Source organism: Staurois parvus, unplaced genomic scaffold, assembly GCF_062004578.1.
Source record: "Staurois parvus isolate SC_StPar_1 unplaced genomic scaffold, SC_StPar_1.0 ptg000104l, whole genome shotgun sequence".
Classification (NCBI taxonomy): Eukaryota; Metazoa; Chordata; class Amphibia; order Anura; family Ranidae; genus Staurois; species Staurois parvus.
In genome coordinates, this window is record NW_028317900.1 from 8,373,711 (window position 1) to 8,445,799 (window position 72,089).

The following is a 72,089-nucleotide window of genomic DNA, read 5'->3' on the forward strand; positions in this document are numbered from 1 at the left end:
GCTTGTGCATACACGACTAGCACATATTAGATGCCTGTAGATACCTATGTGTAATGACAATAGGAGTGTGTGCTGTCTGTGAACTAAGCTATGTGATGAAACACAATGCTCTGCACTGGGGGGACTTCTCAGTGGGTTTCTCTGCTCAGAAGTCTCTCTCTCCCTTTAGGAGAGGTCGGGGGAAGTGTTAAAAGGGGCGGATAAGACATCACACAGTCTGAGTGCAGTGCTGTCCATCAGCCAATGATGTGGGAGGTTTACAGAGTAAACCTCAGCTGGCAGACATTTAAATGAGAGACAGCTCGGCGCTGCAGCAATTTGTAGCCTGGATCTGAAGGATTTCCTCCATCCTCTCGAATGGACAGCTCATTTAGGACACTTTTCCTGTGAGGCAGGACCAGCCAAGCACTTCACACAGGTAAAGCTATCTGGACTGAGACCTCCATCCTGCCTGGACAGTCCATCAGATAAAATCCATAGTATATTCTATCTGCCAATTTTATTATTACTATTATTATAATACAGGATTTGTAAATGCCAACACTTTGCGCAGAATACTTTCTAAAACACACAAGCTTGGAGGTTTGTCCCTGGAAATATATCGTCCCAGGTTTTCAACTTTATTCCTTGTTACATTCAGTTCTCGCCACACAATTTCATTTTTTTAGTTTGAAGTTTTGTTGTAGATATATCTAAGAGAAATATATTGCTTTATACCAGTTATCTACATATCAGGCAGGAAATACCGTCCTGTAACTAATTGCCACTATTGTAATTCAATTTAGTACAATGCTCAGCAGGAGGATGTCCATAGATTTTTTTTTATAACGTTGGCAAAAAAATCTATATATATAAATATATATTGCATGTAACTTTTTTCGGCATGCTCATTAACATTATATATAATTGGGGAGGCAGGTATCAAACTTAGATGTCTGAAAGTGCAGGAAGCAAAATAATATTTTTTGGTGTACTGGTAAAACTAATTGTACCACAGTAAAATATATTGTATAGTGCAGTAAATACAGCAGTTAATTTACTAATAACTGTTTCTAAGGACTTTGGTCATTTCACAGGTGTAGTAATTGTTTTACAAGTACAGGCTCATAATTGTATTTTGTAAAGTTGCTAAAAGATTAATGTATTTATTATATTATTCTATATCTTTTAAAATGTATTTACATTAAATAGCAGAAAAATTAAAGCAGCATACTATTCAATAAGATGTGGCAGCACAACACTCTCTGAATTTTTGTTCAACCTTTTTATTGTAGCATTGTCTCACAAATTGCTATAATAATATACCTATAAGAGGTAACAGTGGTATTAGTTGTTACTTTCTATAAATTCATGTTCATGCACCACCTATACTGTTCAATAGCTTACAGAATTGTGCATGTGTGTAACTGATTTTGTTTTTGTCAATAATGATGCAATTTAGGTAAGCTCTTGCAAAAAAGGAAAAACACCTATAATTTTCTCGTACCTTGCTGTATGTTATATGCACATATATATATATATATATATATATATATATTTTTTTTTTTTTTTTTTTTTTTTTTACAGTATTACTTAATATTGCACAGGAGTCATTAGATGATTACAGTAGAATTTCTATTGTGGCTTATGCCACATGACATGTATGTGGGGTCTTATTTTTCTCTATAGGACACAATTCTAACAGTGACTTTAAGTAACCATGTCTTGTACATAAATTGTTCATTTGAAAATAAACCAGAACATGTGGGTAGTAATAAACATGTTTTGATGGATATATCAAGCTCATAGTTTCTACTGTTTGGTTCTTGACCACAGTGGCAAAATGTTTATTATAAATGGCAGCACAGATGCTAAGTGGTTAGGCACATATCTGTGGGTTGATCAAGTCTTGAGCTGAATCACGCATGAATTTTGCATACTATCTGCACCATTTTTTTCTCCAAAAAAGACCCTTTTGAGTTGTCTCCAGGGGCCGACTGACCATTTGGAAACTCGGGCACTGCCCGAGGGCCTGGGGTCAGTAGGGGGCCCCATAAGATGCCCCTGGTACCTTTTTCATAGGCTTTTTTGAGTTTGGGCAAGGACACAGGGGCCCATGATCCCCCATTGCCCGGGGGCCCCATGAGTTGTCAGTCCGCCCCTGGTTGTCTCCCACATGTCCATCCCAAATTGTTCTCATTTTTTTTTTGTATACCTGTGTGGGCATATTTGAAAGTACCCTATGATTTGCAAGCAGCAAAAAAATAAAAATATAATTTCATATTATGGGGTCTATTTATAAATGTTTGGAACCAATATTCACACAACTTTCACCCAGGGTTCACACATTTTTTGAACTAAATCCAAACATCGATAAATGGACCTCTGAGAGTAATATTATATTCATTTGTTGCTGAAAAATAAATATCACTGTTCTAGGAATGGTTTTAGTGACTATACTGTTTCTAAATATATAATCATTTAGATTATCTTTTTCTTTTTAAACCAATAGCTTTGTTACCAAAAGATTTTATTGAAGAAGAGACAAGAGCATACAGCATGAGCTTTGGAGCTCTGGGTGTAGTAATATTACATTAGAACAGAATACATATGATCTTATAATAGCAAAAAATAATCATCATAGACAGAAATATGCGGTAATCAAACACGATATCATGAAACCTGAGGGGCTAAATGCCATTAAACCAAAAGGTTATGAGCTACAATGCCCAGTAATGTTGTTCATGGCATATGTTCATCAGGTCCTCAGCTTTGAAATACCTGTATAAATTTGAAACGTCCATTACTATAATTATGGATGTGGATACTGGTTGTCCAATCTACATGATATCATTAACTTTGTTCATCAAGAGAGATTATTTTTGGTAAAAGTATCATTAGGAGAGGATATTTATTGGAACCCTAGTTCTGTTCTACAGAACCTTCAGTAGGGCTACAACCGTTGATATTTTTTGTAACCATTATGACTATTGAATTTTGGTCAGTGAAAGAATGTATTTTTTAAGGATATGATTTTGATTTATTGCTTTAATAAATGATTATTTTATTATTTGTCTTACATTTTTGTATGAACCAATAGTAGAGACATTTACTATGTGAAGGTATTAACCGTTGTAGGTAAAACAATAATTAACAAGGTTTGATGCACTTCTTGAACTACTCAAAGTTGTTCACCTTCATATGTTTACAAGGTGGAAAAGGCCTGGGAGATCTTTTTTAATATTCTTTGGTTCTCTTTGGGGCTGATACATAAAAGTTGAATATTAGTACTTTTGGTGCGTTGTTCACAAATACAGTTTGCTTGATGGACCATCAGATTTTAGTGCTTAAAAGCTTTTTAACAAATAAAGTAGCTACATATTCTTTGGGTTCATTACCTTATACAAATTCAGAAAGATCTTGACAAAATGGCAGATTATGGTAAAAGTAAGGTTATGGATCCAACAAGAGGTAATAGCATTGTGCCCATACATTAAAGGAAATATATTTAGGGATGACAAAGTTGGATAAGGGTTTTGAACATTGATTAACTGTAAGCCAAGTATCCACACACCATCCAAATTACAGCTTTAAAAGCAAATAAATTTAGGGGTTTGTAAAAAAAAAATTATAAAACATGATTATAAAAACGGAGATAAGAAATTAGTTTTGTCTTAATATGCAATAAATGCTAAGCTCTGAACAATAATAAGTTCATGGGAGGTATAGGTTAGGTTCAAAGGCAGACCACTACCTTACTAAAGATGAGGTCTTACAATAAAAGGTTACAATAACATGGATTGAATTGTTTTGGCAAAAATACCTTGGAAGTGATTAAGTTAATATGTATAAATACTGTATATTCAAGGTCAATAGCAACATGTGGCAATTTTTTTTATTCCATGTCCTTTACAAAGCATAACGGGCAGGAACTGCTAATGAGGAAAATCAATTTTATCATCCCTTTTTGGATGGTTTAGGGTAAGAGCTTCAGAATGTCTTGCCACATAAGGTAGTAATGCAAAATCAGTGACAACATTTGGAAAATAATTGCATGATTTACTTAGATATCTAGGTCTAATGATCAAATTATATGGTTTTGTAGAAATATCCCTTTTTTAGGGGATAGATTTGACTGCTTCTGTGGGGTCGGGAAGAACTGTTTTCCCTCTGTAATTATTCATTAAAAGTTTTCTTTAGCAGCGTGACCTAGCCTTGCGTAGAATGACCTTACACAGTGTGTACACTATCTCAATTCTAATAACTTGTTAAACCCTTCTGCTACCATGGAGACATAATATGCAGCCAAGCTGAGAGGGTCTTGAGGATAATGTTTGACCATCTAAAGCTTGCATTGGTTTCCATGGCTAAAGTTATTTACATAAATGAGCACACTACATAAACTTAGAAATGTCAGACAGAATATATTATTTTATTAGAACTTGGCATTTTGTAAAATTGTAATGAGCGCTGCAGATAAATTAGTCACAGAAATGGTCAAATATTTTGAAAATGGAACATGATCCTACCGTGGATCCACTAGAAGGAGTATTAGATAATTTTTGCTATGTATATCATAATGGACAGGATCCCATGCTGTGCTGCGTTTTCTTCATATGTCACACTTTTACTTTTGATTATGGTGCCATTCTGGAATAAGTATAATGGTACAGAATTGATCTTGGAATACTATTAATGGTTTTCTTTTCAATATTGAGAATTGATTTTCTTAGTCTGGTTTCTTGCTGGGTACTAGTGTCACAGTCAGAGAAGAAACTCACTAACTCTCTAAACTTACTGAAGCAGTTCAGATAACAATATTGTGCAGAATGCAATAAGGTAGGTGTGCCAGTGTATAAGAAAAGTTGGTTTGTTGCACAATGGGGATACTGGGGTTGATTTACTAAAAGCAAATAAACTGTTCATTTTGAAAGGGAATTTTCCCTTAGGTTATTATTATTATTATACAGGATTTATATAGCGCCAACAGTTTGTGCAGCGCTTTACAATATAAAGGCAGACAGTACAATTACAATACATTTCAGTACAGAAGGAAAAGAAGGGCCCTGCTCAGGGAGCTTGCAATCTAAAGGAAGGGGGATGTTATACGAAAGGTGATAGCTAGAGATGAGCGAATTTCTCAAAAATTAGATTCGGCTGATTCGGCGAATTCCAGTGTGAAATTCGATTCGATGCGAATTTCTTCGCTACGAAGATGACTTATAAAAAGGGTTTCTAGGCTTCAGAGAGCCTTTAAATTAGTGCAGAACACTGTACCTTTAATTTAAATGCCCTTGGAGATGAGGAAAGAGAAGGAGAAGGAGAAGGAGAAGGATGAGAAGAAGGAGAAGGATGAGAAGAAGGAGAAGGATGAGAAGAAGGAGAAGGAGAAGGATGAGAAGAAGGAGAAGGAGAAGGATGAGAAGAAGGAGAAGGAGAAGGATGAGAAGAAGGAGAAGGATGAGGAGAAGGAGAAGGATGAGAAGAAGGAGAAGGAGAAGGATGAGAAGAAGGAGAAGGAGAAGGATGAGAAGAAGGAGAAGGATGAGAAGAAGGAGAAGGAGAAGGATGAGAAGATGGAGAAGGAGAAGGATGAGAAGAAGGAGAAGGAGAAGGATGAGAAGAAGGAGAAGGAGAAGGATGAGAAGAAGGAGAAGGATGAGGAGAAGGAGAAGGATGAGAAGAAGGAGAAGGATGAGAAGAAGGAGAAGGATGAGAAGAAGGAGAAGGATGAGAAGAAGGAGAAGGAGAAGGATGAGAAGAAGGAGAAGGATGAGAAGAAGGAGAAGGATGAGAAGAAGGAGAAGGAGAAGGAGAAGGAGAAGCAGAAGGAGAAGGATGAGAAGAAGGAAAAGGAGAAGGATGAGAAGATGGAGAAGGAGAAGGATGAGAAGAAGGAGAAGGAGAAGGATGAGAAGAAGGAGAAGGAGAAGGATGAGAAGATGGAGAAGGAGAAGGATGAGAAGAAGGAGAAGGAGAAGGATGAGAAGAAGGAGAAGGAGAAGGATGAGAAGAAGGAGAAGGATGAGAAGAAGGAGAAGGAGAAGGATGAGAAGAAGGAGAAGGAGAAGGATGAGAAGAAGGAGAAGGAGAAGGATGAGAAGAAGGAGAAGGAGAAGGATGAGAAGAAGGAGAAGGATGAGAAGAAGGAGAAGGATGAGAAGAAGGATGAGAAGAAGGATGAGAAGAAGGATGAGAAGAAGGAGAAGGATGAGAAGAAGGACAGTTCTGTGACAGTTTCTGTCTATTTCTGACAGTTCTGGGACATTCACTCCATACAGCTGTTTCAACCACTGTATGGAGGGAATGTCATGGAACTGTCAGAAATAGACTATTAATGACAGTTCTGGGACTGTCCTTCCATGCAGCGGTTGAAACATTGTATGTATTTGTTTCCATAAATGGATCCATTTATGGAAACAAATACATACAATGTTTCAACCGCTGTATGGAAGGACAGTCCCAGAACTGTCATTAATAGTCTATTTCTGACAGTTCTATGACATTCCCTCCATACAGCGGTTGAAACAGCTGTATGGAGTGAATGTCCCAGAACTGTCAGAAATAGACTATTTATGACAGTTCTGGGACTGTCCTTCCATACAGCGGTTGAAACATTGTATGTATTTGTTTCCATAAATGGATCCATTTATGGAAACAAATACATACAATGTTTCAACCGCTGTATGGAAGGACAGTCCCAGAACTGTCATTAATAGTCTATTTCTGACAGTTCCATGACATTCCCTCCATACAGCGGTTGAAACAGCTGTATGGAGTGATTGTCCCAGAACTGTCAGAAATAGTCTATTTCTGACAGTTCTGGGACATTCACTCCATACAGCTGTTTCAACCGCTGTATGGAGGGAATGTCATGGAACTGTCAGAAATAGACTATTAATGACAGTTCTGGGACTGTCCTTCCATACAGCGGTTGAAACATTGTATGTATTTGTTTCCATAAATGGATCCATTTATGGAAACAAATACATACAATGTTTCAACCGCTGTATGGAAGGACAGTCCCAGAACTGTCATTAATAGTCTATTTCTGACAGTTCTATGACATTCCCTCCATACAGCGGTTGAAACAGCTGTATGGAGTGAATGTCCCAGAACTGTCAGAAATAGACTATTTATGACAGTTCTGGGACTGTCCTTCCATACAGCGGTTGAAACATTGTATCTATTTTTTTCCATAAATGACATTCTGCAAATACACTTAGAGGAGCGCTGCAGATACACTTTTTGCCGGCTTGGAATTAATCTTATTTTCATCCTACTTCTTCTTCTTCATCCTCATCCTCATAAGAAGAAAAAGAAGAAGTAGGATGAAAATAAGAATAATTCCAAGCCGGCAAAAAGTGTATCTGCAGCGCTCCTCTAAGTGTATCTGCAGAATGTCATTTATGGAAAAAAAATAGATACAATGTTTCAACCGCTGTATGGAGTGAATGTCCCAGAACTGTCATAAATAGTCTATTTCTGACAGTTCTGGGACATTCACTCCATACAGCTGTTTCAACCGCTGTATGGAGGGAATGTCATAGAACTGTCAGAAATAGACTATTAATGACAGTTCTGGGACTGTCCTTCCATACAGCGGTTGAAACATTGTATCTATTTGTTTCCATAAATGGATCCATTTATGGAAACAAATAGATACAATGTTTCAACCGCTGTATGGAAGGACAGTCCCAGAACTGTCATTAATAGTCTATTTCTGACAGTTCTATGACATTCCCTCCATACAGCGGTTGAAACAGCTGTATGGAGTGAATGTCCCAGAACTGTCAGAAATAGACTATTTCTGACAGTTCTGGGACTGTCCTTCCATACAGCGGTTGAAACATTGTATGTATTTGTTTCCATAAATGGATCCATTTATGGAAACAAATACATACAATGTTTCAACCGCTGTATGGAAGGACAGTCCCAGAACTGTCATTAATAGTCTATTTCTGACAGTTCCATGACATTCCCTCCATACAGCGGTTGAAACAGCTGTATGGAGTGATTGTCCCAGAACTGTCAGAAATAGTCTATTTCTGACAGTTCTGGGACATTCACTCCATACAGCTGTTTCAACCGCTGTATGGAGGGAATGTCATAGAACTGTCAGAAATAGACTATTAATGACAGTTCTGGGACTGTCCTTCCATACAGCGGTTGAAACATTGTATCTATTTGTTTCCATAAATGGATCCATTTATGGAAACAAATACATACAATGTTTCAACCGCTGTATGGAAGGACAGTCCCAGAACTGTCATTAATAGTCTATTTCTGACAGTTCTATGACATTCCCTCCATACAGCGGTTGAAACAGCTGTATGGAGTGAATGTCCCAGAACTGTCAGAAATAGACTATTTCTGACAGTTCTGGGACATTCCCTCCATACAGCGGTTTCCGGCAAAAAGTGTATGTGCAGAGTTCCTCTATTCTGCAGATACACTTAGAGGAGCTCTGCAGATACACTTAGAGGAGCTCTGCACATACACTTTTTGCCGGCTTGGAATTATTCTTATTTTCATCCTACTTCTTCTTCTTCTTCTTCTTCATCCTCATCCTCATCCTCTTCTTCTTCTTCTGAGGATGAGGATGAGGATGAAGAAGAAGAAGAAGTAGGATGAAAATAAGATTAATTCCAAGCCGGCAAAAAGTGTATGTGCAGAGCTCCTCTAAGTGTATCTGCAGAATAGAGGAACTCTGCACATACACTTTTTGCCGGCTTGCAATTATTCTTATTTTCATCCTACTTCTTCTTCTTCTTCTTCTTCTTCTTCTTCATCCTCTTCTTCTTCTTCTGAGGATGAGGATAAAGAAGAAGAAGAAGAAGAAGAAGTAGGATGAAAATAAGATTAATTCCAAACAGGCAAAAAGTGTATGTGCAGAGCTCCTCTAAGTGTATCTGCAGAATAGAGGAACTCTGCACATACACTTTTTGCCGGCTTGGAATTATTCTTATTTTCATCCTACTGCTTCTTCTTCTTCTTCATCCTCATCCTCATCCTCAGAAGAAGAGGATGAGGATGAGGATGAAGAAGAAGAAGAAGAAGAAGAAGTAGGATGAAAAGAAGAATAATTCCAAGCCGGCAAAAAGTGTATGTGCAGAGTTCCTCTATTTCTGACAGTTCTCTCACAGCTTCTTCACATGAACAGTGGTTGAAACATCTGTATCCTAAATGGAAACTAATAGATACAATGTTTCAACCGCTAAACATGTGTTCCTTCTGTCAGAGAACTGTCAGAAATAGCGGAGCTCACTGCAGGGACACTTTTGCCGGCTGATCGGGAAATGTTCGATTCGCGCACCCGAAGTAGGCAAAATTTCGGTTTCGCCGCGAATCGAATATTTCCTGAAATTCGACTCGAATTCCGGTTCGCCTGGTTCGATTCGCTCATCTCTAGTGATAGCTGTGGGGGATGATCTGATGGAGGTGGCTCAAGTACAGTTCTTAGGTGGAGGTGGGGTAGACTTCCATGAATAAGTGAGTTTTCAAAGTTCGTCTAAAGGCAGACAGGGTGGGGGCTGACTGGACATACTGCGGTAAGGAATTACAGAGGATGGGAGAGGCTCCGGAGAAGTCCTGGAGGTGAGTGTGGGAGGAAGTGACAAGGGAGCTAAAGAGCAAGATGTCTTGGGAGGAGCGGAGTGGGAGATTTGGACGATCTCTGAGGATGAGGTTGGTGATATAGCTAGGGGCAGTGTTGTGGATGGATTTGTATGTTGTGGTTAGTATTTTTAATTTTATACGTTGGGTTAGTGGAAGCCAATGAAGGGATTGGCATAGAGGGGCAGCAGTCGCTAATCGGTTGGTAAGGTGTGAACTATAAGCCTAGCAGTAGCATCTATAATAGACTAAAGGGGGGATAACATGCGGTAGACCAGTGGGGAGGGAGTTCCAGTAATCAAGGCGGGATAGAACCAAGGCGTGGATAAGTTGTTTTGTGGTGTCATTGGTCAGAAGGGAGCAGATTTTGGAAATGTTGTGGAGGTTGAGGAGACAGGATTTAGCCAGTGATTGGATGTGGGGCCCAAAGGAGAGGTCAGAGTCTAGGATTACACCTAGCACCCTGGCATGAGGGGAAGGACCAGTGGTTGTGCTGTTGATCTTAATGGTAAAGTCATGAGTGGGAGATCAGAAAGGAGGAAATATTACAAGCTGAGTTTTGGAAAGATTGAGTTTAAGGTAGTGGTTTGACATCCATACTGATATGTCACTTAGTAGATTTGTGATACGTGAGGAGATTGAGGGGGTGAGCTGGGGAGTGGAGAGATAGATCTGGGTGTCATCAGCATAGAGGTGGTATTGGAAGCCATGGGAGGTTATCAATTGGCCCAGGGAGGTTGATCCTACCAGTCACCTTTCTTCCTTGTTCTAAGCTGACCACAAAAAGCACAGAAACTGACCTGTGTTAGTTTTCATCCTTAGTCTGGCCATTCAGAGGTACAGGACACTGTGCAGACACACAGCATGCCTGTATTGAGTAGTTTGTTCAGCAACTACACCCCCTGACCAATCGCAGCCTACCTCTGTCACACAACCCCTCCCAATCACAGCCTACCTCTTCTTGAACACACCTCCTGCTAAAGCACAGCCTGAATCCTGCCTCAGGCTGAATACAGGCACACTGTCTGTCTACAGTGTCCTGTAACCCTGCCCCCCACTATCTGGAAGAATAAATATAGGTTCACATGACATAACTGTTAACTTTGTAAAAAAAGGTAAGAAAGATCAGTTATGAAACAAAGCAAAATCAGTTATGGTGCCTGTACAGTTATAACTGCATTAGAAAGTGTCTATAACATTGTATGTACACAACTAGTAGCATAGTAGTGAGTAGTGTAATTGTTGACAGTTGACAGTGACAACAATGATCAGCTGAGCTGTATGTTGCACCAATCACTAAGGGTCTGCGTTGACAGGTGGTATAAATGGGGCACAGTCTAACTTAAAAAGCAAACACCTCTCCTCGTTCCCGAGACCAGAAGAGTGATCAGCTAAATGGTAACTGCAAACGCTGGTCTGTGCTGATGGAGGTCTGAATAGGGGCCAGGATCACTCTATTAAGGTACAAAATATCTCTGCTAGTACATTCCATATTGCATGCTGTATGTTTCCTATTCTGCACCACCGCTTTCTGTATGTAATACTGTATATTTCCTATTCGGTACCTCCTCATTCAATATGCCATGCTGTGTGCTCCCTACTCTGCACCTCCTCACTTTGTATATCAGACTTGTGCATTTCCTATTGCACACTACCTCATTTGTAATACCATGCTGTACATTCCCTATTCCACAGAGCCACATTCCCTATGAAATGCTGTACATTCCCTATTCCACAGCACCACATTTCCTATGCCATGCTGTACATTCCCTATTCCACAGAGCGACATTCCCTATGCCATGCTGTACATTCCCTATTCCACAGAGGCACATTCCCTATGCCATGCTGTACATTCCCTTTTCCACACAGCCACATTCCCTATGCCATGCTGTACATTCCCTATTCCACAGCGCCACATTCCTTATGCCATGCTGTACATTCCCTATTCCACAGAGCCACATTCCCTATGACATGCTGTACAGTCCCTATTCCACAGAGGCACATTCCCTATGCCATGCTGTACATTTCCTATTCCACAGAGCCACATTCCCTATGCCATGCTGTACATTCCCTATTCCACAGAGGCACATTTCCTATGCCATGCTGTACATTCCCTTTTCCACACAGCCACATTCCCTATGCCATGCTGTACATTTCCTATTCCACATAGCCACAGATTTCCTATTCCACATAGCCACAGTCCCTATGTCATGCTGTAGATTGCTTACTTCGCACTGCCTCTTTTTGCACATTGTGCTGTACATTCCCTATTTAACACTACCTCATTCCATATGCTATACTGTATACTGGTTATTCCGCACTGCCTCATTCTATATGCCTTGCTGTACATTCTTATTCCCCACCACCTCATTCTATAAACTGTGCTGTACATTCCCTATTCAACACTGCCTCTTTCTGCAGTATACTATGTAAAGCCAGTCATACATGGACTGAAATTCAGCCAGTTCAGCAGAGACTGGCAACATTTGAATCCATGTATAGGCACCCTGTTGGTTTTTTTCTGAACGATCAGTGCCACCAGCTATAGCCTGCAACACAGGTCCTTGTGTTCTTACAGCGGGGAAGGCTCTGTGCTGTGAGAGCACCATAGCACAGCATGAGTGATTCCCCCAGCCACACATTCAAGGTGGATCGGCACTTTTTTTCATTCATCCTGTTGGTTGAAGGAAAAAAATGTATTATGTATGGCCTGCCTAAGTTGCCTTAGATTCTATTAAACCACACTCCTTAAAATGATTCTAAAGGATAATCCTCCTCTTCTGGGGTCTCCCGCAGGCTCATCTGGCTCCTCCTGTCTGTTGGGTGCCCTCACAGCAAGCAGCTTGCTATGGGGGCACCCACTGCTCCGTGTATTCATTAACACATGGAGCGGGGGCTTGGCACCACCCCCTCTCTCTCCTCATTGGCTGACTGGCTATGATTGACAGTAATGGGAGCCAATGGCTCTCTCTTGCTGTCTCAGCCAATGAGGTGGCAGAGACCCGGGGCATCCAAGGCTGTCATTCACATTGCTGGATCACAATGAAGCTCAGGTAAGTATTGAAGGGGCTGGGGAGATGCTGCACACAGAAGGTTTTTTTTTACCTTCATGCATAGAATGCATGAAGGTAAAAAACCTTTAGTCTTTACAACCACTTTAAAGGCAAGCCCAATATTCAGCACAAGGAAACCCATGCTGCACATGCCATAGTGCAGTAAGGCCAACTTGTGATCTTGGGAATAGGCCCCCTGCTTTCAGAAAACACCCCTGGTGATTATGCTCAAACTATTAAACAAGAAAAAGGTGTAAATAGTTCTCTAGAGCAAGGAAGCGCTGTCTGAAACTGGGAATGGGAATTTCAGAAGAGTTACATTTTAATTATTGAAAGAGCAGTAGAAATGTGGAAACATCTGTGTACTTCACATGTTACTATTTGGAGCCATCATTTTTTAAGAGGCTAATGTGAACAGGTGATATCACTGTGGGCAGTAGCTATATGCTACACTGTGGGCAGTGTTTGTGTAGCCAAAGATTTGTTATTTGTTTTGCGCAGAGTAGGGAAGGGTTAAAACCCTGTCAGTTTACCTTTTGCTATCTGTGTACTGTTGGCAAGATTTCTCTTCACTTCCGTCTCCGAAGCCCAACAGAAAGAGAGAGGAAATCTCTAAAAAGTGAGAAATGTCTCCTTTTATCCAGCTGTCACCAGAATAGGTGTTCCCAATGGAATATTTCTCCTTATCCCCTTCTGGTGACAACTGTACATTTTAGCTTTAACTATTGCTTTTTTTGTTGCTGATAAATTGGGGTAGAGAGTTCCAGAGGATGGAGGAAGCTCTGGAAAAGTCCTGGAGACGAGCATGGGAGGAGGAGACAAGGGAGCTAGAGAGCAGGAGGTCTTGTGAGGAGCGGAGAGTACGGTTTGGGTGATATTTGGAGACAAGATCGTTGATGTAATTTGGGGCAGAGTTATAAACGGCTTTATACGTTATTGTTAATGTTTTGAATTTTATCTGTTGGACAATGGGAAGCCAGTGGAGGGATTGGCAGAGAGGGGTGGCAGATACAGAATGGTTAGTAAGGTGGATAAGTCTGGCAGCAGCGTTCATGATAGACTGAAGAGGGGATAGCCTGCGATACGGTAGGCCAATGAGGAGGGAGTTGCAATAGTCAAGGCGAGATATAACAAGAGAGTGAATACGTTGCTTAGTGGTTTCCGAGGTTAGGAACGGGCGTATCTTGATGTTGCGGAGGTGAAGTCTACAAGATTTGGACAGTGATTGAATTTGGGGGTGAAAGGACAGATAGGAGTCTAGGATTACACCTAGTACCCTGGCATGAGGGGAGGGACTGATGATTGTGTTATTGATCTTGATGGAGAAGTCGGGGGGGGGGGCACAGGCTGGGGGGAATACTAAGAGCTCAGTTTTGGAAAGATTTAGTTTGAGGAATTGGAGTGACATCCATGCCGATATGTCGCTTAGTAGGTTACTAATGCGAGAGGAGACTGAAGGGGTGAGGGGTAGAAAGATAGATTTGTGTGTCATCAGCATAGAGATGGTACTTAAAGCCATGGGGGTTTATCAAATGACCAAGGGAGGAGGTGTAGATGGAGAAGAAAAGGGGTCCAAGGACAGAACCTTGAGGGACCCCTACAGAAAGAGGGAGTGAAGAGGAGGCAGCGTTATAGGTAACGCTGAAGGAGCGCTCTGATAGGTAGGAGGAGAACCAGGAAAGAGCAGAGTCTCTGAGACCAAGAGAGTGGAGTTTTTTGAGGCGGAGGGGATGGTCAACCATATCAAAAGCCGCAGAGAGGTCAAGTAGTAAGAGTTAGGAGTAGTGGCCATTGGTTTTAGCAGTTAGTAGATCATTAGTGAGTTTTAGTAGGGCAGTTTCAGTGGAGTGTAGTGAGCGAAAGCCAGACTGTAAAGGGTCAAGAAGGTTGTTGTCTAGAGTTTAGAGGTGAATGGCAGCAGGGAGATGGGTCTTAAGTTGTTCAGGTTGGTGGGGTCCAGGGAGGGCTTTTTAAGTACGGGCGTGATGCGCGCATGCTTTAGAGGGGAGGGGAAGGCACCAGTAGAGAGGGAGAGATTGAAGATGTGAGTGAGGGAGCATAGATAGAAGAAGAGGGTGACCGTAGTAGCTGTGAGGGAACAGGATCCAGGGGGCAGGTAGTGAGATGGGCTTCTGAGAAAACCTTAGTAGCCTCTTCGGTAGTAGCAAGGTCAAAAGAGGAAAGTGTTGAGGGAGGTTTAGTATTAGGTATGCTAAGTGGGATGGATGTCTGTGCAGTGGCGATGCCCTTACGAATTGCGTCAGTCTTGTTTTTGAAATAATTTGCAATCTTGTGAGCAGTGAGTTAAGGTACTGGGTGGAGGTAGAGAAAGTAGAGAGTTAAAAGCAGAGAAGAGGCGACGAGGACTGAATGATCAAGGTATTAATAAGAGTGACAAAGTAGGCTTGTTTGGCAGCATGAAGGGAGGAATGCAAATCACTTTCTCTGAGCCCAAGTCATCCTAGACCCATCTCAGTCGTTTACTGAACAGTGAAAGTAGAAGCAGCACAAAAATGAGCTCATCTTTTGGTCCATGGTAGAGTTGTTGCTGAACCCAGACCAGAACACAGGAATTACTAGGCAAGCGCTCCTATGTTTAAGTTTACTATTTTTGCCCATAGCTTCTGGGTGTATATGTATACTGTATACATCTAAAGACTGGTGACAAAAGCATCTCTGTCCTATTGTTATTATCTTACATGTACAATGCCAGATAGCTCGGTCTCTTCTACTGTATGTTTGTAGTAGTCACCTGAACCTGTTTATTGCAATAGTGATTATAAATAGCTATTGTTATTTTAGTTAACTTTGTCTCTTCTGATCTAGGATTCTATAGCTAGATGTGGCTTAGGACTCGATAACCAGCATAGGCTAGAGCCAGGTTAGGCATCTGAAGACCACTTCTGGTAGTTAGATGTCCAGTTGCATGACAGATTAGAAACTACCAGGGACTAAGACACGGAGTAGGTAGGCGACTCTGAGTTCCAGTGCCACACCACAGACTCTCTTGGTTAGAAGCTGCATTCCAGGCTGGATGGAAATCGGTTGGAAAATATCCCCATCACTACTGATCTTGTCCTCTGACACAAAGACGAACGCTGCATCACAATCATCCTCAGGGGACCCTGCAACTGAACCTTGCTGCACCATTCATCTTGAGGAATCTTTATTAATGACTATATACCTGGGTATATGCGAACAATTCCACCAGGAGTCTGGGGAGGGGGGGGGGGGGGCTGATGATAATATCTGTTTACATTGGATGTATGTGCTATTATTAATCTTTTGTTATATAAAGTTTATATTATATCCATACTGGGTGCTGTAGTTCAGCTTCTCCCAATTACTTTGATTAGATTACTGATTCATTTCCCAGGAAGGGAATTCCCTTTGCTCTGGTTAAAGGCAACGCCCAATTTATTATTAAACCCACTCTTCCTCTTAGCAAAGGTTCTGGTATTTACCTACTTAGTGGAGTAGTTTCAACAGAGTATGAGTTAACAGATGGTTACTGCCACAACTGTATGAAGGTAAGCTAAGGAGTGTGTAAGATGCTGCATGGTTCTTGTGAAATTCTACTGGACTAAATGCATTTAGCAGAGATCAGAGCTAATAACACTAGACACCAAGACCAAACGAAGATAATAATTCTGTTGTCTCTATTGAATTATGGTAGAAAAAGACCAAGTGGACTATCGAGGCTGCTCTTTTCTCTTTAATTTCTCTCATTTTTATCTGAGGATAGATCAGTTTTAAATCAAGCATGTGTAACACTACCCCCTTGGTAGTTGCTGAAGAATTGGGTCCCCCTATAGTTCTGCACAGCCAGGCATCATGCATTTTCCACTCAGACTTGTTCCAGGAGACAGAATAACAGTCATTGAACTTTGTTTTGAAGTTTATTAGGGATGTAGAACTTAGATGGATGCGCAAAGGAATGGCAACTGAGGACAAACTCCCTGATCTATATTACAAGTCCCAAAGTCTTCTCTTCTAGGAGAGCTCTCCAGCCTCTCCTGGTGTAACCCCCCCCCCAGACCCAAGAAAAATCCTAGTCTTTACCCAGCTGTCTGGAGGAATCCCTGGGCAAGGGAGTCCAAAGTTGCCACTTGAAATGTAACAGTCCAGGGTGTAGAGCTAGTCAGGTTTCCCACCCAAACATTCTCTCCCCTCTCCAGCCCAGGGGGTGTAGGAGTACTCACCGAGTCCTTCTCCTGTGCTGCTGTTGGGTAGGTGGCTGCTACCAGGCATATCAGCTTGGCCACTTCTTCCCTGCCGCCAAGTGGTCCTCTCTCAGGGGGCCGGTGAAGTCCACAAATTTATTCCTTTCAAGGTCCCTCTGCCTGGAGGCAAGCCCCTTCCAGCCTGGGCTCCCTCCCAGGCTCCTGCATCTCATCCTCACTTTTCCATCTTCCATCCACACTCTCCTCCTACTGAGCAGGCTCTCTTACTTTTAAGGGTTGTCCTGGCCCCTTTCCAGTCTCCTGTTGGGGATTGGTCAGGTTCCTTCAAGAGTACAGGCCAACCACTCCTCAGATCCATCAACTGCCTCTAAGCCTTCTTCTAAAGCTCTAGAGCAGGGGACATTTCCAGAGGGACTGGCCTGCAGCTCCTCTCAGCCCTGATCACAATTTGACCCCACTCTGGCTACAATTGGGCTGCTGCTCAGCCCCTATTTAACCACTGGAGTCTAGCTCCCCCTTACCTTTGGACTACCTTTCTGCTGCTTTAAGGTCATACTCCCATGTTCGTGAGCTTCACTTTACATTGAAAATTAATTCAAACCTTATTCAAACTCTAATGCAGTGGTCTCCAAACTCTTTGCTTGCCTTTATGTGGCCCTTAGTTCACTATTCCTCCCAGATACAAGACAGTTTTCTGCCAACTGTCACCAACAATGGAGCACAATTTCTCCCACTGACATCAACAGTGGGACACCGTTGTTGTTATCCCAATGATACCCACAATGGGACACTATTCATCCCCCAATACCAAATGAGGCAATGTTTACTCTTACTGATGCCAGCAAAATTTACACTTACGCTGACCAAAGTCCGGCCCCCCTAAAGTCTAAGGGAGGATAAACTGGCCATTTGTTATACAATTTGGAGACCCCTGCTCTAATGCACATAAAGTGTTTAGTCATGTCCCCCATTTTCCCTTCTTTCCTCAAGTTTGGACATATGTTCCTCCTGTGTCCCCTGATATGTTTTATTTCTCAAATCCAACATCATCAATATTATGTTTCATTCTATTTTATTTTTCCTATTTTATTGTTTTTTTTAAATAGAAATAAGGTACAAACCAAGTTTTATCAAATATACAAACATTCAATTCCCAAGGTACATATCAATTCAGAAAAAAAAATACACAGTCTTTAAATGGAGGTCAAACTAAAGCCCGTTATAGTGGAACCTGAACCTCATTCATCCCACTGGTCATCCTTCAGTGATGCACCCCAGAATTTTGTTTGCCTGCTGCCTGGACACACTGTCTGCTCATTCTGCCCCTAGATCTGTTTCTTCTGTTGTTCTGAGCCACACTGTACCCCCAGTATCATATGTATTGTTTTGCATTTGAAAGCTTTGAGCTACAGTTGCCCCTGCTTTGAACCATTCCCATGAATGCTAAATCATGTACTATGTTATAAACACCTCCAGAGGTATCAATACCATTAAAGTGCATTCTTCCAAGATTTTGAGCACCTCCAAGAAGTGAACAGAAGCAAAGTTTGAGATTTTTGTTACATTTTTTTTCTTTGATTATGTGTTTTTATGCTTTAACATGTTTATATATGAGATTTTAGAAATTGGGTCTGCATATTCTTTTAATTATAGGCTGGAAGAATTAAATGTAGCCTACTTGTGATTCAGTTAATTTGTTATAATTTTTAAGTAATTTTTGATGAATTATACTATTTTTTGTCTCCTATTATGATTTTTGCCACATTTTCTTTGCCTGAATTTAATCATTTTTAAATAGAAATGCTAAATTACCTTAGCTAATCAATTTAGTCATGGTTGGGAATTCTGTCTGCCCATTATGTTTGTTTCTAATAGGATGAAACTCAGATGGTTTGGCGTGCTGCTTAAGATTGCCCAATGTATAGAATCTATCTTATCTTCCTTCTCGTCTACTTTTTTAAAACCAATTGATTGCACATTGACCATTTATTGATCATACTTCCATGACATATGCATCTATCAATCTGTATCTAGTGTATCTATTAGTCTGTTCCTGACGTCCAGACATTCAACTACTGACAGACGTGCAATACTGAAAACCTTTATAAACCTGATTACCTTCTCTGAAATTTCTATCAATAGTCATTTCTTTAGTATTTTAATGTGCTATATTATAAGCACACAGCATCTGAAATATTACAGCAGCATTTTGATCATTAGGATGTTAGGAAAGAATCCAAACAATCAACTAAATATGGTTTGTTTACTTTAGAAGTGGCGCCTACTGGGTGATTTAATTATCTTGTATAAATATATAAGAATCCCCGCTAACTAGTTCATCATCTGCACTATTTATCTATATTGGTTTTCAGGTTAATACCCACTGTGTTGTTAATTTTCACTAATGTGATGGCTTTTGCAGAGATGTGCTATTATGTTCTTTTTCTGCAACAGCAAAGTAAAGAAACCTATAGATGCTAGATGTCCTTTGCCCAATACCCAAGTGATTTTGGTATCTGAACAGTAATCATTTGGGGGTACAGATATTCCCAGCAGTTAACATACAGGCACCAATAGGTTAAAATCCTGTTGGCTGTGTTGGCTCATTCATCATGGTTGCTCACAATTTTTGTGGCTATAGAGGGGAATTTACTAAGACTGGAGCAGCTGTGCATGGCATCCGATCAGCTTCTAACATTCATTTTCAAAGCTTAACTAATTAAACTGAAGCTGGAACCTAATGGGTTGATTGATTACTCTGTACAGCTGCTCCATATTTTATTGGGTCTATCCAGGGCCATAGCTGTATAATATAATTAGGTGTGTTTTTGTATCAAGAATAAGACTTATGTTTTGCTTATGGAATTGTTCTAAAAAGGAAATGCCATATAATGGTCTGGGCATAAAATGTTTGATTGTCATCACTAATCTTGCCTATTTGTGCTAATTGGTCTATGGCCTTTAAATAGTGAAGCCATAGACAGCCAGACAATTTGCATATTTAGATGGAGAAATTTAAAAAAAACGGTTTTTCTGAATTAAAATGTAAGCCAAAAGCGGGCTCCTATTTGAGACCCCCCAGTGCAGCAAAACATAGTGATCAGGACACCTGCAAGTCATTGTCCGCCTATGAACACTATTTTGGCTGCATCAAGAATTTATCTGTATATTGCAGTTTATAATTCTAGGTCTAACTGAAGTTTAATGCCAACTTTTTTTTTTTCTTTGAAAGAGAATTATTCTAGTTTTTCCTGTGCCCACGTTGGGCAGATTTTCTTTCATTTCCTCTCTCAGTGATACATACAGGGGTTCGCATTGAAAGTGGAAGTGAAATAATAATCTTTTGTTTCTGCTGTATGATGAGACACCTAGCTAAAAGGTAGGAAGCCTCACTTTCGTCATTCACTGCGTACACTGCTAGTAATACAGAGTTGTGTCAGAGCTTACTGATGTCCTTGGATAGTTTCCAACATCCCATGATTATACAGAATGATCAAACAGTGTTTGAAAAAGGAACTTTAGGAGCAGCAGAAAGAGTACTGAGGTAAAATATAACAAAGCTTTATTCTAGTACAATAAAATACAACAAATACTGTATATCAATTCCATAAAAACCACAACATAGTGGCTACTTACATGTGAATTAAGGAAGTTTGACTGATGTAAAAAGAACCTCCTCTTGTTGTTCCGCTGGACATTCATCCATCGGAAACCCAACGTATTCCAGATAATATTCTTTCCTCAGGGGTATATAGTAAAGGAGGACAACAAAAAAGGAGTTCATCTTAATTATATAGAAGCATAACAAATGTAAGCTCCAAGGAGCAGGGCCCTCACTTCCCTCTTGTATTGAACTGTATTGTTGCTGTATTGTCTCCCGTTATATTGTAAAGTGCTGAGCAAACTGTTGGCGCTATATAAATCCTGTATAATAATAATAACAATAATAACAGCCATGATACAGAGTAAAAGCAGCCTGTAGTTGTCACGCTAACACCCCAGGTACGATGGTATTGGGACCCTCAGCCAGCCAAGACAGCGCCATACTGAGGTCACCAGTAAATAACGACTTCAGCCAAGCCAGCACAAACTCTGTACAATCCCAGCATGGACAAATTCAAGGTCGCCTGTAGATGATGAGTGGCAAGGCAACAGTATTAACAGTTATACAGCATATACAGTTTCCGGTAAAATGTCATCTGATGAGCATAAGTGCAGTCAACATGGGACACTGACCAGAAGAGACAGAAGCACATTGCACAGGATTGTGACCCGGAATAAGAAAACAACTGCTGCAAAAGTGACTGCAGAGCTTAATCTCAGTCCTGTGTCGACCGCGCTTATGCTCATCAGATGATGTTATCATGACCTGTATATACCGTCATAACCTTTGACATTGTACCTTATGACACAGCAGATAAATTGGTAACTTCAGTCACAGAGGCTCCAGCTAAGCGGACACCAACAATTTGCCCTCTTTGAAGCTCAGTAAGTTCTGACATGACGCCATATTACGATCAGTGCATGCAGTGAATGATAAAAGTGAGGTTTCCCGCCTGTTAGCTCGGTGTCTCATCACAGAAGCAAAAGAATGTTACATCACTTCTACTTTCAATGCAAACATGTCATCACTTTCACACTTCCAAATTATGAAATGTTTCCATTTTTTTGTCTAACCCCATAGTTACCAGTATGGGAACTGAGAGCAAATTTCCAAAAACAGACATACACAGAAGAGATTGCTGCTCATGTGCCATGAAGCTGGTGCTTGTTCTTAATGTGCCTTATTGAAGTTAAAGTCATACACAATAAATTAACGCCATATGAACTTCCAAGTACAGAGAATCACAGGACAGATGTAAAGACTATTTATTCCTTCTGTCCTAGTGACAGGTAGTCGCTGGCACAGGAAGGAGGGGTAAAGTTTTCTGAGAATGATTCTAACACTTCCCCACCCTGTTCAAAACAAAGATAAAATATTTAACTGAAGGTCTATTTTATACATCATATTATAACTAGCTATATACAGGTCAGTACCTGAAGGTCAACTCCAGACAAAAATTTTGACTTTGGCTTTGCTAAAACAAGGAAGGATTTGAATGCCTGACTGTTTTTTATTGCTGCCTGCCTGCTGCCTGTTGTCCCAGTGGGAAGATTTCCCTCTACTTCCTTCTACAAAGTATAGCTGTATGAAAGAAAGTGTAGAGTGCAGTTGTATATTATTCCCTCACAGAAGAAACAGGACACAATGGGGTTGATTTACTAAAACTGGAGAGTGCAAAACCTGGTGCAACTGTGCATAGAAACCAATCAGCTTCCAAATTTTATTTCCAAAGCTTAATTGAACAAGCTGAAGTTAAAAGCTGATTGGCTATCATACACATGGCTACCATACACAGCTGCAAAAGATTCTGAGTGCTCCAGTTTTAGTAAATCCCCCCAATGCGTAAAGTCTGGAAATTGCAAAGTCAGGGCCTCCTTGTTTAACACCCAAATGGCTTCAAGTAGTTTGCAGAAGGGCCCATGGTCTATTCATTAGTTCCATAGAACCCACATCTCCATAGGTAGAAGAGTGAAAGGAAATTAAAGTGGAACTTTACCCTCTCAATCAACATTGACTATTTTGAATCAATATTCTGCTAGAAATAGTAAATAGATAGGAAATTATATCACATTTACTTGTTTTAAACTGGTATTTTTTTACATTTCCTTAGTCGCTTCTTGGTTTTCAGCCTAGGTATATTATGTCATACATTCCAGGAGTCTTCAAGAGGGGAGGAGGGGTTTTCTCAGCTAAGCACACCCTGCATGCATGCCTGAACTAATGTCAGATGGATTCCAGGAATTAAATTCTACGTATTTCTTCTGCCCTTACTCAAGATGGCCAAGGTCACAAATGCTAGGAAGGTGGTTTTCTGAGTAATTTCTCAGCAAAAACAAGCATGGAGACATGGATGGATGGAGGAGTTTACTTTGAATATTAAAAATGAATTTTAATAGTGCTTTTAGTTTGCGGTGCTCAGATACAGAGTAGTTCTACTTTAACGAAGCAGGAGATCAGACTGATGTGTGGAAGAGGAATAAGTGTGAAAGGAGACAACGCCTGTATCCAAATGGTATATGAGGAAAGAAAGATAAGAGAAAGAGAGAGAATTCACAATAACTAGGAAATTATAGCAACATATAACAATCTCTTTGGCATCATTTTGGGTGAAACATTGGAGGGTACACTTATTGCTTTTGATACGTCTCCATTATTCCTAGGCAATAGATCACTTGGTGTTTCAGAAATAATGGTCATAAGATCCCAGAAGTCACAAACTATGGTAAACATGCTGTGTGAGCCAGAAAGACTTTAAACAGCATCATCAACTGAGGTACAATAATATATCCAGCAAGCCAAGATCATATAAAACTTATCATATTTATCCTGTCCCAGGAGAACCCATGGTTCTACCTTTCCTTACCAAACGAATTTCACATCCCAAAAAAATCAGATCATCAGGCAGTCCCACCAGAGGTGGGCAAAGGAGCCTACTTCATCACAACCTCTCCAACAAGCAGGTGAAGACCCTGGATAAATGACTGCCAACTTAGTTGGTGTTTTATACCACATGTTGTACATTTATAGCAATTTTTGAAGCTTCTTGATCCTTAGATGCCCTCAGAAAATTATTGCTTCTGAGTGGGTTTCTAAGCTCTAATGGCAGCAGTGCAGCATGTTGCTAATCTTGAATGATCATTTGTTCATCTATGTCTGTGATTTAATTTTATAGATATCATAAGTACTTTCTCTTTGTATAGCATGCCATGGCCCATAGCAAACAATCAGAATAAATGGTGCACAGGGGCGGACTGACCATTTGGAAACTCGGGCACTGCCCGAGGGCACGGGGTCAGTAAGGGGCCCCATGAGATGCCCCTGGTACCTTTTTCATAGGCTTTTTTGAGTTTGGGCAAGGACACGGGGGCCCCATGATCCCCTATTGCCCTGAGGCCCCATGAGTTGCCAGTCCGCCCCTAATGGTGCACTACAGCAAAAGCCTTGAGAGGCACACAAGGAGTGCAGCCTACCTTAGTACATTTGTGCTTCATTCAGTCTCTGCAGTAATGTACATGCCAATAATCTGATGATCTAATAGCCCATGTGTGTGATGCCATAGGATATTTGCAAACATGCCCACTGCACGTTCCTTGCTGTCTCTCACATACAGAAAACCAGATGTAAAATATTTCAGTAGTAACAAGTTTCTATAATCAACAATCAGATGGAAGATAAAGTTCAAATATGGTTGACAATACAAGAAAAGAGAGAGAGGGGGTAACACAATGCACGATCTAAGTTCTACATGCCTATGGAGCTGTGTAAAGGCTAGCCATAGCAGAATGCAAAAGATTGCACAGTTGCAATGCTTTCTGCATAACATTAATAGCTTCTTGACTGTTTTTTCCCCTAGAATTGCTCTTAAAGTGATACTAAATACACACTGTTTCATTTACATTATCCCTTCTCTTTCTGTATGTGGATGATGGCACTGTAATTATTTTATTTAAAAAAAAAATTTAAAGTACCTTTTTTTTCTAATTGATATACAGCTGTCATATGACTCAGCTCTTTACGAGCCTGTCTGCAGGGAAACAGTAGCAGGAGGAGCTTCTAGTCCTCTGCTACCGGTCACGACAAAAAAAAAACAGCCTTTGAGACACAGCATACAAATAAATAATATCCATAAATTGTTTTAAATTATCATTCAAATATATATTTGATATCAGATCTTTATTATTGTTTGGCAATACATGGTTGGGGCGGATTTATGCCGGTGTCACGCCCCCTCCAGCCTGTATCTTAGAATAACAGCAAGGTGAAGCCTCCATAACTCAATATGTAATTTCCTATCCCTATTGTGTTTAGCTGGTTAGTGGGCATGGAGGAGGAGGGAGGGAGTGGGATGTCATTTACCACAGTGTATACACCCACATGTGTGGCTCTATAGTCATATATGCTGCTCAGATGTGAATGCTCAGCCTAGAAACTCACTGAAAACTGAGCATGTGCACTAGCTGCCAATAATGATCTGCAAAATGCCCAACTGCATTGGGGACATGGACAGAAGAGAGCAGCAGGATCAACCAGGTTTTTTGCAGAATACAGAAAATGATTCCCATAGTGACTGAGTGAGTATGAACAGCATGTAGTACAGCATTTATTGATAGATTTTTCTGATGTGGGTGTAGTGACACTTTAACTCTATCATTGAACTTAGCTGTATGGAGGCAGCCAACCCTCCTGGAAGAATAGAATAGGGAACAGAGAATAGAAACCTAGAATACACAGTGTGTGAGGCTGCCCATAGATGAGTCAATTTAAAAAAAAAACTGACCTTATTCCCCAATCCACGTATTTGAGGTGGATGGAGGAATCCTCTCTGCTACAACATTGTATTCTGACAGTAGGTAGACTTCCCCACCATCAGAATACACTGATCAGTGTTGCAGACTATAGCCAGCAGAGCTGATTGAGTGTGGAAAACCTGACAGGGCAGCTGTACAAAAGTCAGTTGGTAGATCGGTCCCTGCTGAACCAGCCAAATTTCTATCCATGTCTGGTAAATATTTGGAATCTGGATTTCATTCTTATTTAGGTCAAATTGGTTTAGCTACATTATCTATATGAGGAGGTTTAAAAAAAAACAAAACATGGAAGCAACAGGAAGGAAGGAAGCCTTCAAACATGAGAGTCAGTATGTTTTTGTCTATAATTTGCCGCATGATGGACAGAAACAAATACTTGAACTTCCAATAACAGAGTTAATGTAAGAATAATTACCGACAAAGACCGTGTGTAGAAAAATATACAATGAGGAAGAAAGTAGGCTTATATAACATAAATATTTACGGAACCATTTTGATCATTCTGTGTTGTACTTCTAACAGCAATCTGATGGTTGTGGCCTTTATTTATAAAAACTACTAAAATAAGAACAGTGGATTGGTAACAGAAATCAGATGATTTCATTCTTTGACTGTCAAGTTCTAGGTCAGACCTAAAGAGTAACTATGGGCAAAATCAAAAAAGTTTGTGAATAGCATCATAGTGTATCTCTAGGCAAAACCTTTTTTAGTTTTGAATAGAGTGAGGAAAACAATTAGATTATAGTTCTTTGAATTAAGCATCACATGCGGGCGTTGCCTAGGGTGATCTGCATACAAATGATGCCTGACTAGGAATGACCACTCCTCTGATATTCACTCATCAAACCCAATATCCATCCCACTACTTGCATCTGGGCTGAAGGCTCTTGAGAGGAGTACTGAGGTAGAGTGCTGTGATTTTTTCAGGAAGATATGTACAGCACTCTGCTGGCTCACCCACCAGCCTTAATCTGCTTGCATTACATAAAGAAGCACAGAGACCTAGTGATGATGTTACCGAGTCTAATACTAAAGCGGAGTTCCACTCAACCTATCAAAAAACAAAACCTGTAGCTGCTGACTTTTAAAAAACAGCCACTTACCTGTCCCTCAGTCCCGTGGTGTGTCCCCCGCAGCTTATTTCACCGGCTGTCCTGTATTTCAGGAGTCCGGCATCTTCAGTGTGGGCACCCGGCTGTGATAGCTTGCGGCTTCACAGCCGTGTACCCACTGAGCATGCACTTTGTGAATCGTTCTGTAGTCTTCTGGGACCTGTCACGTGTCCCAAAAGACTACAGGGAGGGAAGGAGGGAGGGCACCTTTTGCTTCCGATTGCCTAGGCGATCAGACCGGAAGTGGAAGCAGGTACCTGTTAAATTCAGGTACCTGCTCCTCCCGCCCCTCAAAGGTGCCAATTCTTAATGGGGAGTGAGGGAGCAGTCCTTAAAGCGGAACTTCCCCTTTTGGGTGGAGCTCAGCTTTAAGTATGTAATGAAAATGGAAAGGTCAAAATAAAAAAAAAAAAATTACCTGTTGACAGTGGGATAAAGAAGGCAAGGCAAAATATAAGCAGATTAAACTTCAGCTCTAAAACTAAAGGTCAATCTAAAACTATGTGAATAAATCAAAGAGTGCGCTAAATATAAGTAAATACAAAGATTATTAGTTATAATGATGTCCGTGATTAGAAAAAATTTTATATAAAAGTCCATCCACCATAACAAAGTAATTAAACAGTTCTGAAATCTTGTGTAAATCAAACACCGTGCACAAAAAATCCACCACCGAATGAAATGAGGACGTCGGATGACGAAACTAGTAGGGCGGGGCTTCTTTTAGATGTGACATCTGGATGCTCCTCGTATACTGTCGGCTGTGATATCGCGGTGAGCAAGGCTCGTCCCTGTTTTCTTGAGGCTGTCATTGCTGGTGTCAGCTAGACACCCTGTTTGTGAGTGCATTTCTGACGTTTTAGTAAAACATTTTGGTTTTAAACGTACTGCACCATGATTTCCTTTTTTGATTCCCCGAACATGATCTATGGTATGGAGACGTGATGGCTACCTGCTGTTAAGGCTATTCCATATTGTGCTGACTGGCTGCTTGCAGTATATTGCTCCCAGTTTGGATTACTGCTGCTGATCATCGCTCCCAGAGCAAACGCCATCTTTGCTGACTTTTTTTGCACGGTGTTTGATTTACACAAGATTTCAGAACTGTTTAATTACTTTGTTATGGTGGATAGACTTTTATATAAATTTTTTTCTATCACGGACATCATTATTTTAAACTAATAATTTTTGTATTTACTTATATTTAGCGCACTTTGATTTATTCACATTTTTACCTTTTTTTTGGTTAGGAGTGCAGCTTTTGTTCTATTTAGTTTGTGGCGCTTTTTTTTCTATTTTTTTTTTTCTCTATTTCTCATAATATCAATCTAAAACTATGCTGTGTACATGGTGACAATGATACAGGACAATTTCAATAAAGCTATTTTACAGGGTGGATTCAGAAAAACAAAAACTTTTGTAGCACTACATCATATATGTAATTTTTTTGCCCAGTTAGTTGTCATTTGGTTAAAGTGCATTAGCACAAACAGTTCTCTTTTCAGACAAATTGACAAATGAGGCACAGTGTTATCAACCACCAAAACGGTGTGGTGAAATCATAGAACCGTATTTTCACATCCTATTATTATTTCTATGGACAATGCACTGCACTGAAGGCAATCCGTTTTTTTCAGATTCACTGTCAGACAGTAGCTGGCAGCGTTGACCAAGGTGATCAGCTGTATCTTGCCATGTGATGTAGCTGTTTTCCATGCATCTTCTATTGAATTAGTAGTACCAGTATATTCAAAGTTATAAAAAAAAAAGATCATTGATCATTGCAATGGCGGTACACAGTCACCTGATGCACATTTTGAACTGAGAAAGCACAGTACGCCTTGCCTCCCTCTTTTCCTAATAATAATAATTATAATTAACAGTTGAGACCTGAATATAAACTTTATTCTGCCCTAGGCCTGTTTGTTCTTCCTTAGCAGTGGCTGGAATGCAAATGTATGGCGTTATATCAACTGCTAGAAGTAAGAATTCCTTAAAGGTCAACTCTGGGCAAAAACTACCTCCCACCCTCATTTAACCCAGCCTGTCAGGTGTTTGAATTTTCTTACCTGGTAAAGCCTACAGAGACCATTAATCCAGTGCTGCAGTTTAACCCTTGCTGTCCGGTCCCCTCGATTCCCTTTGGGCATACATCAAAGTGCCACAATACACCTGTTTAGCTTCTCATTGGACTCTACATATTGATTCTTCCTGTGATGGGGTGGCAACGATGTTGCAATGCTCATGAATTTAGAGCAGAGTTGAAACTCTTCAGGACCTAGTCCTGCCCACTGATTTTGGATTGGCAGCACTACCTCTGCTACTGAGAACCCCCCCCATTGGGAGCTGCAGTGTCTGGGAGGGGGGAGCATGTGAAGCACAAATGAGGAGTTGTCTCAATCGGGGGAAGGAAGAGAATTTTTTTCATTTTATCAGGCTTGTGTATCACATAGTAACTGATTTTGGAACTTGTTCAGACTGTCATGTTGGACCTTTGAGATGTACTTTAGGATATCAATACACAGGTCAAGATTTCTGCTCGATACAAATGTTAAAAGTAAACTTGATCATAATACTTGACCCAATCTCTTCCTCTAACCTTAAATGTAAACCGTGACCCTAAGCCTAATTGTAACTCAACACTTAACCTATGTAACCCCACAGCTAAAGTAGCACCAAACTATCCAGCCAAACGTCGCCTTACTGGGACAGTGCCTTATTGACAGTGCTGATTCACAACAGCTTACTTAAACAAAATGGTGGCCGTTTGCACACAGACACTAAGACATCTCAACAATAAAGCCCAGAAAAGGTGGAAACGTGTCTGAGGAGTTCTTTACAGATGGAGAACAGGAGCTGAAGTGATTTTTTAGCCATTTCATTACATTTATGCAAGGGGGAGTTGGTTTCTATGTGCAAACAACCACCTTTTTTCCAGTCTACTGGAGCCTATTTTGCAATGACAAACTTCAATGTTGCATTGAAAATTTAAAAATACCCAAATTAGATCATTACAGTTATTTTTTCATTTCATTTTTATGGTATTATTTTGGTGCTCAATGGTATCGAGGACTAGCAGCAATAAATTCCAACAGGCATAGCAATTAAGTTTGAAAGTGTTTTAGAAGTTGCCTTTTTGCAGTCTTACCTCTCTAGGCCTGAATATTGGAGCCTGAATGAATGAACTCTCGTGTGCATGTGCCAGAATTACATAATTCATGCCAGCAAATAAAGATGACTGTAGACTCAAGAATAAGATGACGGCACCATAGGGTGAGCATTTGCGGACTGCTCTAAAGTAGAAGAAAAGGCATCACATCAACTCACCAGTGAAATGTTGCTTCCCCTTTGATGCCAGTCCTCCCAATATACTGTACATTTGATAATAAATCACTTTCTGAATACTATTTTAAAAGTGTTCTATGTGGTTATGTGATCACAAAGCTCCATTACTCCTGCTCTTTGCGGCTGGTGGGTGGTAACTATTCTGCTGGCTGAGAATACCTCTACAATGCTGGGAGTTATAACTCTAGGGGAATGATGTCACAGCGCTGAGCGAACTATTGGCGCTTTATAAATACTGTATAATAATAATAATAATGTCACAGCTTTTGGAACACTCAGAAGTTCTGTTGGGCCTCCACAGTACCGAGAATAGCTGAAATTTTGTGGTAAAAAAAAATAAAAAATAAGTATACAGGAAGTGGTATATTACAATCTGTATATAGGGCAGATCAGAGTAAAAGGGAAACAACATTTTACTTGTAAGTTACGGAAAAGCCTTCTCTTCTACTTTGTGATAGTAGCTTCCTTATTTTTTTTGAAGAATACATTATTGACTTATCAAAAATAATTTTTACAATGCAATAGTGAAATAAAGTATGTAAACAAAACCATGTTTTGTTGGTTTAACTAATACATACACCCTGTTCCAAATTATTATGCAAAGTCTATTTAAGTGTCACAAAGATTAAATATTTTGTTTTTCAGTTTAACTCATGGGTGGCATTGTGTGTCAGGGCTCTTTTGATCACTGAAAACAATCTCGGACACCTGTGATAACTAGATTGGCAGCTGAGCCCAATTTAAGGAAAAACTACTAAAGGAAGGTGTTCCACATTATTAAGCAGAGCACCATTTTCAAGCAATATGGGGAAGAAAAAGGATCTCTCTGCTGCCGAAAAGAGTGAAATAGTTCAATGCCTTGGACGAGGTATGAAAACATTAGATATTTCACAACAACATAAGAGTGATCATCGCACTATTAAGAGATTTGTGGCTGATTCAGAGCACAGACGGGTTTGTGCAGATAAAGGCACATTGAGGAAGATTTCTGCCAGATCCATGCATTGGATCAAGAGAGCAGCTGCTAAAATACCATTACATAGCAGCAAACAGATATTTGAAGCTGCTGGTGCCTCTGGAGTCCCACGGACATCAAGGTGTAGAGTCCTCCGGAGTCTTGCAACTGTGCATAAACCTTCTATTCGGCCACCACTAACCAATGCTCACAAGGAGAAACGGCTGCATTGGGGGGCAGAAAAATACATGAAGACTAATTTTCAAACTGTCCTGTTCACTGATGAGTGCCTGCAACCCTGGATTTTCCAGATGAATGGAGTAGTGGATGGTTGGTGGACAGTCACCCTGTTCCAACAAGGCTACGACGTCAGCAATGCAGTGGAGTCATGTTTTGGGCTGGAATCATGGGAACAGAGCTGGTCAGCCCCTTTAGGGTCCCCGAAGGTGTAAAGATGACCTCTGCAAAGTATGTGGAGTATATGACTGACCACTTTCTTCCCTGGTACAGAAGGAAGAACTATGCTTTCCGTAATAAAATCATTTTCATGCATGACAATGCACCATCTTATGCTGCAAAGAATACCTCTGCATCAATGGCTGCTATGGGGATAAAAGGAGAGAAAGTCATGGTGTAGCCTCCATCCTCCCCTGACCTCAATCCTATTGAGAACCTTTGGAACATCCTCAAGCAAAAGATCTATGAGGGTGGGAGGCAGTTTACATCCAAACAGCAGCTCTGGGAGGCTATTTTGACATCTTGCAAACAAATTCAAGCAGAAACTGTCCAAAAACTCACAAGTTCAATGGATGCAAGACTTGTGAAGCTGCTATCAAATAAGGGGTCCTATGTTAAAATGTAACATGACCTGGTAAAATGTTTAAAAAGTTAAAATGTTGTTAAAAGTTTGATTGAAATAGCTTTTGATTTCAGTAAATATGCTACAAACACAACAAATGACAATTTTCAATTCTTTACAACCTATAAAGTGTTTTGAAACTTACTGTGCGGAATAATTTGGAACAGTGCATTGTAAGTTTTTTATGTTTAAAAAAAATCCTGTTATCATTAAAAGGTTTGTTCAATAAAATTTGAATTGTACTCTTAATAGTTGATAACATGAGAATGATGCTGACTGTTATTTACATCAATTATTTAGGTAAATGAGAAAAATATAATTTGGAACAGGGTGTATATATAAATTGTAATCTCAAACCAGCATGGCCTTACAGAGTATGGCAAGGTAATCTATAAAATAATTTCCCAGTGTACCCCTCAGTGGGTACACACTGTAAGCAGGGAAGTATCCAAGAACGAAGGACCACTACTCCATATTAGTACATTGAGTACATTGAGAACAGAAAGAAAAGAGTGCAAGAACTATAGGGGAGAAAATATAGGAATGCTTAAGCAGATGTCTTATTAGTATAAGTTCATTAGTAATAAGTTACCATCAATCAATGATCGAGTTCTTTAAGTATTTAGAGGCTATAGGGTGAGTTATCAAGTGATATCACTTTTTTAAAATTTTGATACAGTAACGTTCTTATGCGCTAACATTAGTTCATAATGGGCTTGAGTATTTAGTCTAAGAATAACAGTTGTTAAATTGGGAGACTCTGTGTTTTTCCATAAAGTAGTCACGGTGAGCCTAGCAGCAATAATAATATGAGTTACAATTATTCTACATTGGGGGGATATATATGAAGATTAATTGCCAATAAGGCCATGGTGGGGTAAGTTCAGCTAAGTTACCAGTAATATTAGCTATAAATGATACTACTAATTTCCAGAAGCAATGCACATTCTTACATTTCCATAATATATAGTACCAATTTGTTCATTGCATCTCTAGCATATAGGAGAGGCAGCAGGATAGATTTTAGAGACCTTATAAGGTGTCAAATACCATCTATGCAACATCGTTTGTGCGTTATCCCAATTTTCTACCTTATTTTTTTACAGCATACTTGCCTGCTTGAGATAATATTGCAGAGTACATGAGCCACGGAAAAGCATAAGGACCCTGACTAGGAAAAACTAATGGGGTCTGATGGCTATACCTTTGGAGAATATCTCTATTACATTTTTATGCAATATATCTATGCAGATTGGAACCTCTAGCTGGGGATCAGTTTGGTTATGCTTTGAATATGGATATGTGGTTTGTCCATTTGGCCTATCTCTGCACCCTTGATGGAGGGACCCCCTCTTGAATGAAAATGGTCATGGCTCCCTGTGGCTTTCTATGAATCTTTTGATGCCATTATTTGAATTATATGTTATATCTCCCCGAGGAAGTGGGCTATTGTCCTGCGAAACACGTCGGAGAAAAGATTGATGTAAAATCTTGGAGAAAGTATGTCAACTATGTTACTTATGTCAGCCAGGGATATGCTCTGTGCTGTCATGTAATTGGCCTGTAATTTTGCACAAGCTACACATGCTTTTTAATATGAGCTGTGAATGCTCAAAACCTTTACCACAACTGTGGTTTTATTATTGTTCAATAATGCTTTAACCTTATATATTTTGAGTATTGATCTTCTTTTTGGTGTGGTGCCTCTCAATGCCTCATTAGTTTTTCCTAGTTAGGGTCCTTATGCTTTTCAGTGTCTTACCAATAAGGGGTGTGGCACCAGTAAAATCCATTAACAAGGGCTGAGACCTTTATCTATAGACCTCCCTCTCCCCCCTCTCCTATCAATGTTTTGTACATAAGACACAGGACAACATACAACTTTAAAATAAAAGCAAACCCTTGTACATTTTCATGCATTGAATCCTGCGGACATGGGTGTGCATTTATATTGTCAGCACACTGTGTTACATCAAAATAGAGTTCAAAAGTTTATTAAAGCAATCACATCTTGAAAAGAATTGTGATGTTTTGGGGCCCCGTAGGACCCCTTCATTAGACATGTGATTCCCACAGAATAGAAGGCACTGGTTGAGAAAAAAACAATATAGACAGCGAGTATCGGGAATAACAAATTAAGAACTGTTATAGTAAGGCAAATGTGTTATGTGTAGCTGTGACATAACATACAACATGCCATTTCACTTTCATTCCAGGGCACTGTGATAGGAATGGATTAATTACTGTGATGGCATTTTACTGGATACTGTAGCTTTGATTTTTTCATTGCTGAAAATAGCACCAATATCTAGTAATATATTTAAATTTACCTATGTAATTTTTCTTTAATAGCTGCCTATACATATCACATTTCTACGCAGTTTTTACACAAAAGGCATAGTTTTTTCAAGAACGATACTATAAGCTAAACAAATCTTTAAAACAGATCATAACAGGTCACAACATGGTAGCCTATATGGAATTGCTTGCAGTGGATGTGATAACTTTTATTGTTAGAATCTAACAAGAGGTTCTGATGGTGCAACTGCTCTGGTCCATGTACAGTAGTTGGAGGCCTTGAATCAGGACTCGGTGGCGGCATCTGAAAATGTTTACTGCGGTACCAGTTATTTTTCTGCAATAGAAGTTCATTCTCTCTTCCTATGAATACCTAGTATCCAAAAACCTACCTCTACAACCTGCACAAGACTGCACCTCAGACCTTCTTAATACTCTTAGAACCTTCCTGGTAATGAGAAGACAAATTAATTGGAGTGGAAGAGTGCATTCTGCCACAGCACCCATTATATATGAAAATAAGGAAGGTCAGAAATTGAGTATGGTGAGGTAGTGTTTACTTTTAGGTTCCCTTCTTCAGTCATGGAGATGCTGTGCCTTTCCTGTGCTCATTGTTGAAGTTTCTTAAGCACTGGAATGTTCTCCCCCTACAGCTGTCCTTTGTCGTGGTTTGATTATGGCCTCTTGTGGGCCCTAGGTATTGCTTGTTATAGGGGTCCCCTCTAAGTGCTTTTACTGGACAGAGCTCCCCACAATCCCACTAGCATGAGTAGTTATTGTTTTATCTTCTCATGAGAGTAGCCATCCACCTTTGTGGGATAGTACAGAAATACTTGGGCAGTCCCTGTAGAGTAACAACTCAGAGTGGTTTAGCAAAGAATTGCGTTTGGTTAATGCACAGTTATCTATGCTTTGCAATGTTGGCAAATAAATTTGCCATTTTCCGTCAATCAGCAATCATCTCAGTTCTCCATCAGGCTCTTCCGACCACACTATGGAATTCCTCTACCATGCCCCTGTGTGATGAGCGTAGTGGCCAGAGAAGGAGTGCACTAAAAAGGAGTGTACAATATGGGGGATGTAATCTCAGTGCTGGGCTCCCACAGATGCATGTCCCTTTCTTGCAATGTGACAACTTTTCTGTACTTTGGAGAGGTTTTCTCCCCAGGACACAGGTGAAAAAAACTGCTGATTTTACTATTCCCAGCTCAAACCAAAATGAAAAGAAAAAGTTTGGCTTTAGGTATACTTTAAATGCTAACCTAATTGCTGTATGTTGAACATGTAGTTTTTGGCTTACAGGGTAGGGCCAAATATGTAAAATAATTTTGAAAAAATATAATTTTGGCCTCAGTTTTTATCATTTTACTTACTTTTGCAAACTGTCTGAAGATTTTTGTACCCCAAAAGCATTGAGATTTGTGCAGCATGAATTGTGCAGGGTGAATTTCTCTTATTTTTTTAATTCTTTATTTATGTAGACAACACTGCACTTACAGAACAACAAAGCATAGCCAAAATATACAAAACAGGAAGGGTAACACCCCAAATGTACACAGGTCATCTTGAAAAGGTACAGCCATAAGTATAAACAGTAGAAAATGCAAAATACGCTTTTGTAGGACTTCAAATTAGCCCATAGGCCGCAAAATGGGAACTAAGCAAGGGGTGTACTTCAGAGTTGGATCTGACTTCATCTATGAGTGGAATTTCTCTTATTTTTAATATGCAGATAGTCTGAAAGACTTCTGACATGCAATAAAGTAAATCTTACATCCCTGTGCCTTACCATTTGTTTGCTGATATTGCTATGGACAATTGAAAATATCCCCATCACTGTCTGATTCAGTTCCTGGGTGCTGCCAATACAGTTTTGGGTCACTGCTTTTGTAAAGTATGGGTGGTAAGTGATCATGTTCATGTAGTGCACAAAGAAAGGTTTACACACGGGGGTTGATTTGCTAAAACTGAGGAGTGCAAAATCTGGCGCAGCTCTGCATAGAAATCAATCAGCTTCCAGGTTTTTTGTCAGAGCTTAAATGAACAAACTGAAGTGAGAAGCTGATTGGCTCCCATGCACAGCTGCACCAGATCTTGTACTCTCCAGTTATAGTAAATCAACCCCATTTTTTAAACTCAATAAACATGAGTGCCATGGCAAGTGCCAACTTGCCATGTTACATAGTAGGCTTAAATTAGCTGACTTGACAGATTTGTAGCATCTTTCTATGTTCACATTTGCCTTGTTTAAAAAAATAATGTTCTGCATAAAGACTAAACTCTACACTACACAAAGAGATTGTTGGGAGAGTAGAGGAAGTCAATGAGGTTTTCACAATATAGTGGAACCATTTCTAATATTTATTGTCCCTCCAGATTATCAGACTCAGTAAGTTTAACTTATCAGTAAGTTTTCTTAACCGCTTCCTGCTGGATGTACGCATATATATAGCCTCTTGGCAGGTAGGCTTTGACGCTGAGTGGCCGCATATGTATATACATCCTTATGCAAACACTTTACTATGCTGAGAGCGCACTCCCTGCATGCTCCCAGCAGAGTAGCGAGTGGGTACCTGAAAGCTCTCTATGCATACTTGTCATTGGGATCTTTCCAATCGTTGCCACTATGACTGCAAATCACAGTGGTCACATGATCGGAATGCCCGTGTCAGCCTCCCAGCATGTAGATCCTGTTAAAGGTTCAGGAGGCAGGCAGTAAAATGTTTTAAATTGTATCTAAATCCGAAATATATTGCAACGTACCTGTCCTTAATATGGGGACTGCATTAGTTTCCTTTTTTCCCAATATTTTAACCAGGCGATCCTGCTAGTATCACTCTTTCTGTCCTATGGTGACAATGCTTACGCACTGCAGGAGCGTTTTCATCCAAGGTTGCTGTCCTGATTTGGAGTTCAAACACCTTCCCTCTCCTTGTCTCCATTGAAGAGAGGCATATTGCTTTGTAGTTCACAGAACATAGCTGAGAAAGCTGACAACATTATTTGATATTTCAGTTCAGTTAACAGGAAGTTACAAGGACACAACATTTCATGGGTTTTTTTTTGTACTTGCAGGAAATGTACTTAACTTTTTTTTAAATGCAAGCAGTGCAAGTACCTAAAATTGACCTGTCATCAGCCTCTTGCAATTCCTGTAGAGCAGAGCTGGAGTGCGAGACCACACAAAGTGACAATCAGTTCATGTTCGGGCAAGAAGAGGGCTGATAGGAGGAGAACACAGTGTGACAGAGAAATGACCTCATCACTGCTTCTCCTTTCACTGTCCAGTCACACGATGTGTTGGATCCAGGACAACTTGGTCTCACAGGACATGGGTTGATTGATGCTGGCCATCAAACTGAGGACATCTAGGAGTAGATGAAAAGTACTGCTGGGGAAATTTCTGGATTAAAGTTGAATATTACTGCAAATACTAATTATATTAACGTATCCTTTAATTGGCCATTATTATCTTGTTAATTTTGGCTGGACTTCTGCATAACTTCCAACTGTCCTGATTTCTGTGGATCCACCTCAAGGGTGTATGACTAGTGCAAGTACAAGAGCGTGGGGAAACCCTATCCATATTTTTCAGGCCAACATCACATAACTCAGAGCCACATAGTAAGTCTGGTAAAGGCTTCCCTAGCTCTGAGGTAGAGCTCTACAGTATTGTGAGCAGCCTGCAGACACATTAAAACTAGAGATGAGCGAATCGAACCTGGCGAAGTGGAATTCGTTTCGAATATTAGGAAAAATTCGATTCGCGTCGAATCCGAATATTAGCAAACTTCGGATGCACGAATCGAATTTTCCCCGATCCGCCGATTTTCATCCCTTCTACAGCCGGCAAAAAGTGTCCCTGCAGAGAGCTCCGCTATTTCTGACAGTTCTCTGACAGTTCCTTCACATTTACAGCAGTTGAAACATTGTATCTATTTGTTTCCATTTAGGATACAGATGTTTTTATTCGGAAACAAATAGATACAATGTTTCAACCGCTGTAAATGTGAAGGAACTGTCAGAGAACTGTCAGAAATAGCGGAGCTCTCTGCAGATACACTTTTTGCTGGAATGGAATTCTTCTTCATCCTCATCCTACTTCTTCTTCTTCTTCATCCTCATCCTACTTCTTCTTCTTCTTCTTCATCCTCATCCTACTTCTTCTTCTTCTTCTTCTTCTTCTTCATCCTCATCCTTCTTCTTCTTCATCCTCATCCTACTACTTCTTCATCCTCATCCTACTTCTTCTTCTTCTTCATCCTCATCCTACTTCTTCTTCTTCATCCTCATCCTACTTCTTCTTCTTCTTCTTCTTCATCCTCATCCTACTTCTTCTTCTTCTTCTTCATCCTCATCCTACTTCTTCTTCTTCTTCATCCTCATCCTACTTCTTCTTCTTCTTCTTCTTCATCCTCATCCTTCTTCTTCTTCTTCTTCATCCTCATCCTACTTCTTCTTCTTCTTCTTCATCCTCATCCTACTTCTTCTTCTTCTTCATCCTCATCCTACTTCTTCTTATTATTATTATTATTCTTTATCCTCATCCTACTTCTTCTTCTTCATCCTCATCCTACTTCTTCTTCTTCTTCTTCTTCATCCTCATCCTACTTCTTCTTCTTCTACTTCTTCTTCTTCTTCATCCTCACCCTACTTCTTCTTCTTCTTCTTTTCATTCTTCTTCTTCTTTTCATTCTTCTTCTTCTTTTCATTCTTCTTCTTTTCATTCTTCTTCTTTTCATTCTTCTTTTCATTCTTCTTCTCATTCTTCTTCTTCTTCTTTTCATTCTTCTTCTTCTTTTCATTCTTCTTCTTTTCATTTTTCTTTTCATTCTTCTTCTTCTTCTTTTCATTCTTCTTCTTCTTCTTTTCATTCTTCTTCTTCTTTTCATTCTTCTTCTTCTTCTTTTCATTCTTCTTTTTCTTCTTTTCATTCTTCTTTTCATTCTTCTTCTTCTTTTCATTCTTCTTCTTCTTCTTTTCATTCTTCTTCTTCTTCATCTTCTTCTTCATCTTCTTCGTCGTGCCCCGTGACTGCCCAAATGAGTGAAGTGTGCGGTGATTCTAAGATCGACGGCACTCATCTGCATGTCATACTGACTGACAGTATTATTTCTCTTCCCCAGCAGACTCCAAGGGCATTTAAATTAAAGGTACAGTGTTCTGCACTAATATAAAGGCTCTCTGAAGCCTAGAAACCCTTTTAATAAGTTAAATTCGCAGCAAATAAATTTGCATCGAATCGAATTTATTCCGCAAATTCGGTGAATCAGCCGAATCGAATTTTTGAATAATTCGCTCATCTCTAATTAAAACCATGGCTAATAAGTTGAATTGGAAGAGGTACAACATGCCACAGCAGAGTCATTGCACACAGCATGTACAATGTATAAAGTAGGAGATGACATTGCAGTAACACATTCACAGAAGTTACACTGACTTACCTCTTTGTGCCAAAGCTAGTGCCATTGCAAAGCTTGGCTTATAGTACTTCTCCATTCCATCACATGACTTCCCTGAGATATATGGGGCAATTCAAACCTTGGAACCTTACTTTTTTGTGACATTTTGTAGACATTTATCAGGGACTGCCTGGGTACCTATAGTTGGGATTTCTAGATCCACACACATACTGGGGCCAGTTAAACTACCAGAATGTCTTTGGAATGTGGAAGGAAATTGGAGTACCTGAAGAAAGCCCTACATGAATGGGGAGAACATGCAAACTTGATAGATAGTGTCCTGGTCAGAATTCAAACCAATGACCCCAGAGCTTCAAGGCATAATTGCTAACCACTAAGCCACTGTGCTGCCTCTAAAGAGGTTCTCGACATCCATTAGTATATTTCTTTTATTTAAAGACTCTAGCACACAACACATTTACTGCAACGGGGAAGCTGTTATATCTCTAAGTCCACCAATGTATCAATTTTTTATTTTTCCTGGCTCTGACAAAGCAGATATGTATATAGGCATCCCTCCTATGTGTATAGGCATCCCTCCTATTCCTGACAAATATATTCTCTTGAAAAATACAAATCTGCATTTTTGGAATGCATTTACAAATATATGTTAAAATTACTTTTTTATATGTTAAAAAAAAAATCTGAAGAATATATTTAAAAAATATATATTTTTAAAAAAATATTTTTTTAAAATATATTCTTCAGATTTTTTTCAACATATAAAAAAGTCATTTTAAAATATATTTTTACATATATTTGTAAATGCATTCCAAAAATGCAGATTTGTATTTTTAAAGACATACAGTGTATTTGAAATGCATTTTTAAAAATATTTTTCATATATTTTGTAATAAAAACGCATTTCAACATGCAGTGTATATATATATATATATATATATTTTTTTTTTTTTTATTGAAATATATTTTAAATATATTGAATATGGAAAAAATTGTAGTATTTCAAATATATGGCAATATATTTGTGAAGAATATTTTAAAAATATATTTCAAATTTATTTTTCTTCCATGTGGGAGGGTAATGGGTAGTCAAAGCTCATCGATGCGCATGGGGAGCGAAAGCTACTGTAGCTTAAATTGCTGAAAAGTTAATTCAGGTTCCAATAGAAAGGTGTCAGAACATGCAGAGAATCACAGTTTGTTGCGTATGGAGCTGCGTAGCTGCAGATCAGTCAGAGTGCCCATGCTGACCCATTTCCACAGCCAAAAAAACCTGCAATTGACATGTGAGCATAGACTATAAAGCAATGGAAGAAGGTGGCATGGTCTAATGAATTCAGGAATGGTGTGAGGAACACAACTGAGGTATTGACTTGGCCTTCAAATTCTTCAGATCTCAGTCCAATCAAGCATCTGTGGGATGTGCTGAAAAAAGTAGTCGGATCCATGGAGGCCCCAACTTGCAACTTAACCGCTTCCCTTCCGCCCATAGCAGAAATACTGCTACAGGGCGGCACAGGTGCGCAAAATCATGCTGCCATTCGCGGCCGCGGCTTTCAATCACCAGGTCACGACTGATAATTACTCGCCGGCGCCCAGTGATTTCTGAAGATCTCCGATGAGGAGGAGGAGGACTGTTTTGTTTACTAACAGTCCTCCTCACTGTCAGCTCAGGCACACTGCTCTGGATGGCGGTGCACAGCCATCCAAAGCAGTGTGATTACAGTGAAGCACACTAACATGGCCACTTGGTAAAACACTCCCTTTGCACAGTTAACCTTTCGCTCGCCCCTCATGTTAACCCCTTCCTACCCAGTGTCATTACTACAGTGTCAGTGCTTTTTTTTTTTTTTAGCATTGATCACTGTATTGGTGTCACTGGGGATGTCAGTGACACCACGTCAGTTCCCCTCCAGTGTCAGAATGTCCGCTGCAGTCACTGATTGCCACCATTACTAGTAAAAAAAAAAAAAAAAAAACATAAAAAATTCCAGTATATATGCCGTCATTTGTAAATGTTATAACTTTCACGTAAACCAAATAATTTACACATACTGGGATTTTTTTTTAGCAAAGACATGTAGCAGAATAAGTGTTGGCCTAAAGTTATGACAAAATTTTTTTTTTTTACTGGAAATGTTTAATAGCAAGAAGTCAAAATTGTCAGGTTTTTTTTAGCGCAAAAAATAAAAAAGGCACAGACAATCAAATATCACCGAAAGAAAGCCCAATTCATAGGAAAAAAGGACATAAATTTAATTTGGGTGCAGTGTTGCATGACCGCGCAAATGTCAGTTAAAGTAACGTAGTGCCATAACGCAAAAAATGGCCAGGTCAGGAAGGGAGGTAAATCCTCAGGAGGGCAAGTGGTTAAAGGATGTAAAGGATTTGCTACTGATGGCTTGGTGCCAGATACCACAGCATACTTTTAGAGGTATAGGGAAGTCCATGCATTGACAGGTTATGCTAGGTGGTCATAAAGTTATGGCTAATCCGTGCATGTGATTATTCGTTCTGGTCAAGCGGAATTGTGCAGGTACATCATAAGCAGGGGTGGACTGACCATTTGGAAACTCGGGCACTGCCCGAGGGCCCAGGGTCACTAGATTGCCCCATGAGATGCCCCTGGTATCTTTTTCATAGGCTTTTTTGAGTTTGGGCAAGGGCACAGGGGCCCCATGATCCCCTATTGCCCGGGGGGCCCCATGAGTTGTCAGTCCGCCCCTGATCATAAGATCAGAGATTTTTCTCCCTGCAATGATGTAGTCATAACTACAGCTGAGAGTTCATAATAATACTACTGATTTTTTGTATGCTCACAAGCAATGTTCATCTTCAACTGCTCCTTGGAATTAATGATTGTTTCCTTAGGGGCCCATTTACACTACTGTGCTGCTTTAGTGCATACACTTTATTTTGTGTATGTTGCACATGAACATGCATTGCTTCGGGCCAAAAAAGGTTGTCAATGTATGTTGGGGTGCTATCCAGAGTGTATGGTACCACATCACACCAACAGTGCAATAGCATGAATGGGCCTTCTAGCTCCCATTTTATCAAGGTGTCAGATAGCTATCTGTCACGGTTATGCAGAATTATGGCAACTGCCATTGCTGACTTTTATTTAGAAGCTGTTAGTTCCTTGGATATCATGTTTGTAAGTGCCCACTGCCTTTATGTACCCCTTCAGCCTCCACGGACATCTAATGTACCACTACAGACCCCATTGATCTCTAGTGTGTCGTCCTAGCCCCACTGGCCACCAATGTACCCCTCCAGCTGTCAATGACCTTTACTCTGTGCTACATAGACCTGGTCCCTTCAATGTTGTGTGTTACATAGACCTACCAAACCATTTATGTTCTTAACAGTTGCCAGTTTCTATGTTGCTTGCATCCATTTTAATGAAGTTCTTCCTTACTGTAAGTAGACTCAGACAAAGCATTGGCTTTCTGTTTGTATTTTTTTAATGACCCTTTTTTCTCACAAATGACTGTGTGGCAGTTTTTCTTCCAAAGGCCTGTAATGTAAGTAACCTTCATATACAAACTCATTATTGCTGCACTGTATGTACTGTGTGGTACATCACATAGACCTGACCCCTGCACTTTATACGCTATGTTGTGTATTACATAGTCCTGACCAAAGTGTGTGCCACCCACTCACTGTACATTCACTGCAAGCGGGTGACAGCTGCAAGCTTGGCAACGTACATGTACGTCACCATCTGCTTCTGGGTTTTTGGTTGCATGTGCACATGCCCCCTGCTGACCTGTAGCTGTGATTGGACATAGCATGAGTTTGTCGGCAGGTATCCACAATGATTTTTGCTGAAACCTGCTTATTGGTGGTGTCCAATCACAGCACAGAGTTCTGTTTCTGAGTACATAGAACAGCAATTTGTCTGTTTCTTTTCCCTGAAAAGCAGGGAGAAAAAAACAGCCAGATCTGTGACTAAAAGCAGCACACGCTACACTTGTTAGGCAAACCGTTAACGCCTTCCGAGCCTGTGTCATGAGTAGTGTTATATCTGATCACTGTATTAGTGTCACTAGCGACATCAGTGTCAATTAATCAGTTAGTATTCCTCCCAGCCAGTGTCTGTTAGTGCCAGATTGCCCACCATACTATCACAGTCACACTATAAGTCGCTGATCACCGCCATTGCAAGTATAACCTCATAGCTGCTACCATAGTTTGTAGATGCTATAACCTTCAGAGAAACCAATTAATATACACTAATTGAGTTTGATTTTCTACCAAAGACATGCAGCAGAATACATTTTAGCCTAAATTTATGAAGAAATTTTATTTTTTTATTGGACATTTTTTAACAAAAAGTAGAAAATGTTTTTTATGTAAAATTTTCTTTTTAAATAATAAAAAGAACAGTGGTGATGAAATACCACCAAAAAAAAGCTTAATGAATGGAGACTGCATTGTCCATTGTTAACTCTTTCCTGTAACGACCAGAAGTTCAGAAAAGCAGCACTGAGAGAGCAGGAGCCTGCAGCTTTGAAAGTTGTAAACTACAAGTGCTGCAGTAGAAATTTTAACAAACAGTTTGGGGGGCAGGTTATTTTATTGTTCTCAATGTGTTAATTTTAGAAATGCTAAGGAATGACTACTATAAATCAGGACCATTGGTTCTGATAATATCATGGAGTATAATATAAATAAAGGCATAACTGGATGCATGGGATGTCACATGCAAGGCCAAAAGGGCATCTACTCTTGCAAGCACGACATATCTATAAGTGTATAAGGTCACGATGGGCACAGACACATTGGCTCCATGGTATGAGTACATGCACATATATACAAGTGTTATGATTGTTAGGAGTTGTTGAGGGGTAGCAAAACTTTTTTTTTCTTCCTGCACATGGTCTCTTTTGCAATGGAAATCTTTTGGGTCATCTTTTCAGTCAGTAACTCTTTCCTCATTAAACATACAGTTTAGTAGACAATAAATGACATTACAAAATGCAATCAAGTTTTTTGTGTCTCATTAACAAAATGCATGCCATTTTATGGTGCAGTTTAAAGTGGCATGGCACAGTTTTGTGCCAGTGGTTTTTATTTGGAAAATCTGGTCACCTTATAAATATTTTAATATGACATTTTTATTTGGGAGCGATGTCTTAAAATGATCTAATGAATGTGGAATTGTTTGTTTACTAGTATCAGATTATTCTGGTAATTATTCAGGGTTTGGAGTCTAAATCATTGTGCAGCCTTGAGATTATCTATTGTTATAGTATTAGGTTCCTCATACCTCGCAAGTCTTTCATGTTTCCCCTGGTAGAGATGTGAATGAAACCACAGTCATTTTTGCAACACTATACTCGTAATAGAGGTGAGGACAACATCTGTGGTGCACAATGGACCCAGAGCACTGCATTGTTGTCCTTTACTTTGAACCCTTTAATAGATGACAGAGTCCAAGCTCACTACTCCTTCCCACATGTCATGCTTAGAATAGTGTTTCTCAACCAGGGTTCTGTGCAACTCAAAGGTTCCTCCAGAGGTTGTTAGGAGTTCCTTGAACAATTAGCAATTTCTGCCTGTCAGATAAGTTCCCACTGACACCATTGATCTTTTTAGCTATCTGTAAGAGGGTAATTCTTCCCAATGTCCACAAATGTAAGAAGCATTTTTCCCATTGACCATCACACTAATGTATCATGAGTTGTAGATATAATCATTTTTTAGCAGGGGTTCCCAGAGACCAGAAAGTTATTTCAAGGGCTCCTCTTTGTTGGAAAGATTGACAAAGGTCAGCTTAAAAGAATGCATCAGCAAATCAAGTGTCTACTCTGCTAATCTTCATTGTTGGGGATCAGTCTTCCCGGTCTAAGTGATAACCACAGCTCACTTCTCTGGGTAGAACATCCCACATTCAGAAGACCAATGGATCTGTTCCATTATTTCCAACTTTTTGAGCTGAGAAAGGGGGACACCATTTACCATAAAAATGGCATACCTCTGCCATGCCCCAAATGAGACTGCCTGTAAGAAAAGAATATACAAAAAATGATTGTTTGAACTCACAAGTGCATTTTTTCCACCATTTACTTTACAATGGCTTTTAAAAATAACAAATACAATAATTTAGAGGTTTGATGAAAGGTTTAATGCAGCATACCACTATTGAGAGTAAATAGCACATTTTTTAAATGGGGGTCTATACATCAAACCAAAACGAGGGATAGGCAAGGAGGAGGGAGGAGCAGAGGGATTTGGTTCCTATTGAGAAACTATGATAACCAATTTCTTGTATTATAATTACTATCTGAGGGGCAGAGCCCCTCAGGGTTAGGATTCCTCCTGCAGTGATAGACCAAGATCTAGACCAGGTCTGCTCCAGGCCTCAGACTATTTAAGTGCTCTTCAGCCACTACTGGGCACACCTCCCTCAACACACAAAGCTGAAAGATCTTTCTTCTTGAGTGTGCTAAATGCTGGTTGCTGTTATATTGCCAAAGTTTTAAAAAAATCATATTTATAAAGTGTGGTTTGTACATATATGTATAACTGTGGACAAAATGTGTTGGTACCCTTTCCATAAAAAAGAAAAACCCACAAACTTCTCTGAAATTACTTAAAATTGAAAAAAGTAATTGGCAACCGTAATTGCTTGTTATACATATTTCATCAAAATCATACTTTGGAAAAACACTGCAAACATATGATTTATGTAGATGCCAGGGATTTTGTGCATGTCAACAGGTAGTTTTACCCACTCTTCTTCAGCAAATTCATCCATCTATCCTATGTTTGTACAGTAGGGTGCCTTCTCAAGACTGCAAGTTTCAGCTCTTTCGAAAGATGTTCGATAGGATTACGGACAGTCCAATGTTTTGTTCTTAGCCATTCTTGGGTACTTCTAGCTGTGTGTTTTAAGTCATTATCCTATTCTAGGACTCATGACCGGTGACTGAAGCAGAGCTTTCTGACACTGGGCAGTACATTTCTTTCCAAATTTCCTCGATAGACTTGAGATTTTTTAATTTCCCGCCAGGGGCGGACTGACAACTCATGGGGCCCCCGGGCAATAGGGGATCATGGGGCCCCTGTGTCCACACCCAAAAAAGCCAATGAAAAAGCCAATGAAAGGTACCAGGGGCATGTCATGGGGCCCTCTACTGGGCCCGGGCCCTAGGGCAGTGCCCGAGTACTTGAATGGTCAATCCGCCCCTGTTCCCCGCACAGATTCAAGGCACCCATGACACATGCAGAAGAGCAGCAGCAAAACATAGTAGGTATGGTGTTGGCAGTCAGGAGAGGTAAAGGCTAAGTTCACATATTTGAAATTTCTGATGATTTTTCAACAATATTTGTCTGTTTTCATACATTTGTCCTAATATGCTTTGTTTGAATTGCCCAGATATTATCATATTAACAGTATATGATTATTATATTTGCTTGCAATGCTTCTTTAAGAATTATGGGTAACTATGCCACCCATGTCCTATTCATGTGGGCTTACTTAATAGACCAGTTAAAGCATGAAAAGCTGTATCTGCATAGGGGATCAGTCAGGAATCTGACATATATAGACAGTTACTTGCTGCATGTGGCTCTAAACCTCAAGAGTAATACATAACACTATTATAGACTTAGCCTAATTGTATAAATGGATCCAAAGAAGCCTTTTATATTCTTTCCTGTGGTCTTTAAGCATTTAAATTGGTCTTTTAGTTGTTAGATCCAGGACACCAATTAAAATTATTTACACGCTCATACAGATGTCTTGTTAATCTTCATAAAATGATTTCAAATGTCGCAGACATATGTTAGAGATGTTAGGTGGATAAGGGGTCTATTTCACAATCCTAATTTTCTCTTCGTATGATCAAGAAGTCTTTCATGGTACTTTATGTGCCTAATGGAGATGTTTAGTAACAGCTATTCCTTTGTTCTTCTTTAATATCTAATCCTAAGGATAACTTTTACTTCTGTATCATAATAGATAAAATTAAGGAACGAAAGCTTCTCTCCGATCTGCCGCCTCTAGTGACAGCAAGGCGGAGATTTTCTCCCTGAACTAAATGTCACCCAGCCGCATCATTCATTCACAGAGTTACTGTGAATGGGAAAACAACAACTATATGTAAATTTCAATGAACTTACAGAGAGCTGATGAGTTTTCTAGGTAGTTCATTGATGGTTCCTGTCATTGGGCAACTGACAGTCTGCAGGAGCATGGCATTGCACCTGCGATATGCAGATCCTGGGTGCAATGCTTTACAAGCTCCTAATAAAAATAATTAAATGCGCATTTTTTACTTGCTAAAAAGATGTGCATTTATTTTTATTTTTTTTTTAAAGGTGAACTTATCCTCTAAGGATGCCTAAAACAGTAGTAAACTTTGCTTGTTCCTACTGTTTAATGTCATCAGTTATTTTAGGCTTAAAGCAGTAATACATCCCCATATTAAAAGCTATCTGTACTTTTAAATACATATAATCTCTTTATGAAATCCATTAAAGTTCAGGTAATCTGTTTTGAAAACATAATGTAACCTTTATTAATTTTAGAAACATCATAGTTCAGGTGCAGCGCTCCCTAAACTTCAGTTCAGGAAAGTGTGCACACTTGCTCTCATTCATGGTCACTGGTGGGACTAAGATCCTACATTTCCATTTGCATGCATTGCTGATGCACATGAATTTCAGATCATTTCTGCAGGTCCCTCTGCCCTCATGCCAGTCAAAGTCAAGTGGGCAGGTCACATGTTCTCCGCAGGATAGTCACTGTGCTGCCAATGCATTTCTATGTACAGAGTGACATGTCGTTGATCTGTATTCCATGTATGTGAGCATGTTGCAGTGGCTGCATAGGGGCCCCCAGTGAATGGAGGCACCGTAAAGGAGGATGTCAGGCTATAAATGAATAAGATCAATTGTGATATCTACAGATGACAGTTAAAACAAAATGAATAAAGTCATGGATGTAACATTGGCTATGTTTTAATAACTGGGTTTGATAACACTAAAGTAAACTTTAGTATAAAACTCCAGCGTACAGTAATTTTTTCAGTTAATGCAATTCAGATGACCCCTATTTTACCATAATTTGGTGTTAAAAGTGCTTTTTACAACTATACAATTTTCACCATGGTCACTAACCTTAAAGAGTAATTCCACTTTTGTTGAGAACAAAAACTACTATGGGTGATCTACTCTATGTACATTGCAGGGATTTAACAAACTTTGTAGCAGAGTCCTACCTTTTGTTGCTGTGAAGAAATAGCCCTTTGTTTCACCAGAATGATCACATACTCACTCTGAATGGGAGGGTCTGGTTCATTAATAATCAGCTGATACAATTTCTGGGTTCTAAAGAGTACAGCTGCAATGTGTGTATCCCTTTAGAAGTGATTAACCCTTGGGGAGTATCTTAGCAAATTTTACATTTTTATTGCTGTTGTTGTCTAAAACAGCCTCTCTCAACAGGGGTGCCGTGGCATCCTGGGGTACCAGCTGAGGTAATCAGGGTTGCCGCAGCATCCTGGATGAAAAAGGTTGTCAGATTTGAACCAAGCTCTTGCTCTTCGTCCAAACTGTACTTTGGAAGAAAGGGAGCTCAGTGAGGACAGAGATGTGAAGAGCAGTGAAAGAGGAGGCGGCTTCCTGAGCCCAGATCTCTCTGGCTCCCCCAGCAGTGCAGTACTTGACAGATACAGTACTGCAGATTGTAAAAAGGCTGTGTGTATGTATGTGTGTGTGTGAGTGTATATGACTCTGGCTGCTGCCTCTGCAGCTAAAGGGGGAGCAGCTGTGGGTGATAAAAATATGGCTCAATCATGTGGTTTTACCATCCCCCGCCTCATGTATGAATGAACCCATGCTTCACATCTGTGTGGCTACTTGCTGCATGTAAGGCAACCTATTAATTGCAATGGTCTGCCCTACCTGCAGAAATGCAGGAAAAGAAATCCCCAACCTTTTTTAAAATGACACTGCATCAAAAATGCACTACATTTGCACGTGGGGGTACTATCAATAAATCTTGGCACCCATGTGCATCTGCTAAAGACTGTTTGCATGTCGGGAACTTTTTTGTGCATGTTCCTGACATGCAGTATTGTGAAACAAGCCTTAGACTGGGGTGCCTTGAGACTGAAAATACTTTTCTAACTTGAAAAAGGTTGAGAAACACTGGTCTGGTCTAAAATCTGACTTATCTTAGTATAGACTTGTGGGAAACTCAGTGAGACAAGCAGGAAATGACATTTTTGGAGGTGTTCTGTGCATCAGTTGTATACAGAACCCCTCCAGATTGCCATATTTCATTCAATTTTACAGAAAATTACAGCGCTGCAGATTGAAAATGAAAGGTCATATTTGAAAACATTACATTACAACATGGCTTGTGTAGCTATTGTATACGTTATATTTTTTTGCATAAAAGTGGAGTTACCCTTTACAATATACCTGTACATTTTGTACTGTAGTTTTTATGCTTAATTTATGTAAAATAACAACTTTTCTTGTCTCCTAGGATGATCCGCTTGGTTTATGCAGTGGGACCAATGTTCCTTCTCTTCGGGCTCCTATTACCCAATATTGAAGGGAATAAAAAGGTTCGTGGATCCCAAGGAGCGATCCCTCCACCAGACAAAGGGCAGGCAAATGACTCTGAACAAAGTCAGACACATCCAGGTAGTCGAAATGGAGGAAAAGGTAAAGGACAAGCTCTAGCGGCTGAGGAGGTGCTGGAGTCCAGTCAGGAAGCTCTGCATGTTACCGAGAGAAAATATCTGAAGAGGGACTGGTGCAAGACACAGCCACTCAAGCAAACTATTCATGAGGAGGGATGTAACAAACGTACAATCCTCAACCGATTCTGCTATGGGCAATGCAATTCCTTTTACATCCCTAGGCACATTCGTCGGGAGGAGGGTTCCTTTCAATCCTGCTCTTTCTGTAAGCCTAAAAAATTCACCAATATGGTGGTCACACTCAACTGCCCGGAATTACAACCGCCCATGAAGAAGAAAAGAATTACACGCGTCAAGCAGTGTCGCTGTATCTCCATAGATCTGGACTAGATATGACCTGGTTTCTCCAATGCTTGGGACATGATGGACTTTAAAGATGCTTAGTGGCCTGTACATGTGAAGAACATATCATGTTTATCAAACTATGGACATCTGTTAAGACAGCTGGTCTCAGTGCTACTTAAACCTGTTACTCTGCTATGGGAAATATCCACCTTGCTACAGACTATGAACTAAATGCTCTTGTAATGCACACAATGCATCCTTATTTGGAGTATACAAGCCCCTTAGTGCAAATTGCTATGTATACATTGTGTATATATTATTTATTCACACTTAAATGTTTGTGATATACCTAAGAGGGCCACAGGGATTGGACTGTTTCCATCTGCCAATAGTTAGTTTCTGAATGATCTGTATGGATAATCCGGTGATGTTTTTTCAAATCACACCATATACTGAAGCATAATTCCATTACATGTAATAAAATTTTATGAAATTGGTCATCTTTAAAGGAGCTAAAATACCGGTATATCTTTTTGCATGACAATGCACAGAAACAGACAGGGTTACAAGACTTACTTTATATCGGATAATATCATTACTACTCAAAGTGCTTCATGGAAAAAAATATTGGTGAATCAACTGACTTAGGTTACTGAAGTATTCCTGTGCACATCTTTCAAATGGCCCAATTTTGTGATCTTGAAATATTTAAAAGGAATTTTAGTACTGGATCATTCTGATTTGGCATGCAGCAACTCTAGGTGAAACCTGGTATCATAGATGACCCATGCCATTATTATGGCATTATATTGCCATGTCTGCTAAGGCTGTGGGAACCTTTATTGCCTGTTTGGTGCTAAATAGGTTCACTTACAACTTTGGTAAACATTTGCCAAGTAAATCTGGACTGTAACTTAACAAATTCAATTTTTTAAGGGCTAGTACACCCAATGAATGGGTGGCCTTGAAGCAAAAAGCTTATGTTAAGTGTACTGCAACAGACCTTCTTGGTGTAAATAAGCCCACAGACTCTGTACATACTTATATTATCAAGAGCAAAAGGCATGCAAATCTGTCCCCAGGATCTAACAGTAAGGACATCTTTGTGCTTAAATAAACTGATACAGAGCGGGATAGTGATTCATTTTGTTCTCTATTAGGGGTAAGCATAATTAAACTCCGGAAAGGCTTAAGAGGTGTTACAAAACCCTGACCTGTAGAACTGCAGACTCTGTAATAGTTTTTTATCTACCAGATTGGAAGTGGCCAATGCACTTTTTATTGACTTTATTTTATTTATTACAGATACTTACATAGCACCATCAATTTATGCAGCGCTTTACATATATATTGTACATTCACTTCAGTCCCTAACCCTCAAGGGGCGTACAATCTGTGGTCCCTAACTCACATTCATACATACACATACTAGGGCCAATTTTAGACAGGATCCAATTTACCTACCAGCATGTCTTTGGGGTGTGGGAGGAAACCCACGCAGGAACAGGGAGAACATGCAAACTCCAGGCAGGAGGTGCCCTGGCTGGGATTCGAACCACCGACCGTAGTACTGCCAGGCGGAAGTGCTAACCATTTAGTCACTGTGCTGCCCAGTGTTTTACTTGGTTTGCAGATTGTACCTGACTTTTCTTGCCAGCCTGACCAGGCAACATTCTCCAGATATCTGCAGAGTCAACCAAAGCTCTACTATTACGAACTCTGAGTCCAAGCGATATCTGAAAGCTTTCCTACAGCTCAGCATTACCTGGCAAAACATTTACAGTACAACCTATAAAGTTAATCTGTTTTATGTGCTGTAATCAGAAAGTATTAGAATATGATACTTGTAATATTACATACCACTGTGTGTACCATAACCAGGGACAGTTAAAAGATCTACCAGTGTAGGCCAGACTTAGGCATCCCCTAAAGGAGATGAAGTGGTTTTATTGGGCTCTTCTCAAGCTCTCCACTTGGCTTGGCCAGATGTTGTGTTCCCTTTGATCTGAACAACACGTCAGGGCTCAGACAATAAGATTGGTTTACAATTTATTGTGCCTTTGATTCCTGCACACTGATGAGTTTTAAATTTGTTACCCAGCACGCTGGCCGCACGAGGAGGGACCACAGAGGGAAAAAAAGCCTGGAGGCAACAGGCAAAGGAGTCTCTGATTTCAAACTCTGACTTAAAGGACAAATCAAAAGCAAGACTGAATAGGATTTCACATGATGACTGCTTTTCCAACTACAAACATATTCAAAGCTGGACATACAAGGGCAGGTGAACTCTATTTATATAACATAGAGCTTACTGAATATAGTTATAATTTTTAAACAGCATGCTGGAACCCTCCTTTTTTTCTTTATACAAACAAAATATAATAAACAATATTCCTTCCCTTAGTAGCTGGAGTCAATCTGTTCTCCTCACAGAAAGAAATGGTACTGATAGAAGTGACCAGTGATTCCAACCAAAATACCAATATTGCACTATATTGGTATTTTGTGTGAAATCGTGTGGGACTACCACTAAAGTTCCAGACACAAGGAGACACAGAGCTGAAGTGAATCTGAGAATAATTGATTGGACATACACCAAGTATATGAAGGGTGAGGGTACATAAAGAAGAACACTGGTGAACAAATACACATATGGTTATTTAAGTGTGAGCACATTGGACAGGATTTCAAGCATGGTGTACTGAGCATACTACACTATATTAGATTTCTTTTTTTGGAGATCACTGTATAGGAAGATTGAATTCACAGGAAGTTGATGTATGTATGACGTCTGATCTTCGGTTATACAGAGACAATATTGAACGTATTATTTTGAGAGAGATAGTCACTTCTAGCATTACTGAATACACACTGCTCAAAAAAATTAAAGGAACACTTTAAAAACACATCAGATCTCAATGGGGAAAAAAATCTCATGCTGGATATCTATACTGATATGGACAGGGCAATGTGTTAGGAATGTAAGGATGCCCTATCATTTGATAGAAATGAAAATTATCAACCTACAGAGGACTAAATTCAAAGACACCCCAAAAATCAAAGTGAAAAAATGATGCAGCAGGCTAGTCTACTTTGTTGAAATTTCATTGCAGCAACTCAAAATGGTAGTTAGTATGGCCCCCACGTGCTTGTATGCATGCCTGACAACATCAGGGCATGCTCCTTATGAGACGACGGATGGTGTCCTGGGGTATTTCCTCCCAGATCTGGACCAGGGCATCACTGAGTTCCTGGACAGTCTGAGGTGCAACCTGGTGGCTTCGGATGGACCAAAACATGATATTCCAGAGGTGTTCTATTGGATTTAGGTCAGGTGAGCGTGGTGGCCATTCAATGGTATCAATTCCTTCATCCTCCAGGAACTGCCTGCATACTCTCGCCACATGGGGACGGGCATTGTCGTGCACCAGGAGGAACCCAGGACCTACTGCACCAGTGTAAGGTCTGACAAAGGGTCCAAGGATTTCATCCCGATACCTAATGGCAATCAGGGTGCCATTGTCTAGCCTGTAGAGGTCTGTGCGTCTCTCCATGGATATTCCTCCCCAGACCATCACTGACCCACCAATAAAATGGTCATGCTGAATGATGTTACAGGCAGCATAACGTTCTCCACGGCTTCTCCAGACCCCCACGTCTGTCACAAGTGCTCAGGGTGAACCTGCTCTCATCTGTGAAAAACACAGGGCACCAGTGGCAGACCTGCCAATTCTGGTGTTCAATGGCAAATGCCAATTTAGCTTTATGGTGCCGTTCAGTGAGCACAGGGCCCACTAGAGGATGTTGGGCCCTCAGGCAACCCTCATGAAGTCTGTTTCTGATTGTTTAGTCAGAGACATTAATTCATTTTGTAGGGCTCTGGCTGTGCTCATCCTGTTCCAAAGGAGCAGATACCAGTCCTGCTGATGGATTAAGGACCCTCTACGGCCCTGTCCAGCTCTCCTAGAGTAACTGCCTGTCTCCTGGAATCTCCTCTATGCTCTTGAGACTGTGCTGAGAGACACAGCAAACCTTCTGGCAATGACACGTATTGATGTGAGATCCTGGAGGAGTTGGACTGCCTGTGCAACCTCTGTAGGGTCCAGGTATCGCCTCATGCTACCAGTAGTGACACTGACCCTAGCCAAATGCAAAACTAGTGAAAAACAGTCAGAAAAGATGAGTAGGGAAAGAAATGTCAGTGGCCTCCACTTGTAAAACCATTCCTGTTTTGGGGGTTCTCATTGTTGCCCATCTAGTGTACCTGTTAATTTCATTAACACCACAGCTGCTGAAACTGATTAACAACCCCCTCTGCTACATAACTAACCAGATCAATTTCCCAGGAGTTTAATTGACTCCATGCTATACGCTGATTAAAAAAGTTTTCCTTTAATTTTTTCGAGTAGTGTAGTTGCTTGCATTTAAACAACACATATGAAGATATGATTTGTGAATGAATTCACTTAAAAAGTGCTTTCAAACCAAAAATATTTTTATTTTGTCTGTTGTTATTACTGCCTTTGTTCCCACTGGGTAGATTCACCCTGGCCCTTGATCTTCGTGACCATTGACCCTAGTACAGAGAGTAATGGGAATTTCAAAATTTTTCGGGAAAAAAAAAAGTCCCTCTGCAGGTTAACCACTTCCCTACTGGGCACTTTTACCCCCTTTATTCCCAGACCAATTTTCAGCTTTCAATGCTCTCACACTTTGAAAGACAATTACACAGTCAAGCAACACTGTATCTATATGATATTTTTATAATTTTTTTACACAAATATAGCTTTCTTTTGGTGGTATTTAATCGCCACTGGGTGTTTTTTTTGCACTATAATCAAAAACACAGCAAAAAAAAAAAAAAGGCTTTTCTTTGTTTCTATTATAGAATTTAGCAAACAGGTAATTTTTCTCCTTCACTGATGTGCGTTGATGAGACTGCACTGATATGCAGCAATGATGGGCACTGGTGGGAGGCACTGCTGGCCACTGATCATCAGTGCGCTGATGATCACTGCCAATCTGCTCTGTGATAGTTGCCGGATATCATTGGACACAGCTGATCACGTGGTAAAAAGCCACTGTGATTGGCCTTTTACCTCATCACGTGATCAGCTGTGTTCATATCAGATGCGTTCTGGGAGGATGTCATATGACGCTCTCCCAGAACTGGACAACCGCGCTATAGCTGAATGACAAGCAAATCATTAATATAATACACTAGCACCTTGTGACAGACTTATTATGATTATTATACAGTATTTATAAAGCGCCAATAGTTCGCTCAGCGCTGTACATTACAAAGGGAGACAGAACATGTGACAGAACAATACCAATACAATGCGATACATGAGGGGATCGAGGGCCCTGCTCTTTCGAGCTTACAATCTAGGAGTTACCTATAAAGCTGATTTCTCCAGTGGCGTGCTGTCACTGCTTCCATCTTCACCCAGTCTTTCTTCCTGGCAACTAAGATGCTATATCCCCTTACTTTTAAAATATTTTTTTCTTCTACATGCTTCCTGTTGGTGTCTCTAGGACAGGAAGTAAATGAAAATCCATGAGAGGATACAGACCGCAAAAAAACATAAACTTAAAAAATACCCCATGTAATATGATGTATATGTGAGAGACATACATATTTGGGTTGTAATTGATTACCTCTACTTCTGAAAATGCTAATTCACTTGCTATTATGCTGGACTAAGGGCTTCAGAACTTTGAGATTCTAATTCACAGATATACAGCTCAGGAGTTCCCATTTTACTCTTATATAATGAGATAATTAGCATTTTCAGAAGAAAAAAAAGAACTCAGAAATTGCAGCATGTGTTTGTTTCTGACTCCCTTTATTCCTTTTGTACTGTCCTACCTTTTAAAATGGTTAAGAGATGGACAGTTATTTATTCAGTGCTGTTTATAAACAGCACTGAATAAATCACTGTTGAGACAACTCGCTGATCATTAATATCGGTGAGCTGAGCGGTCCTCAGATTGCTACATTCACAGGCACTGTGTACAGAGCCAATCAAAGGGGCTCTGTACCTTTAAATTGCTGTGCTTAGTCAGGGAGACCAATTGCAGTGATCACTTGATGTAAAGTGTGTGTTTACATCTAAGAGACCCTTATGTATTTAGCTCCTGAACAATGCACACAATCAGGGCAATGGTAGTTGCAAATAATGTTTAACCCTTTCACTCCTATCCCACACTACTGATCTCCACACTGTCTCTCGATGTGAATCACCTCTCTTATCCTGCACATCTGTACATTAACCCTTTCATTTCTATTCTTCCACTGTATGTGACCTGTACATGAAGCCCTTCACTTTCTTATGCTTCTGTGTATAACCTGTTCGCTCTGTGTCTAGTGTATACTCATTGAGTTCCATGTTTAAACACCCTCAATGTCAAAAATGGTTTTTTCCCAAAAAAAAGTGGCAAAAAACTTTGGAGTGGCTACTTTCCATAAAGGGTACTTTTTTTTTTGTACTGTTCTGACATTTTTGATTTAATAGGAAGGGAAACCGATTTGTTTTCTGTTTTCCATTATATGGTTAAAAATAGTGAAAAAACCCACTAATATAACTTTCATTTCGATACAGTGTTCATGATAGAGTAATTGTCAAAGTATACCATCACTGGAAACTGAAATAAATCCATTAATGATGGAGTATCATAGGCTGGTACTCAAGTGGTTAAAGGGTGATAGTGTCATTAATGGATAACTAAATCCCAGAATAGTTTGAAAACTCACAACTAGTGTGGTGGCTGCACTGGAACATTTTAAGCAGGTACAAAAAAACAAAACCTACCTGAAAAGTACATAGCGATGCGGCTATTTTCTCCAGGGCACTGCCATTTGTTTTTATTCAATTACTTTTTGGGCTCTCAGCTCATTGATTTGGTGCTCTTTATGGAATCTATATATATAGTTTCCAAACTTGAGCTCCTCCTGTTTTTACAGGCGTTTTTATATTCTTCAATCATGATTTATTGATAATTGGGATCATGCACCTCAGTTATACATATTTCTGTTTGACAACCAACGATTCGTTGGAGGAGTGATTGTAGACATCCAAGTGTATTATTTGCAGTATTGCCAGATGAAAATGAGGGAAACAAAACCTGAAACATGTAATACAACCACTTCATCCTCATCTGAGGACTGGTAAGATACTATATATTAGATGTTTGTTTTTGGGTTTAAGTACACTTTAAAGCGGTACTACACTCCACGTGAGCACCACAAATTGAAAAAGCTACATAATTCCCTTTTGATATTCAAAGCAAACACACCGATCCATGTCTCCATGCTTTATTTTGCTGTTACAGATGATTTGTGTAGCATTTTTCCTGGAATCCATCTGCCCTAGCTCAGACATGCAGGCATGTGGGTGTGCTTAGATGAGAAAACTCCTTCCATTCTGAAGCCTCCTGGGATGTATGACATCATTTGGCTAGGCCTGGAAACCAGGAAGTTAACAGAAGAAATGTAAAAAAAAAAAAAAAATAATTCAAGAAATTTGATACACTTTCCTATCTACCTAGCAGCATACGGGGTTAAAAATAGTCAATGTTGATTGAAAGGGGAAGTTCTACATTAAGTCTTTCTACCCTCTTCCCTCCTCTTCTAATTTTGGTACTTTTGAAGGGGGTGGACCTAGTTTTGACAGGTACCTACCCCCACTTCCAGTCGGATCACCACAGCAATTCACTGAAGGTTCTCCTCCCCGTTCAACCTTCTGGGACCCGTCACAGGTCCCAGAAGTCTGTGGGACCATTCTAAAAGCACAGCTGGCTGTGAATCTGCAAGGAATCATAACCGGCAGCCCACAGAAATCATGCCGGGACCTGGACCCTAAGATTGGTAAAGACCTGGTTCAGGTGAGGACGGTGTTGGACCCCTGGACAGGTGGGTGTCCTTTTAGTAAGTCAGCAGCTGCTGATGTATATTTTTTTTTCAAACAGGGCAAAGAACTGCTTATATACTTCTAATACTTTACCCAATTTTCTTTTACTGGGAAAACTGTTGATGCAACCCACTTGCTGGAATTGTTTTTATATACTCTTTTCTATTCTTAAAGAATAAAGCACTCACCCCATTTCATACTGAATGACACATTTGCAAACCAGCATGCTACAGACTATTTCCTAGTTCAGACCATTTTGGCTTTGACAGCACTTTTACACAAACTAGGATCAGTAAGAGGCTTCATGATTTATAGTAGCTCAGAATAGCTTCTCTTCTGTAAAACAGTGTAGTCAAAAATAAAAAGGAAAAAGGCATATAAATATTCAAACATACATACTATCTACAGAATGATGTGTTTTGTCAGTGGCCCTCCTTTAATAACATATATTTAGACATGATTCAAAGTCAAACATTTACCATAGCCATGGCAAGACTTTGTCCATTGTAGTATTTTTAACCCTGCTGACCTCGAGATGCCTGAGCTTGGCAGTTAAAACCTCTTACAGCTTTGCCAACTGAGGGATTTTGCAATATTTGAACCGTCTGAGGCCCGATCACTGCATAACTCCCCTTCCAAGCCTTAGAAGTCTTCCTACTTCTGTGATGAAGCAGTATATTAAGGGGAGGAAATTTAGAACCTCATAAAAACAAACAGCATGAAGCGGCAGACATACGAGAACAGGTTTTTATTAAAAGTGACGCTCGACATATTTACATCTGTGTGCCATAAATACTGAGCTTTTTACAAGTTAAAAAATATAAGTGTTATGTTAACCAAACATTTACAAAGAACATGGGCCTGCTCTTCATGAGTGACATCATTAGTTTGCACATTGCATTTCTTTTTTCAAATTGCAGTAGCCAATCCAATTAAATATTTTTAATATTTTCCATGTTCCACTAATCTTGGTGGACAAATATTTATTCTTTGTTCTCCTATTACAACTAACCTGATCTTTCATCTAATCCAGATGTGCTGTTTCCATTTCCGGTTTTAGGGTGATAAAACTCACCTACAGCATTATAATGCACTGGTGTCCTCACCTCTCTGTGCACTCTGTGCCTGCTACTACTCCCATTTGCAAGCTACATCATCCTTCCAAGGAGATGTATCTACTTTTTATTACTTTACTGCCCAGAATTAGGCCTAGTTCATACAGGGGTACACCAATGCAAGGGTAGTGTTTGCCTGCAGGGGGCGCGCAGGTGTTCTTTGCATGGCCATGCAGGCAGTACCATTCATGTCTATTGTGATATGGCAGCTGCATGGACACAGCCGATGCCCCCAATCTGACAACTGTGTGGGTGCATGGTCCCAAGTGCAGTGTGTGTATTCAGAGCCGTGCACCTGCACAGTTGTCAGACTGGGAGCAGCTCCTGTATCTATGTAGCCACTGTACCCCAACTGGGCACCCTGGTGCAGGGGTGTATGCTCTAGTACACCTGTGTGAATTATGCCTTGGGCTTTAAGCTTTCAATGCAGGGAGATCACAACAGAAACTTGAGCATCAAAGACCTTACCAGTCGAATTTTGTGGCACAAAGATCCTTCATTTCTTCAGAATACTTGAGATCAATACCATAAAGCCAATTTATTAGATTTCCATATATACCTATAGCTTAAAATTTAATTGCATTCAAATTATTAAAAAAGTTGGAAAGGGTCAGAAACTCATTCATATATTTACTGATGGGAACAGGGAAAGCAATTCTTACTGTCCAGCTCATCCAAATCAGGGTTCACAAAGGTATGATTTTTCCACTGTAGTTTGTATCTTTCCCTGTCATAACAAAGGAATTCTTCTGTTGCAGTGACATTTCCATTTATTTTAGATGTGACTGCTCTTATACAGTGATAACTGTGCAAGGTGGAAGGATCTGGGAATTCTGGTGCAAAGACTTGAAGTATGAGAGGCTGATTGGGTTAGCTAACGACCATAAAAATTATTCAAGAGATTTTTTTTTTTTTTAATTGAAGAACACCATAAGCCAAAAGTAATTTGGTTTTAAATCTTCAGTAGTTAAAAATGTATGTCCCGATTCATCAGCCTATAGGCACCACCTACAGCATGTTAAAGTGGCCTATCCGTCTATTATTGTATGTCCTTGTTTTATGCCTTCAGTGCTATTTAGCACACCTTAAAGTGCCTGTGCAGCTGGATGAATCAGAACCTTGGCATGCAAAATCTCCAGACCCCCCCAGGACCTGTTGTTCTGTTTCAACACCAATATTTTTACACTTCACTCTTCCACTGTTTGTTTTGGGAAATACCCCACTGACATCAGTATGGCTTGGAGTATGAAGTGACAGATTGCCACATGAACGTCACAACAGCAGTAAATCTTGAAGGCAGATTCACAAGGAGTGCAATTTCACAAATGAGGTGGCTTTAGAAGTGAAGAGGAAACTGTCAGGATACAGTATAATGAAACCATCCATTGCTGACTTGGTTTTAGAAGTGCTGCTGTGGAGCCACCATCCTTCCTCCGGTTACAGAACTGATGTGCTCAATAACTTACTACGTTGCGAAAGGATGACAAGAAGTGATGGTGGAAGACTTATGTCTTTGGTGCCTTGGGAAATGGATGACAGCAAATACTGAATGACCAGGGAATACCAGTTAGTATTTGAATGAAATTCTGAAACAACATCAAGGCTGCCTGTAATATCAAAAACAGCCGGGTCGTTTAGAATTACAATGATCCAAAATATAGGAATAAATCGACACAGTGGCTCTAGAAGAAAATGTTTTTTGATTTTTTAGAAGGGCATAGTCCTGACCTCAATTCCTTTAAAATGCTGTGCCATTATCTAAAGGTAGGCAAAAAATATATTTTTAAAGTATATATATATATACTTAAAAATATACATAAAATTATACAATTGTAAATGCACCAGTAATCAAAATGAACCCATAAAAATATTATAATGACTTACACTTTTTAAACATTTGCATGCGGATAATCTGTTTTAATTATAATTCAATCTGTGCTTGGAACTGGCTTTTTGTTTACATTAACAGAGGTGCCTGAATATTCCATTTAATGATAGGCTTTTGGGGGAGCCTTCTCAGTTGGCAGAACACAATGATTACTGCTAGCGGCTATAGCCACTGGCAGTAATTGCACGTAAAAAAAATCCAACAGGCTGGTTTGGTTGTACCCAAGTCGAATGATGGATTGACTTGGGTACAATCAACCTGACCATACATGGATCAAAATTTGACTAGTACCTGCAGAACCGGCCAAATTTTGAGCCATTTATGGCCGGCTTTAGCTAACAGGATAGTGGAAGTGTAAAGGAGGGAGAGGCAGGCAGGGAGCTCCTTGTGCCACTTATCTTAGGGAGTACATATCATGAACAAGCAAGGTTTTCAAACCTTTCCAAATGATCTTTCCTTAAATGAGAGGGACTGGAGGGATTCTATCATTGCTAAAGAGAAACAAAATAGCCAGACAGAGCAACAGCTATCTATCATCCCTAACTGGATGACCTTTAAAAGCACTGAACATCATAAGTTCCATTTTCACTTTTTTTTTTTTCATAATTGTTTTGCATCCCATTGGTCATCACCTCCAGACACTTTCAGCCACATGCTTCTCACATGTATTTTGCTCCAACATCAGCTGCATAACATTGATCTAGACAAGCCTCCAAATGAAGACACATTCAACAGTGGATGATGTCGATGCAATATGTGTTGGCAGAGCTACCAATGGAGTATACAAAAGGACGACAACATGGAAATACAATTTGGACATAGTTGTCACCCTATGGCAGGAAGTGCCTGAACAAGGACTTTCATGGCAGAATCATCACCACGTACTGGAAACTGCAGATTTAAAGTGATTAAATCCAAGTTTTAAGTGATATTAACATATTCAAACCTATATAGATTTTAGTCAGTGGGTTTAGCTCTACTGTACCTTAACTACTGTGTTAAGTCATCTTCACTAATTCTGTTTTTAACAGTGCAATTGTAGAGGGCAGATGTATTTTAGAAAAGTGTTATATTTGCTACGTATTGTATGTAACCTTATTAACAGTTTCAGAAATTTAAATCTGCTAATACAGGATATATAATAAAAATATTTTGCCTGAATTTGTTTTGGCAAACTACAGATACATGTATTTAGCACTGCGGTATAGGACTTGTGTGGCTTTTTACATAACAGCATGTAGTAAGCATGCTATGGTCTCCGATTAGAGTCAATAATACATCCTCCCTCCCCAGTCACCAGTGGGTCTGACAACTGTCACTGAATGATGACTCAATGGCATCTTGGAGCAGTGTACACAAGATCAAATTACCTTCTTTAAAAAAAAAATCTTCAAATCCCAGCACAACTTAGTGACAGATGATATGCAGCATCAGAGGTAAATTATGTGGATCTGTGACAAAGCTCACCAAGGGTCAAATACAAGGTATAGGACAGGTCACACAGGGCCCTTAATTTATTACACAACCCTCTCTAGAGGGAATCATATCTGCATCTTCCCATCTACACATGTTACTGGTTTAAAGCAAACCTGTCTTAAGGAAAACACCTGTCAAAAACCTCTGATGGAAGCTGACATTCCTAGACTCTTTAACTTTATACTAGTTCCTGGGCAGTGAAAATGATCTCACTCTGATTCAGTTAAAGGATAAGTTCACCTTTTGTAACATGTTACACCCATATTCAGGGCGTAACATGTAACGAACAGACCAGCCCCCACTCCCCGTTGTGACAGCTAGCAGGGGACCTTCTCCTCCCCACTAGCAGTCACAATTTTAAATGTGCTCCGCCTGCTCAGCCGCGTCATTCATTCACGGTGTTCTGTGAACGAACGAACTACAAGTCCCGTCAGCCTTTGCGGCTGTCAGTATGTAGTTCTCAATGATCTACCATGGTGCTGTGGAGCACTGTAGTAGTTCATTGATTCTTCCTGTCAGTATATCTGCTTGCTCATACATCTCATATATATAGTGACAGGCTGCAAAAACCAAAAATAATACATGCACATTTTATTACCGGCAAAAAAACATCCATTTAATTTTTTTGTAAAAAAGGTGAGCTTATGCTCTAATTCAGTCAGGTTTATAGGGATAGGGAATAGGGAAGCACTGCACAGAAAGCCTGGGCACCTACAAAACAGGTCTAGTCTGAATCTGAGAAAAAATTGTATTTTCTGACAGGGAAATTGGGGGGGGGGGGGGGGATTCTTTTCTGAAAATCTAGTTACCCTCAGCCATATGCATGTACCTTTGAAAGGTACTCCATTACAGAAAAATTTAAATCTAATAACATTTCCTAAAATCCTTGCAATGTGTCTACTTCACTTAAAAAGGAACTTGGTTTGCAATAAAATCTGGAGTTTTGCTTTAAAAGAAACCTTCCAGGATAGAAATAAACAGAGGGCAAAATACTGATTAAATTGTTTAAAAAGGCATTTTATTGAATAGTAATAACAAAATACTCCACAAGGAGAACTTCATTTTGAGAATATTAATGATATATAAATGTTGTATATTATGGCTACTGGCAGTTGCACAGACCTGAAAAACACAAAAACACCACTGCGCAAAGCTAAGACTGATTTCCTTCAACTGCTTTTGCCTGTATTGTACCATTAAACACAATACACACAAGCGTTTTCAGAAGACAAAAATAAACAGAAAACAAAAACAAGACAAAAGCTATTGCATCTTTGTTATATTCACCTGTTGCATGCTTATATATTCAAATTTACCCTTCCATGCTATTGAAAATGATTTTAGAAGTATAATCTTCCTGCAAATTGTCAAAAATACAAGCCTGCCAGAATAACTATAAGTCTTTTGACAAACAAATAAAAATAGATTTTTCTGTTTAGAATAAAGTGAGAAAAAGGTTGGATCCCTAAATTGCCTATTGGACCCAGGACCTTGACGGGCTCTCCCACTACCCATACAGCTGTAACAGGCTAATGTTTGTTTGGAAGCCAAACTATCAATAGCCGGAGTGAGTTCTCCATATATCTCTATGGTGAACTTGCAAGCAGGTGAAAAAAGCACAGCCTTTTATGACTGTAACCGGAGATGTGGGGGGCGGGTCACCATCAAGGTCTTTGGCAGTGATGGAGACTTGGCTGGGGACTAAACCCCACCTCACTCCAATCATACGTTTTGATTGCTCTCTTTAATAGGAGGGTTATCACTTCACATTACAGATAAAGAAGTGTAAAGCATCTTTACGCACTATTCTGATTGGTGCAGAGGGCCCTTGTGGGATTCCCAAAAAGTGTTTCTTGTGAAAAATGCAGTTACTTCCCACAAATTCCGATAAAAAAAGGTCTAAAACAGGTCTCTAGTGCAAGCTTTCAGCTGCCCAGTTAACATTTGGGTAAAAAAAAAAAATTGCAACCTTCGTACCGGACAAACATAAGTCATATTACAAAGCAGGAGCCATTGGGGGAGGGAATCTATAAAAATCCATTTTTACATACAATACACGAGAGCGTTAAATATATAACTTTCTTTATATCCTGCACAGGTACATAAATAGATTTATATTCATCTCAAATATACTATACAACAATATACAAGTGCGTTCTATAAAAGTAACAGAAATAAAATAATTGCTGCAGATAAGTTTAATAAAAGTCTGGAGCATTTCCAATAGTTTGTTTGGCACCAGATTAAATATGGACCCTATCTGCAGGCTTAAAGCTTTGCCTTTCATTTAACATATATACAGGTTACTCATCCAGCCCTCTAATAAACAGGCCATATAGCTGTATATTTACATGAAACTCTATACAAACGATTTCAGCTTCAATCACACAGAAGTCATTTGCGGATTCCCAGCATTGTCACGCAGCTTGCAATTATCTTCTGTACAGCTTGCAGCACTGCTTCTGACTGTAGGATCTACTCTCAACGCAAACTCCTTTCCATGGCTGGGTGGTAGGGTTAATTGCCGCTGACACTTGCCTCTTTCTGTCGTAGTCTCTCTTTCTGTATAACAAGAGCCAAGAAAAAGCATAAAACAATTTAAAAAAAATTATATATATATATACATATATACACATATACATACACACACACACACACACACACACACACACACACACAGTCAGCACAGCCAAGTGCCTAGACAAACAAAAAAACATTTTACTCAGTTATGGTGTTCACTGCCTACCAAGTAAAAACCATTCTTGATTTAATAGATTTACCCATGTTGTTCTGTGTAAAGACTCTGGATTCAAGGAAATGCATTTTATGCAAGCTAGTGCACTATGGTGCTATTCATTCACCCTAACGCACTAGCATTGTAGCAGCCTACTGTCATGTGTTACTGTGTGCTGCATTGCTAATGGCAGTTGAATTGCCAATGGTGCATGCATATTAGCCATTCAAATCATTGGCCTGCCTTTTTTTTCATGGACGGTCGGCTTTCTTGCCACCCCCCTGTAGCAATCATGCCCGCAGAGATGGACACGGTTCAACCATTTTGTCTCCAATCTCCATCTTTGCAAAGGATCCTCCATCTTGTACAAACATATCCCCCTCATTCTCATTCTTCCTACATATGGCCTGTGTGTTGGCAGTGTCACAGGAGGCCACAGCCCAGCAGGGAGCCCCGAGCTATAAAACCCCCAAGGGAGCTGGGGCCTCGATGTCCAAAGAACCTGTGCAATCTAGCACATCATAAAAAAGATAACCCAAGCCTCCCCCTGAGTTCAAACACATTCCGGAAGAGTAGAGACTAGATAACACTTTTAAAATCAATTTTTTTCCCTATGGATCATATCTTGGAATATATGAGAGTTACATAAAAATCTTCATATTGCCCACGAAGACAAACAGTTTGATAGGTCACACTCCCTGACTGGAATACCTAGGAAAGCAGAAAATTACATCTCTGGAACCCTTCAAATATGTATTTTATATCTACCCGTTCCTCAGATGCGTCTGCATAGTAATCTACCCGTGGGTGGAATGTCACTTGTGCATAGGGAAAGTTATGAGCAAAATATGAACTAAAAGAGATTTTGGCTCTAGTTTAGGTATCCAGACGACCCCTCCCTAAATGGGGCATTGGTCCTTGACTTCAGAGACACCCCCTGCTGGGGACTACAAAATGGGCTGCCAGGCCTAAGAGAATTGAAGTTGAAGAATTCTCCAGTTTACCATCAGAACCAACTTGGGAGACGTGCCCTTTTGCTCTGAAACTTGATCTGCAAACCCAAGGCTGATTGGCAAGTACTTTAACCCTTTAACCTCCTTTCTGTTACCCTTTTGCTTTTTCTGTAAATATTTTTATTGCACCCTTTTGACCTTTTAGTAATAAATCTTTCCTTCTGAAAGTGTTGAACTGTTTCTATAGCTCTTTATTGCAATTTACAAATTCCTTCCTCTAAAAGAGCGCTACTGTGTTTATTTAACCCTCTGTATAACCTGTCTGTGTGACAGTGCTATACAGACGATTATCTAAATCATCATAGTGTTATTGCTGAGATTGCAGTGTTTCCTCTTTCTCTGTACAAAAAGGAGGAGGTGGCAGTGTGAAGGGTTAATTGCGTAATTAACCTGACCCAGTAACAATCGCTCCCAGGCTGCCGGTACATCGATTGTGGTCCAATTAGCTGGAAAATCATTGTGCAGGGTGCAGCTGGACGTGGCATTGTTACGCACGTGACATCGCGGTTTTAGATTGGCTAGTCCTTCGGTCAAGAGTTTAGTGAGAAGGTCTGGGCTCTGACGTCACGTTCGTCACACCCCCAACCACCAAATAAAATTTTGGAAGGGTTGGGTGATGCCTGGGACAGATGGGCACTCACTCCTGTGAGAAAGTGCACCAGACTATTGCAGAAGTGTATTCTCGCAGAGTTTCAAGTGCCCAGGATGCAGCGGTGAGGCATGATGACAGTACCTGAACCTCCTTGACGCTTTAGATGCAGACAGATATATTTTTTAATCTTTAACCACTTGCCCTCCAGAGGATTTACCCCCTTCCTGACCAGGCCTCTTTTAGCTATTTGGCGCTGCACTATTTCAACTGATTAATGGCAGTCATGCAATGCTGTACCCAAACAAAATTTACATCCTTTTTTCACACAAATAGAGCTTTCTTTCGGTGGTATTTGATCATCGGTGCGCTTTTTATTTTTGGTGCTATAAACAAAAAAAAGACCAAAAATTTTTAAGAAAAACTATATTTTCTACATTCCGCTATAAAAAATATATAGTAAACTCAGAGTTAGTCATACATTTAAACCAAAATGTATTCTGCTACATATTTTTGGTAAAAAAAAAAATCCCAATAAGTGTATATTGATTGCTTTGTGTGAAAGTTATAGCGTCTACAAACTATGGTATAGATACTGCAATTTACGCCATTTTTTGCTATACAGAGCTGCACTAGTTTGAAGTTGCGCGGTCATGCAATATGGTACATAAATGAAATTTACGTCCTTTTTTCACACAAAGAGAGCTTTCTTTCAGTGGTATTTGATCACCTGTGCACTTTTTATTTTTGGCGTTATAAACAAGATGTTTTGAAAAAAAAACTAAACAAAAAAGAAACCAAAACAATATTTTCTTATTTCTTTCATTAAAAAATATCCAAAAAACTCAAAAATTTTGTCATACATTTTGGCTAAAATGTATTCTGCTACATGTTTTTGGTTAAAAAAATCCCAATAAGTGTATATTGATTGCTTTGTGTGAAAGTTATAGCGTCTACAAACTATGGTATAGACAATGGAATTTATACAGTTTTTACTTTCTGACTGCTTACACATTTCTTGAGGTGCTAAAATAGCAGGACAGTACAAACACCCTCAAATGACCCCTTTTCAGAAAGTAGACACCCTAAGCAATCTGCCGAGAGGCATATTGAGTCCATGGAAGATTTATTTTTTTCCACAAGTTTTTGGAAAATGACAAACATTAATTTTTTTTTTTTACACAAAGTTGTCATTTAAATTATACATTTCTCACACAAGCCATGGGTATATGTGCAATTACACCCCAAAATACATTCTGCTACTTCTACCGAGTATGGGGATACCACACGTGTGAGACTTTTTGGGAGCCTAGCCAAATGCAGGAGCCTGAAATCCAATGACCACTTTGAAAGCCTAAAGGTGTGTAACGTCTTCATTTCACTTGCTCACTACCTATCAGTTTCGGAAGCCCTGAAATTCCAGGATAGCACCATACCCCCCCAAATGACCCCTTTTTGGAAGTAGACATCCCAAGGAATTTAAAAAGAGGCATGGTGAGTATTTTGCAGAAAAAATACGTTTTGGAGAAAAAATGTGTTCGTTTTCTTTCTTCATTTTCCAAAAGCTTACTCGGGAGCAGTAGCAAAGTGTATTTCGGGGAGTAATTCCACATATACCCATGGCATGTGTGTGCAATACATCATTTAAGTAACAATTTTGTGTAAAAAGAAATTTTTTTCCGTCATTTTCCAAAAATTTGTGGTAAAAAAAATTAATTATTCTATTGACTCAACATGCCTCTCAGCAAATAGTTTGGGGTGTCTACTTTCCAAAAAAGGGTCGTTTTGCGGGGTGGGGGCATTTTATGCCCAGCATTAGAAGTTTATGCCACAAATCATTCACTCTTCTAACCACCTGAAAACCAAGTCTTTTCTGACACTTTTTGTTCACATTAATAAAATCTGTATTTTTTTGCTAGGAAATTACTTTGAACCCCCAAACATTATATAAGCAGACACCCTAGTGAATAAAATGGTGGGTGCTGCAATTTATGACACATAGTACTTGTACAGCAATTTTTCAAACGCAAATATTTTGAAAAAACATTTTTTTTTTTACTTTTAATGCACAAACACAATATATTGGCCAATTATTTGGTAAAATATAAAAGATAATGGTATGCCGAGTAAATATATACCAAACATGACATGCTTTAAAACTGCGCATTCCCCGTGCAATGGCGACAAACCTCATATATTTTTAATATTCATAGGCAACACTTCAAAAGCCTTTACAAGCTACCATTTTAGATTTACAGAGAAGGTCTAGTGCTAGAATTACTGCCCTTGATCTGACGTTTGCGGCGATACCTCACGTGCATCGTGCAACATGCAGGTGTGCGTGCGCGGGGGGGGGGATGGGGCTGTGTGGGCGATGACGGTGGGGCTAGGATGCTTGCTTTTTTTTTTCTTTTTTTTTGTTATTTTGATTTTTTTAAATTATTTTTACTATTTTTACACTGTCCCTTTCATTTTTTTTTATCACTTTTAATGCTATCACAGGGAATGCAAATATCCCCTATAACATCAAAGGGCATTGTCATATATTCTTTTTTGAGAAATCTGGGGTCTATCAGATTTTAGATATCTCCTCTGCCCTTACATTATCTAATCTCACCAAGATCAGTGCGATCAGATGCTTTCCCAATTTACAAATGGCGCTGTTTATATCCTGCGAAACTGAAGTGATGAATGCTCGTAGCTTACGATTTCTTAGAGATGATTGGCACCATTCTGGTCTCCAATCAGTTCTATGGTCAGCTGGCAGAAACACTGGCTGCATTCTCAGGTTCCCCCAATGGCACGGGACTGCCCGAGAAGACCGTGGAAGGCAGCAGGGGAGGGGGGGGGGGCATCTTTTCCCGCTGCTTGTAAAAAGCAATCCTGCTGCTAATTAGCCACTAGGAATTCTTTTACATGAAAGCCGATCGACGGCTGAAAAAAAAGCTGCAGCTATCATGCTGGCATAACCAAAGTCCAGTGATGCACCAGTACGTCGCTGGTCCTTGTTGGTTATATATGCTATGTTTTTTTTTTTGTTTTCTATGCAGCCTGTGGGCTGAATGACAAAAAGAAAAGAAATCTCTGCCAGAAAAAGTGTGTGGTATACCCCCCATTAGAATATACCACCCTGCATCCACCCACTTCCAAGGTGAGCACACATTAGGTTGCACAGTGAACATGCACCAATTCCAAGACTGTACAAATGTCTAAATAGTGGCACGCTTGAATAAAAAATTGTCCACGTGTAAGTGGTACCCCATATGAAAAAAGGATGACACCAAGTCCCAAACTATCTTGCCACTGTTCCCCATGTAGTCTGGGCATTTGGGGGGCTCCACGTAACTATCTTTTCCCTCATAAATCCAAAACTTATATGAATAGCCTGGTGCCCCTCTCACAGGTCTTCTACATCTTGACCCCATATCTGCCACGCTTGCAGGGGAGAAATTGTTTGAATGCTAGGTGGCCAGAAAAATTAATGAGGGCCTCCTCAACGCAGATGTTTTGCTGGGGAGTATAGACATTTGCAGAATTTTTGGTTAAGGTGATTTACAAGGGGCCGAATTTTGTGGAGCCGGTCAAATTCAGGGTCACCCCGAGGAAAACAGAGTGTGTTGTCGTTGAAATGCATAAAATACATTATACTCTCATATCTATTAGAGAAAAACAAAACAGAGGGCACACCGACCTTGTGCATTACCTTTAAAAGTACGTTTATTAAATTTAAAAGAAGGTATTCTACTCACAAAAGTACATGAATATAAGCACATCATACCACTCTGTCCAATGGCTCTGCCCTCCTCCCTGTCGGTGATCGCCGGTGGGTAATCACCGGTCGGAACCCGGTGATTGACACCTGCGGTCGCTAATGTTGTCAAAAAACATCCTACAAGAAGTAGGCAAGAATGGTGCTAAATTTCTGAAAGCTACAAGCCATAAAACGGTTTTTGAGCCCCCCCGAATAAGTTATAGAAATATTTCAGATTTTTGCTTTTACATTAAGTTTTTAAGAGGAAGAAAAGGGCATGTATTTATTCTTGCTTATCACCTGCTTGACAGATGTCACTGTGACCACCCTGAGGGAGTACAGCAGTTGGGCAACAGCAACTTTCACTAATAGGTTACAGGCATGTCTTGGTTCTTAGCACCTCAGTGAAAGTGGTCACGAGCCACCTCCTTGCTTCTGAGACTGGCTGCTGCACCAGACATAACACAGAGACATCTCTCGTTAAGCTGTGTAATGACGTCTTGCTCTTGACGCGGGCTGGATCAGATTCACTTTCATCGGTCTGAGGGTAAAGATACATTTTCCACAATACTTTGACAGCTTATTACAGCCTGGGAATTTCCACTGCTCTGGGGTAACAATTAAAATGTGCAGCCAAAAAGCGGAAATGATTCACATTGTTTTGCCCTTCTTGGCTTAGTTTTCTTATAAATCAAAGCAGATAAGCAGGGCTTACCACGATAATTAACTAGAATTTCCAAATGACACATTTAGAATCATTTTCATCAACTCCATGTTCAACTACCAGAAGGGGTGAAATATACAATGCGAGTAACCTAGGTAAGACATGCTTCACAAAGAAGGCACCTTGCCTCCTACACTCTCCTTCACTGTATCCACGGAGCTCATCATTTTCTGCATGTATGCTTCCTTATTCTCAGTGACTCTCTTCTCCCCTACAAGACTGACAAGTAACAGGAACAGAATAGCCATGTTTTCTTACTGCTTTCAAATATCTAAGCACACAGACTGCTGAGGATGTCTCCAACCCTCTCACTCTATATAGAGAACATTAAATGGAATAAAATATATTTCCACCATGAGATTAAAAAGTGACTAAGCGATAACAAAAAATAAAACAAAAAATAGAACTTTACTTCTGGATCTTAGCTGTGATCACAAACAAGACACTAAAGAGAAATCTGAATGTTTATCCAGGACTTTCTCTATGATCTTTAGTTATGGTCTACAGGCAAAAAAAACGTATTGCTGCATGTTTAATGTAAAAGTGCTGTTGTATATTTGTCCAGAGCTACATAAACAGGACAGAAATAGTAATAATAACCAAGTTGTGTGTGTAAAATCTTGTTCTGACACTACAAAC

At 39.8% G+C, this 72,089-nt stretch overlaps 2 protein-coding genes across 4 annotated transcripts in view; one reads left to right on the plus strand and one right to left on the minus strand.

The window, feature by feature from the left end:
- The first annotated feature begins 226 nt into the window (after nt 1–226).
- On the plus strand, nt 227–50,755 carry GREM1 (gremlin 1, DAN family BMP antagonist). The gene is made up of 2 exons (XM_089671306.1): nt 227–418; nt 49,743–50,755. The coding sequence occupies exon 2, from the start codon at nt 49,744–49,746 to the stop codon at nt 50,290–50,292; it is 549 nt and encodes a 182-aa protein (XP_089527432.1). The 5' UTR covers nt 227–418; nt 49,743; the 3' UTR covers nt 50,293–50,755.
- A 12,880-nt stretch (nt 50,756–63,635) lies between these two features.
- The window catches only part of FMN1 (formin 1), a 371,304-nt gene continuing 362,850 nt past the window's right edge, over nt 63,636–72,089 (minus strand). For all 3 annotated transcript variants that reach the window (XM_089671307.1, XM_089671308.1, XM_089671310.1), the window contains one exon: nt 63,636–65,201. In XM_089671307.1, coding sequence (XP_089527433.1) covers nt 65,157–65,201 — 45 coding nt within the window. In that variant the 3' untranslated portion in view covers nt 63,636–65,156. The remainder of the gene's footprint in view (nt 65,202–72,089) is intronic.

Excerpts from the sequence above, each read along its gene's own strand:
- GREM1 (XM_089671306.1), top strand. The coding sequence starts at position 49,744 with ATGATCCGCTTGGTTTATGCAGTGGGACCAATGTTCCTTCTCTTCGGG.